The following is a 72,089-nucleotide window of genomic DNA, read 5'->3' as shown; positions in this document are numbered from 1 at the left end:
TCAGATTAATTTGATTTCAGTAATGTAAAATGACAAAATTGCCCTTCTTGTTTTTTTTGCTTAATTTTAGTTTGTTTTATAAATTACATATAGCAATATATTATAAAAATTTAAAAGATAATAAATTTTCATTTTATTGATTGATTATTCATTTAAATAAATTATAAAAATCATACTAATAAATATCATAAGTTAAAATTATCTCAATTAGGGATGACCATGGGTTGGTTGGATCGGGTTTTTGGTCCTCCCGACCCGACCCGAGAACAAGGAACCTCCACCCGAGAACAAGGAACCTCCACCCGAGACTCGACCGACCAAAATAAAGTTTCACCCGACCCGACCCAAAATAATAAAAAATATTTTTATTCAATAAAAACAATGACTTAATTGAAAAAATATATATATATAGAGGGGTATTATTGTAATTATTCTTAAATATATAAGGTAAAATTATATTTTTTCCGGGTCGGGTATTTTTCACCCTAAACCCAACCCCTACCCGAATATCACACTTAAAAAACCCAACCCGACCCGAATATCAAACTTAAAACAACCAAACCCGACTCGAACCTAATTTTTTTTTAAAAAAAAAAACCGACTCAATCATGATTTTTTTTAAAAAAATCAGACCTGAATATCAAAAGATTGTTGAGGGTAGTATGGTCAAATTTCAAATTATCTCCTTCAAAGGATTTCAATTTCATCATGTTATGGATGAAATTTACTTTCCCTCCCTTGATGGAATTGGATTTCAATTCCCCCTTTGAAAACTTGAACCAAACATGAGAAAGTAGTGGAATTGGATTCCAATTCCCCCTAATTCCAAGGGATTCTAGCGAGAAAAACGCCACACATTATTTTATCAAAAAAATAAAGAGAAAATAACTCCAGTGACCAAAAATGCCTTATAATATACGATTTTAACCAATTTTTTTAGGATTTGCGAAAATAACCAACAAATTCGCAATGCGAACTCCAATTTCGCGACATAGTTTCCAGATTCGCAATGCGAATTTCCCAGATTCGCAACTTGAATTTCTTTTCCGCAACACGATTTTCCAAATTCGTAACACATAAGTCAAATTCGCAAAGCGCGTTTATTTTCGCAACGCGAATTTTATTTTCGAATTCGAAACACAATATTAATTTCGCAACACAAATGTAAATAATATATCTCGTAAATCACAACTCATAACCTAAAACCCTAAATCGCAACTCAATCACATCTCCATCTTTCACTTTCTACGACGACATCCGTCTCTATCTCCGGCGACATCCGTCCCCATATCTGACGACCCCCCTCTATCTCCATCTCTCAGAGCCACCCTATCACAACTAGGGGTGTAAACGAGCCGAGTCGAGCTCGAGTATTGCTAAGCTCGACTCGACTCGAAAACTCTAAAATGGAGCTCGACTCGACTCGAAAACTCACGAGCTTAAAATTTTCAAGCTCGACTCGAACTCGAAATCCTGAACTGAAGCTCGTGAGCAGCTCGAAAAGGCTCGAAATGAAAAAAAAATTCTTAAACTTAACTCGATTAAAGCCTCAAACTCGAACATGAACCTTAAATACATGAAATCTTATTATATTTTTTTAAAAAATCAATACATAAATATTAATATTATTATTAATTTATTTTTTTAAAATAAAATCTTAATATATTATATTTTCGAGCTGCTCACGAGCTTTTCGAGTCGAATATCGAGTAGCTCGTTTCATCTCGTTAAGAACTCGAGTCGAGCTCGAGCTCGAGTCGAGTCCATTCGATCCGAGTATTTATCGAGCCTTGATCGAGTCGATCTCGAATAGCTCGCGATCTGTCTCGTCTCATTTACAGCCCTACTCACAACCATTCACGACCACAAATGAAAAATCAACCACCGATGGTTAGTTTTTTAATTATTTTTATTTTAAAATTTTTGTATTATTATTAGATTTTTCATATTTAAATTGATGATAAATTTACTGGTAATTTCAATATATAGATTAATCATTTCACTTAGATTGCTTAGTAAATTCATTCGGTTGCTGCCAATACTGCTAAACTGTTTTAGTCTTTAACTAAGTGAAGTTAGTATTTTTTGGTTGAAGTAATGCAATTCATTCAAGTTTCAATTTGCAGAAGAATAGTTTTTGAAACTTAAATTCGCAACACGAAAATCGCAATGCGATTTTTAGTTTTCGCGTTGCGAATTTAAGTTTCAAAAACTACTATTCTTCTGTAAATTGAAACTTGAATGAATTGCATTACTTCAACTAAAAAACAAAGACGAATACTAACTTCACAGTGTTGCGAATTTAAGTTTCAAGAATAAACTACTACAATTTATATTGTCCTTGAACCTGCACTAAACCTATATGTTGTCCTTTTAAATGTTTATATAAGTGCTTACTTCTGGAATGTTATCTAATGCATTTTGTGAACTATGATAGAATAATGACTTGGGTGAATACCGGGCTAGTTTGAAACATATTTGGCTATATTGTTCCTGTTTAGCATCATGTCTATTTATTGTGTATAATTTGTAGTTTTTGGTATATCTAACTTGGTATGTTTATTGTTTTTGTTAGGATTTTTTTTCGGTTGCATTGACTATAAGGAATAAATTAAGCTTAGACACTACAATTGCGTCGACACTTACACCTGTACAAAGAAATTTGTTTGAGAATACTTGTTTCGGGACATGGATGAAAGTACAACATCCAGGTGGAGATGCTATGTTGACTCATTTGTTTCTTCAGACCATGACTAACGATTTACCCGAGGGGATACAACGTGGTGATGAAGAGATATGACTTCATTTTCTACCGGCGTATACTCGTTTTAGGCGGGAGGAGTTTTGCTTAATCACTGGTCTATGTTTCGGATGACAAGATGAAGTAGGTTCGTACACTAGTTATATCGTCTGCCCATCATGGTTATTTCGAGATTTTCCTGAGCTGGCAAAGGTGAAGCCCAGTTTACACATCGACGATTTGAAAATATTACTTCTTAAAGATGGTTTTACTTGGATGGATGACTTTGATGTTGTCCGAGTATGCCTTTTATTACTGTTGAATACCGGCTTTTTAGCCAAAGAGGGCAGACAACTTATTTCTCAGGATTTAATATTATTGGTAGAGGACCTAGATGCATGGAACGTGTTTCTGTGGGGTTCATATCTATGGAAAGCTACATGAAAAAAGTTGTCGTCTGCCTTTGAGGACCGTCGTAGTTTGCGTGGCCATGGTTCCAAATACACTTTGGTAGGCTTTATTTGGGCCATTAAGGTAAGAATTTCTATATAATGTTTCCAAAATTATAATTAATTATTTAACAATTACTAAAATTAATGTTTGTGTATTATATTGTTTGTAGATTAGGATATTTGAGGCTTTTCCCAGCATGCAGACATATGCCATAAAAAATTCAAATGATATTCCTAGGGTTATTACCTGGAGGAGGATCCGGCTGTTAGATTGGGAAGATTTACTACCATATACGACGATGAATGATGTAAGTTAACAAAAATACTACCATATATAAACAAGTTATTACTAGTAGATGTTTGACTTTGTTTGGGCTTTTATATTGCTAGGAGGCAAACTATCCATTACAGAGTTGGTGGCAAGCTAGTAGGCGTTTTTTTATGGGATGGATGATGAGCACCCCTGTAACACCCCCAACATGTATCCAACTCGGATCCGAGTCCTAGGTGTCACATTGACTTTTCAAACATTTACAGAACTATTCAGAGCATATTCAATTTAAAACTCTTGTAACTACATACCCACTAACTCTATAAACAAAGTATATTTGTTCAATATGTTTCTGATATGAACATCGTAAGGAAAAATACTGACATGTCTTGCACCTCGCTACATCCACTCTCACTTCTCATACCTACGTGTGAAACAATCACACGCAAAGTCTATGACTTAGTGAGGCATTAACGTATAAGAGTAACTTGAACTTTTTAAACATGAATATACATATCATCTCATGCTATCACACACACAATATAACTTCATATATAATTAATTGTATGCATATACACCTCATTCATCATTTCTATCATTAATATTATTCTATTATCCATAGTATTATCATTTATATCCTTTAAACGTTCCTTTTTATACCTAACCATTTTATTAATATATGACTCATTCAAACCACACACATTTCATCGTATCAATCATATAACACAATTCATATCACCAAAAGCATATACTTCATAAGTACTATATTCATTGTTATCCTTTGTTTAGCCCATGTACACTTTTGAGAACTATAGATATAGGAGTCTATTGAGGTTGTGCACTAATGCTGTCACCACAGCTCATATAAATGCACCGAAGTGCCACGTAGAATTGCACCGTAGTGCCGCGTAGAAACGCACTGAAGTGCCATGTAAGATTGTCCCTAAGGACCACGTAGAAAATTCCTTAAGAATCATATACATATGCCAAGGATCAAGTATGTGTCTCAAAAGACCTCACACATGTTCCAAAGAATACATATATGTCCCGAATGATCGCGTAGACCCTCGACTCATGACATGCGAACCATACCCCTAGCTCTCATGACACATAACATGGGCATTATCATTTTTATCATTTACATATTCATATATTCACATAGTTCACTTACGCGTAGAACATTTTCATATAATTCACATTTACATGTCACATAGCTTATATTCTTTTTCACATAGTCACATAGATCCATGTCATATAACATGTATCCAAAGTGCATAGAATCGCATAGATCATATCATATAGCTTAGATCATTTCTTAGATGTTCCTGTAAACCTACATATCATATCTTGTTCACATATAATCATAAATACTTCTTATAGCACATAGAAACACCTATAACACTTCAACATAGCTTATATCAATTTTCCGAGTCCTTTCATATTACTTGATAACATATATCATCATATACATATATAATAACTTATGTTATCTCCTCTACCTTATGCTTCATTTCTTTGTATTCCCTTAGATTATATAAACTATGTCATATTTCTAAACATATATCATTTAATAGTATTTTATTTATATATTAATTTAATCTATTTACTTAATTCAATTTCATATATTCCTTATGACCTTTTCATATAGTTCCATAAATCTTTAGCATATAACTTATCTTATATATTCGTATCATCCTTTTTATATTCAAGTTTCCTAATTGATATACTATTCCCATTTCATTCTATAATTCAATCTTATTTAGTTCCCTTAACTCTCATTAAATCAAAAAGCTCTATTATACTAATTCTCATAATGGATCATACCACTATGTACTTGTCCAACTCATGTTTCTATTAAGCTTATACTCCTACACATGTTTACCTAGTTCCTATCACTTCTCATGAACTCACTTTCATCATATTTTCCTATTATTACACATTTTATCTCATAACCATGTATTCACATAGTCTTATATTTCATTATCATATGACTTATATTTGTTCTCCTATAACTCTTCATAGACATCTATTTCCATTTCCATATATCACTTGACTGATCTTCTATATTCCTATAATTTCATAACTTATTTTATATTATCTCATTAACACTTAATAGTGTTTTTACGTAAACCACATAACACATACAAAACATATCAATTCATATAATCAAACATACATACACTTCATGTTGTTAACATACTTATGATCAAGACTTAATGAACTATTACTATAGGAAATAGACTTATCACAAGTCCAACTTCCTTATAATCTTATAAAAATAAACTGCACTCACCTGGCCTCACTAAGTTCCGATCCGCTTTTATGATTTCCTTTCTTTCGATCGAATCTTAACTTGATGATCATTCCGGAACTTGTTCGTGTTTGATATCTATATAATCACATATTGATTCATATGAGTATCCAATTGATATGTTCTAATCTATCATTTCTTAGACCAAAAGAAATGTCTATTTCAATTTCCCCTTGAAGTGCATCGATGCATTCTTTAACATGTGCATCGATACACTACCCATGCATCGATACACAAATTACCTTCGATGTTTTCATTTTAATGGGTGCATCGATGCACTTCCTGTGCATCGATACACTCTGAACAATTTCTGAAGATTTACCCTTGATGCATCGGTGCACATTGAATGTGCATAGATGCACATAACCTAGAAATCATTTTTAAGCCCGAAAATCTACTCAAATCAACTCAAATGCTTCATCTTTCATCCCCTTTCATGTTCTTAACTCATATACACATACTTAAACCAATTTATATCCATATAATCCATCTTTAACCTCAAAATCCTATCCTCCTTATAAAATTTAAGAATCATACTAAATTTTCAATAGGTTCTAAATCCACTTTTAACACTTCATATTCCTTAATTTAACCATTGCCAAGTCAAATTCAACTTAAAATTCTATTAACTCCTTTTATTTCAAGAATTCACTTAAAATCTCCTTTTACTTAATCTCTCATAACTCCATCATCCTCAATTTTTAAGATAATTTAAGCTTTCCTTAAGCTTAATTATCATCCAATAATCATAAACCAACTTTTATTTCAACAAATAATCAGCTAACCATAAAACTCACCTTTGTCATGGTGACTCACGTCTGAAGAAGAAGAAGAGAACTCTGGAAGTTTTATTTTGCATTCTTTTCTCTTCCACGTGGGCTTTTTTATCTAGTAAAGGAAAAATAAAAATCTTCCATATCAATTGACTATTTTACCCTTTAATTCATTCCCTAATTACTATATAAACTTCATCATATTTCTAATAAATCATTGAACTATTCAATTATCCTACTTTAAATCACCAATTTGTGAACCTTTACAATTTGGTCACTAACCCAGTATTGAGGATGTTACAAATCTCCCCTTCTTTAAAGAAAATTCATCCTTGAATTTTCACTGAACATATTAATAAGAACATATCTTCTAATGTTCTCATATTACCTCATTTACTTAATTTTTCCTTCCTTTATTTCTTCAACTACCTTTTTCCTTTATATATATATATTCATCTACCGTTATTTATCATATAAGTCGTAACCAGAAATTTCAATCCATTTTTGTCTTTTCTCTCATTCTATTATGCATTTTCCTTTGACCCTTTTTAAAATCCATATAATGTCACTCATTATATAGACAATAACATTCATTTTCATCACTCAACATCATAGTTCCATCTCTAACTACCTTATAATAACCAAATTTGTTTTCCATCATCATTTAACCAAAAACACGACCTTAAATCTTCTTCAAATGTAATTAAACATATACTTTACGGAATCAAACAATCTTTTCACATCACCTTGCACATTTTCTTACTTCTATATCAAAATTATCATCTACGCTTCCATATAACCTTTATCGTATCTAATCCTTTAACTTCATCCATTTTATTTCTTTACTCCATTATTCCTTTATTTATTCCTAATACACAAATCATACTTTTCCTTTCATATTCACATACTCTTGTCCTATCACCTATACTCATCTCTGTGTATCAATCTTCATTGTATCCTCATAACTTTGATAACCCCATTTACTTATACAGAACTTCATTCTTTATCATTTCTTATACTTGCATTTTCTTTCCTTAAGGTTTTATACAAATACTTATTTCATTATCGACATCATAGCTATCTGATCAGAATACACAACTATATTCAGATTCACATCATAATTGATTAACTCAACTTTACATTTTCTTCCAATCTTATAACTATATCACCTTTACTCTGACAGGTAGTTAATAACATCTGTCCAATCTAGGGCACAAGCCCTAGTCAACCGATCATATACATCCTTTCCAATCAAAATTATCTCAAAATTAGTTTACTTAACTTATCAATTTCACCTCTATTCACATACATCCTAAAATTTCCGTTATTAAAACACAACATCATGACTTCCATTGTCTTATAAACTGATCATCGATATACACATTCTTAAACTCTTTATCAATCCTCAGCTTTACTCAAATATACAAATCCTTATTTCCTTTACTATACCACCTTACTATGATCCAAACATACAACTGTATCCATATCCATTTCATATTTGGTTATCATATCCTGAAAATATTTTATAATCTTATACTTCCAGTACATTTCCATCACATGTTCTTGTTAGCCAACGCTAAATTTTTCCTTGTAGAATGCTAAACAATATCTACATTATTTGATCCATTTAAAAGACTTCTTATTCTTCACTTAATATAATTCTAGCAAAACTCTGAATTCATTCCTTCACTTTCATATCTATCTTTAATTCCTTATTTATTTATCCAGAACTAGACTCTACTACTTAAGTGAGTCTGACTTTCATCCAATTGATCTTTTATCTTGGAATGCAACCGATTCCAATCAAGCTTGTAGTTGAAAATCATAATCTCTATCTCTCTTTGATAGTACTGATTGATGAAATACTAGTTCCCTTAATCATTCTGAGTTCTCTCCAGAACCTTAACACAATAACCACTTTTGAAAAGGGGACCATTTTGACACCTATAACACTCTTTTAATCCAGGCACCAGCCCTTTACACATCACTTGCATACATCATTTTCATTTAACTTATCTTCACAACATTTCACTCTACTCATCAAACTGTACTCATGTCCATACACATTACGATTTCCCTCTGTATCTACCTCATAAACTCTGGCTTCATATACCTTATACACTTATCACTAATACACTTATTCTTGAACTCGTTTAACAATTCTCACTGCATTATTTGATCTTTTAACGCTCTTATGGTGACACTTGTTCACCATATTCTATCTTATCCACGTACAAACAAAACTAATCCATATCGTTTTTTCGATTCAAAACAATAAAAATCTTCTATCACTATTCTAATATGATTTCAATCTTCTGAAATCAACCTTTAATTTTATAGGACACTTTCTGAGGTTTCCGCTCTTCATCCTGCCTGGCTAGGGCAGGTGAATTGCTATCACCATCAGATTTGTCAGTTATCGATTCACTTCGATAATTTTAATAATCAATTTCTACTATATTATACAAATCTTATTCTATTGGCAATACAACATACTCTTTACCCTATCAGATCAGAAATTTTCACTCTGTGTTAGCATGTATACATTTTATGACACTTTGGACTTAAGCTTATGCCAAGAATCGGCTAAACCTTAGCTCTGATACCATTAAATGTAACACCCCCAACCCGTATCCAACTCAAATCTGAGTCCTATGTGTCACATTGACTTTTGAAACATTTATAGAACTATTCAGAGCATATTCAATTTAAAACTCTTGTAACTACATACCCACTAACTATATAAACAAAGTATATTTGTTCAATATGTTTCTGATCTGATCATCGTAAGGAAAAAACTGACATGTCTTGCACCTCACTACATCCACTCTCTCTTCTCATACCTACGTGTGAAACAATCACACGCTAAGTCTATGACTTAGTGAGACATTAACGTATAAGAGTAACTTGAACTTTTTAAACATGCATATACATATCATCTCATGCTATCACACACATAATATAACTTCATATATAATTAACTGTATGCATATACACCTCAATCGTCATTTCCATCATTAATATTATTCTATTATCCATAGTATTATCATTTATATCCTTTAAACGTTCCTTTTTATACCTAACCTTTTTATTAACATATGACTCATTCAAACCACACACATTTCATCGTATAAAATCATATAACACAATTCATATTGTAACACCCCCAACCCATACCTGACCCGGATATGAGTCAGAGATATTACATTGACTTTAAAACACAACTCTTAATAAATAATAGTAAAATATTTGATCTTATATTAAGAAAATACAATAATATACATACTGTAATATAAGTTTACCAAAATATTCAGAGCATACACAACTTAACCCTTTAATTACATGCCAACTGCTATTTACATAACATGATGACCTACTGATTAAGTTGCTTCTAATCTGATGGTTGCAGGAGTAATACTGTCAAGCTGCTTCACCTGTCTCGTCTAATTCCTCGGATCCTACGTGTGAAACACTCACACGCTAAGTCATCGACTTAGTGAGGCAATAATAATAACAAGGCAATGTAATGTAATGAAAATGTCAGGATCATATGAGATGAGATGCAAACATGTACTTAATCAATGTAGTATACATCATCAATATCCATACCTGTAAGCGTATGACTATAACATTCATGAATCTGTATTAATAAGTTTATTGGCCCATGATAGCATATTGAGAACCTAAGGTATCGGAGTAATGTGAGGTTGTGCACTATGCTGTCACCACAGCTCGTATAAATGCACCGAAGTGCCCCGTAGAATTGCACCGTAGTGCCATATAATGATGTCCATAAGGACCACATAGAATTCCTTAAGAATCATATACATATACTATGGATCAAGTATGTGTCTTTCAAGACTTCACACAGGTTCTAAAGGATATACATATGTCCTAAAGAACCGCGTAGAATTGCACCGTAGTGCCATATAATGATGTCCATAAGGACCACATAGAATTCCTTAAGAATCATATACATATACTATGGATCAAGTATGTGTCTTTCAAGACTTCACACAGGTTCCAAAGGATATACATATGTCCTAAAGAACCGCGTAGACCCTCTACCCTTGGCATGCCAACTATACCTATAGTTCTCATCTACATAACATGGGCTTTTACATTTCACGTAGTCTATATCGCGTAGACATGTAATTTCTTACCTTTTCACATAGCTCATAATTTTTCCCACATATTCATGTCATATAATGCATTTTATATGAATTCATGTCATGTCTCATAATACAGAATATGCTCATGTATCAAGATATAAATCTAGACTTATCACAAGTCTAGAATGCAGGATATTTCTATAATCATGCTATGCATATGCACTCACCTATACTTCTTTGCCTTTTCCTCGATCGATCCTACTTGTAGATTGTTCCCGAACTCGTGTAGGCTCGGTATCTACATAAACATAATTTTCAAGATGATCATCAGATGTCTATGTCTTGAAATTAAGCTTTAATAGCTTACTAATTTAAGAAATTAATAGCTTAGTCTTTCTTTCTTTTCTTCTCTTTTTTTTTCTCATGGGGGAATCGGTTCCCCCCTGGGGGTATCGGTTCCCCTCTAACATTCTGGAATTTCATGTCCGTTGAGGGGGTATCGGTTCCCCCCTTGGGGTATCGATTCCCCTCTAGCATTCTGGAAATTCATATTCATTGAGAGGGTATCGGTTCCCCTTGAATGGGTACCGATTCCCCTAACCCAGAAATCCTATTTTGAGCCTGGAAATCATCTCATTTCAGCTCAAACATACATATTTCAATCCCTTTCATACTCTTAGCTCTCACACACTTACTTAAACTAATTATTATCCATTCAATACCTCTAAAACTAAGAAAACTACTCATCCATATAGAATTGAAGAATCTAACTCAAATTCCAACTTGTTCTAATTTCAATTCTATTACTTCATACTTCTTAATTAGCTTGTTGACAAGTCAAAAATCTTATTCAAACATCAAAAACTCATCCATATCCAAATTTCATCTAAAAACTCATTTTCCAAATCTATCTCTAAAACACTTATCTTTTTTTAATTATAATTTTTTCCTTACAAATGACCATTTGGTCCTCACCTTCATTTCATATTTACTAACCTTTATTTTTAAACTATATAATTATTCTACTTTAATCACCAAATGTTGAAACTTTGCAAATTAATCACTAACCCGGCATGGAGGATGTTACAAATCTCTCCCCCTTAAGAAAATTCGTCCTCGAATTTTTCATTGCACGAACAAATGAGGGTATTGATGTCGCATATCCTCTTCACGCTCCCACGTTGCTTCTTCTACTTTGTGATTTCTCCACAACACTTTGACCAAAGGAATAGTCTTGTTCCTCAATTGCTTAACTTCATGGGCTAAAATTTGAATCGGTTCTTCCTCATAAGTCATATCCGGTTGTACCTCGATCTCTTCTGGATTTACAATATGGGAGGGATCCGATCGATATCTTCGAAGCATTGAAACGTGAAAGACATCATGTATCTTTTCCATCTCAGGTGGTAAAGCTAGCTGATATGCTACCGGTCCTACTCTCTTTACAATCTCATAAGGTCCAATAAACCGAGGACTCAATTTTCCTTTTCGACCAAATCTCAACACCTTCTTCCATGGGGACACTTTTAAAAACACTTTATCTCCAACTTGAAATTCAATTTCTTTCCTTTTAAGATCAGAATAGGACTTTTGCCGATCAGAGGCCACTTTGAGGTTATGCTGAATTTCTCGAACTTTCTGTTCTACATCTTGAATTAAATCCGGACCAAGAACACTTCGGTCTTTGAGTTCATACCAATTTAATGGAGTACAACATTTTCTTCCATATAATGCTTCATATGGGGCCATCTTTATACTAGACTGATAACTATTGTTGTAAGCGAACTCTGCCAGCGGTAAATACTTTTCCCATGATCCTTTAAATTCCATTACGCATGCTCTCAACATATCTTCCAATATCTGAATAGTTCTCTCTGATTACCCATCAGTCTGAGGATGAAAAGCCGTACTAAAGTTTAAACGAGTCCCCAACGCTCCATGCAAAGATTTCCAGAATCTAGAAGTGAATCGAGGGTCTCGATCAGAGACTATGGAAACAGGTATTCCATGCAATCTAATAACTTCTCTAATATACAGTTCTGCATACTTTTCCATAGAGAAATCCGTTCTAACAGGGAGGAAATGCGCTGACTTAGTTAATCGATCAACAATTACCCAGATTGATTCTCTTTTGTTCGGAGTCAAGGGTAACCCCGAAACAAAATCCATCGTAACATTTTCCCATTTCCATTGAGGAATGAAAAGCGGTTGCAATAATCCTGATGGAACTTGATGCTCGGCTTTGACTTGTTGACATATCAAACACTTAGACACAAATTCGGTGATGCTTCGCTTCATCCCTGACCCCCAAAATCGATCCTTCAAATCCATATACATCTTGGTTCCACCCGGGTGCATCGTTAACGGACTGCAATGAGCCTCTGTTAATATTTCTTTCTTCAAGTCGTCATTGTCGGGTATAACAATTCTTCCTTTACAATATAGATTTCCATCTGACTTAATCTCAAAGTCTTTAATCTCTTTGTTCTTTACTTGTTCAATTCTTTTCAAACACATTTCATCTTTACCTTGTAATTCTCCTATTCGTTCTAACCATGCTGGTTTAAGGGTTAATTCCGCACAAAGACCACCGTCTCCCGTTAAAGATAATCTTGCATCCATAGCTTGTAAAGCTGCAAATGTCTTTCTACTCAGAGCATCTGCTACCACATTAGCCTTTCCGGGATGATAGTCAATTATCACATCATAATCCTTTAAGAACTCTACCCATCTACGTTGCCTCAAATTCAATTCTTTTTGAGTCATCAGGTACTTCAGGCTCTTATGATCCGTATATAAGTAACAACGCTCCCCATAAAGATAATGACGCCAAATCCTGAGAGCGAATACTACAGCAGCCATTTCTAAATCATGAGTGGGGTAATTCCTTTCATGTGGTTTCAACTGTCTCGATGCGTACGCTACCACTTTTCCTTCTTGCATTAATACACACCCCAACCCGTTATGGGATGCGTCACTGTATACTACAAAATTCTTGCCAGATTCCGGTTGAACCAATATCGGAGTTTCCGTCAGAATTCTCTTTAAAGCTTCGAAGCTTTCTTGACATTCAGAAGTCCAAACAAATGGTACGTTCTTTCTCATTAGCTTTGTTAGAGGCAGCACAATCATCGAAAAATTCTGAACGAATCTTCGATAGTAACCGGCAAGTCCCAGAAAACTCCGAACTTCAGACACATTCTTAGGAACTTCCCAATCCATTATAGCTTTTACCTTCTGAGGGTCTACTCTAATCCCAACTGACGAGATCACATGCCCTAAGAAAATTACTTCGTCTAGCCAAAATTCACATTTAGACAATTTCGCATAGAGATTTTTATCCCTGAGAATTTGCAAAACTAGCCTCAAATGTGTGTTGTGCTCTTCAATGGACTTCGAGTAAACCAGTATGTCATCAATAAAGACAACAACAAACTGGTCCAGATAGGGCTGAAAAATCCTGTTCATGAGATCCATGAAAGCAGCAGGTGCATTCGTTACTCCGAATGGCATTACGATGAATTCATAATGACTATATCTCGTTCTGAAAGCTGTCTTCGGAATATCTTTCTCCTGGATCTTCAATTGATGATAACCCGAACGTAGATCGATCTTTGAAAATACTGAAGCTCCTTTTAGTTGGTCAAACAAGTCATCAATGCGCGGAAGGGGATACTTGTTCTTGATGGTCACCTTATTAAGCTGTCGATAGTCAATGCAAAGACGCATTGATCCATCCTTCTTTTTAACAAATAACACCGGAGCTCCCCAAGGTGACACACTTGGTCGAATAAATCCTTTCTCTAGCAACTCTTGTAATTGATTCTTTAACTCTTGCAATTCTTTCGGAGCCATTCGATAAGGTGCCATTGCAATCGGAGCTGTTCCCGGCATTATTTCAATTTGGAATTCTACCTCTCTATCCGGAGGTAATCCTGGCAATTCAGCAGGAAAAACATCAGGGAACTCTTGAACTATTGGAATTTCCTCTAACCTTTTCTCATGAGCTCTTGAATCAATCACATTTGCAAGAAAACCCTGACATCCTTGTAGCAATAATTTTTTGGCAGACATCACTGATATTACATTTGCTAAAGGATTAAACTTTTCACTGCTCACACTTATCTCTATTCCTTCTGGACTTTTCAGAGTTACCTTTTTCAATCTGCAACTAACATCTCCATAATAACGGAACAACCAATCCATTCCCAGAATCGCTTCAAACTCGTCAAAGGGTAATTCCATCAGATTAGCAGGGAATTCAATTCCCTGAACCTTTATGGGACACCCCTTACAGACTTTATTCACCCGGGCACTATGGCCTAACGGAGTTGTTACTATAATCTCATTACTCGTAGCTTCTAAGGGAATCCCCAACTCCTTTACTAACTTACTTGTAATATAAGAATAATTAGAACCCGGATCAATCAGTACCAATACTAATTTATCATACAACTGAAAAGTACCTGCTATAATATCAGGGTCATCACGGTCTTCACTTGTCTTTAGGTTGTATACTCGAGCAGTGGATCGAACTTCAGGTGGAGCAGAGAATTCAGACGGGTTCCTTCCTCTGCCTCTTCCTCGTCCTCTTTGTGAGGAAGAACCAGCTCTTCCAGATGGTGCCGGCTCACCAACAATCAATGGACAATCCCGAACAAAATGTCGGCATCTCCACATCGAAAACAAGTCCCAGCTGCCATACGACAAGCTCCATAATGGTTTTTCCCACAATGCTGACACTGTCTCCCTTGACCCGGAGTAGATCTCCCAGCACCAGATTCCACTGACTGCGTCTGTCTAGGTCTTGCCTGACTTGCTCCCCTAGCAGACGATGCAACTGATTCTGATCTAGTTTGTGATCGAAATCCCGAGTCTCTTCCCCTTTTTGTTGGTACTGAGCTAGAAGAAGTAGTCGTCCTCTTTGATGTCTGAACTCTTGAGTCCCCAAATCGTTCATTCTGAGCCCTTTCAAGAGCTTTTGCACGATTGATCACCTTCTGGAACGAGGACATGTTTAATACTATCAACATTTCTTTAAGTCTAGGGCGCAAGCCCTCCACGAACCATTCACAAGCATCTTTCTCAGTAGGCACAAGCTCAGCTGCAAACCTGCTCAGCTTATTAAACTCACATTCGTACTCATATACAGAGCGGCTCATCTGCTTCAAATTCATAAACTCCTGCTTCATTTGTCGGATAAACTGATCTCCAATATACTTGTTTTTAAATTCTTCTAAAAACAAAGACCAAGTCAACTGGTCGGTTGACATCCTCATGGTGACGTTCGTCCACCATATCCTCGCCTGACCCCTCAATAAAGACACAGCTCCATCTAATTTCTCCACTTCGGAACAGTGGAGACCATCTAACATGATTTTCAAATCATTCAACCAAAGATCCGCTGACACTGGACCTTCCTCAGCTTCTCCCTTAAATTCGGGAGCTCCTAAACTTCTCAACTCTTTTGCTACATTAATTCTTGGAGTTAGTGGAGCAGGAGGTTGAAGACGCGTCAGACTATCGTCTAACGTTCTGAAGAACGTATCTTGATCTTGCACAGGCACTCCTTGAGATGCCTGTTCTTCACCTTGCCTGGCCAGGGCAGGTGAATTACTGCTTTCAGCATGCCTATCTTCTCCCGCTTCACTTCGGGAGCTATTATGTCCGGACATCTAATAAGAATAAACACATTATTCTATTAGCAAAACAGCATACTCATACTATACCAGATCAGAAGTTCTCGCTATTTGTTGGCATGTATTCCATTTAAAGACTCTATAGACTCTGGTTTATGCCTAGAATCGGCTAAACCATAGCTCTGATACCATTAAATGTAACACCCCCAACCCATACCCGACCCGGATATGAGTCAGAGATATTACATTGACTTTAAAACACAACTCTTAATAAATAATAGTAAAATATTTGATCTTATATTAAGAAAATACAATAATATACATATTGTAATATAAGTTTACCAAAATATTCAGAGCATACACAACTTAACCCTTTAATTACATGCCAACTTCTATTTACATAACATGATGACCTACTGATTAAGTTGCTTCTGATCTGATGGTTGCAGGAGTAATACTGTCAAGCTGCTTCACCTGTCTCGTCTAATTCCTCGGATCCTACGTGTGAAACACTCACACGCTAAGTCATCGACTTAGTGAGGCAATAATAATAACAAGGCAATGTAATGTAATGAAAATGTCAGGATCATATGAGATGAGATGCAAACATGTACTTAATCAATGTAGTATACATCATCAATATCCATACCTGTAAGCGTATGACTGTAACATTCATGAATCTGTATTAATAAGTTTATTGGCCCATGATAGCATATTGAGAACCTAAGGTATCGGAGTAATGTGAGGTTGTGCACTATGCTGTCACCACAGCTCGTATAAATGCACCGAAGTGCCCCGTAGAATTGCACCGTAGTGCCATATAATGATGTCCATAAGGACCACATAGAATTCCTTAAGAATCATATACATATACTATGGATCAAGTATGTGTCTTTCAAGACTTCACACAGGTTCCAAAGGATATACATATGTCCTAAAGAACCGCGTAGAATTACACCGTAGTGCCATATAATGATGTCCATAAGGACCACATAGAATTCCTTAAGAATCATATACATATACTATGGATCAAGTATGTGTCTTTCAAGACTTCACACAGGTTCCAAAGGATATACATATGTCCTAAAGAACCGCGTAGACCCTCTATCCTTGGCATGCCAACTATACCTATAGTTCTCATCTACATAACATGGGCTTTTACATTTCACGTAGTCTATATCGCGTAGACATGTAATTTCTTACCTTTTCACATAGCTCATAATTTTTCCCACATATTCATGTCATATAATGCATTTTATATGAATTCATGTCATGTCTCATAATACAGAATATGCTCATGTATCAAGATATAAATCTAGACTTATCACAAGTCTAGAATGCAGGATATTTCTATAATCATGCTATGCATATGCACTCACCTATACTTCTTTTCCTTTTCCTCGATTGATCCTACTTGTAGATTGTTCCCGAACTCGTGTAGGCTCGGTATCTACATAAACATAATTTTCAAGATGATCATCAGATGTCTATGTCTTGAAATTAAGCTTTAATAGCTTACTAATTTAAGAAATTAATAGCTTAGTCTTTCTTTCTTTTCTTCTCTTTTTTTTTTCTCATGGGGGAATCGGTTCCCCCCCTGGGGGTATCGGTTCCCCTCTAACATTCTGGAATTTCATATCCGTTGAGGGGGTATCGGTTCCCCCCTTGGGGTATCGATTCCCCTCTAGCATTCTGGAAATTCATATTCATTGAGAGGGTATCGGTTCCCCTTGAATGGGTACCGATTCCCCTAACCCAGAAATCCTATTTTGAGCCTGGAAATCATCTCATTTCAGCTCAAACATACATATTTCAATCCCTTTCATACTCTTAGCTCTCATACACTTACTTAAACTAATTATTATCCATTCAATACCTCTAAAACTAAGAAAACTACTCATCCATATAGAATTGAAGAATCTAACTCAAATTCCAACTTGTTCTAATTTCAATTCTATTACTTCATACTTCTTAATTAGCTTGTTGACAAGTCAAAAATCTTATTCAAACATCCATATCCAAATTTCATCTAAAAACTCATTTTCCAAATCTATCTCTAAAACACTTATCTTGTAGTTTTAATGTCATATAAGCTTTCCTTTAGCTTATATAACATCCAAACTTTCATTTCCAATCTTAAAAATCAAAGAAACTAACAAGGTTCATCTTCTTACCTTTACTTGCAAGCTCCACGTTTGGAGAAGGAAGAGAAGAAGATAAGAAAGAAGGAAGAAGAAATGAGAGAATTCTAGAAACCTAATGCTCCACGTGGGTTCTCATATATCCCCATAACATTTTTTTAATTATAATTTGTTCCTTACAAATGACCATTTGGTCCTCACCTTCATTTCATATTTACTAACCTTTATTTTTAAACTATATAATTATTCTACTTTAATCACCAATTGTTGAAACTTTACAAATTAATCACTAACCCGCATTGAGGATGTTACACATATCACCAAAATCATATACTTCATAAGTACTATGTTCATTGTTATCCTTTGTTTAGCCCATGTACACTTTTGAGAACTATAGATATGGGAGTCTATTGAGGTTGTGCACTAATGTTGTCACCACAGCTCATATAAATGCACCGAAGTGCCACGTAGAATTGCATTGTAGTGCCGCGTAGAAATGTACCGGAGTGCTATGTAAGATTGTCCCTAAGGACCACGTAGAAAATTCCTTAAGAATAATATACATATGCCAAGGATCAAGTATGTGTCTCAAAAGACCTCACACATGTTCCAAAGAATACATATATGTCCCGAAAGACCGCGTAGACCCTCGACTCTTGGCATGACAACTATACCCCTAGCTCTCATGACCCAAAACATGGGCATTATCATTTATGTCATTTACATATTCATATATTCACATAGTTCACTTACGCGTAGAACATTTTCATATAATTCACATTTACATGTCACCTAGCTTATATTCTTTTTCACGTAGTCACATAGATCCATGTCATATAACATGTATCCAAAGTGCATATAATCGCATAGATCATATCATATAGCTTAGATCATTTCTTAGATGTTCCTGTAAACCTACATATCTTATCTTGTTCACATATAATCATATATACTTCGTATAGCACATAGAAACACCTATAACACTTCCACATAGCTTATATCAATTTTCCGAGTCCTTTCATATTACTTGATTAAATATATCATATATGTATATAATAACTTATGTCATCTCCTCTACCTTATGCTTCATTTCTTTGTATTCCCTTAGATTATATAACCTATGTCGTATTTCTAAACATATATCATTTAATAGTATTTTATTTATATATTAATTTAATCTATTTACTTAATTCAATTTCAGATATTCCTTATGACCTTTTCATATAGTTCCATAAATCTTTAGCATATAACTTATCTTATATATTCGTATCATCCTTTTTATATTCAAGTTTCCTAATTGATATACTATTCTTATTTCATTCTATAATTCAGTCTTATTTAGTTCCCTTAACTCTCATTAAATCAAAAAGCTCTATTATACTAATTCTCATAATGGATCATACCACTATGTAATTGTCCAACTCATGTTTCTATTAAACATATATTGTTACACATGTTTACTTAGTTCCTATCACTTCTCATGAACTCACTTTCATCATATTTTCCTATTATTACATATTTTATCTCTTAACCATGTATTCATATAGTCTTATATTTCATTATCATATGACTTATATTTGTTCTCCTATAACTCTTCATAGACATCTATTTCCATTTATATATATCACTTGACTGATCTTCTATATTCCTATAATTTTATAACTTATTTTATATTCTCTCATTGACACTTAATAGTGTTTTTACGTAAACCACATAACACATACAAAACATATCAATTCATATAATCAAACATACATACACTTCATGTTGTTAACATACTTATGATCAAGACTTAATGAACTATTACTATAGGAAATAGACTTATCACAAGTCCAATTTCCTTATAATCTTATAAAAATAAACTGCACTCACCTGGCCTCACTAAGTTCCGATCCGTTTTTATGATTTCCTTTCTTTCGATCGAATCTTAACTTGATGATCATTCTGGAACTTGTTCGTGTTCGATATCTACATAATCACATATTGGTACATATGAGTATCCAATTGATATGCTCTAATCTATCATTTCTTAGACCAAAAGAAATGTCTATTTCAATTTCCCCTTGAAGTGCATCGATGCATTCTACAATGCATCGATGCATTCTTTAACATGTGCGTCGATGCACTACCCATGCATCGATACATAAATTACCTTCGATGTTTTCATTTTAATGGGTGCATCGATGCACTTCCTGTGCATCGATACACTCTGAACAATTTCTGAAGATTTACCCTTGATGCATCGGTTCGATGCACATAACCCAAAATTCATTTTAAGCCCGAAAATCTACTCAAATGCTTCATCTTTCATCCCCTTTCATGTTCTTAACTCATATACACATGCTTAAACCAATTTATATCCATATAAACCATCTTTAACCTCAAAATCCTATCCTCCTTATGAAATTTAAGAATCGTACTAAATTTTAAACAGGTTCTAAATCCACTTTTAACACTTCATATTCCTTAATTTAACCATTACCAAGTCAAATTCAACTTAAAATTCTAATAACTCCTTTTATTTCAAGAATTCACTTAAAAACTCCTTTTACTTCATCTCTCATAACTCCATCATCCTCAATTTTAAAGATAATTTAAGCTTTCCTTAAGCTTAATTATCATCCAATAATCATAAACCAACTTTTATTTCAACAAATAATCAGCTAACCACAAAACTCACCTTTGCCATGGTGACTCACGGCTGAAGAAGAAGAAGAGAACTCTGGAAGTTTTATTTTGCCTTCTTTTCTCTTCCACGTGGGTTTCCTTATCTAGTAAAGGAAAATTAAAAATCTTCCATATCAATTGACCATTTTACCCTTTAATTCATTCCCTAATTACTAAATAACCTTCATCATATTTCCAATAAATCATTGAACTATTCAATTATCCTACTTTAAATCACTAATTTCTGAAACTTTACAATTTGGTCACTAACCCGATATTGAGGATGTTACAACCCCCCACTTCGAGAGCCATCACCTGATCGAGCCGATTCTACATCTCGACACCGAGAGCCATCACTTGATCGAGCTGATTATACACTTCGACACCGAGATCCATCACCTATTCCATCATATCATTGAGCCTCTTCTCCACCATCACCTCATGATAGGCGACCGACAAAGATGCCATGACATTTATCTTCCCGTTCTCCACCTCCACGGGATGAGTTAGGGGAGTTACATGATGAGTTCAGTGCTTTACGTAATGAGGTCGGTACTTTACGTGACGATAATGGTGTATGGCATGATGAGGTACGGTCTTTACGTGGTGAGGTAGTTGTTTTACGCGATGACAATGGTGTTTTACGTGGTGAGGTATCTACTTTACGTGATGAGGTAGCCGCTCTACGTGAGATTATTTTATCATTGCAAAATGAGGTTCATACTCTACACAATGAGGTAAGTTAGTTTAATTTTATTATAAATATTATATTAAAAATGAAAATAACCTTTTTTCGGTATTATTTATTTATTTACTGATTTATGTATTAAATTATTTTTAGCGGCCCGATAAAGTAGATGTTTTACGTCGGGTTTTTCTTGCACGACGGGGTTCACTCATCAAACGTCGTGGACATGCCATTACGTCTTCTTTCACCCCAATAGTTTCAAGACTGCGTAAGAAGAAGCCCAATTCACCTTTCATCGTTCAAGAGGCCCCTCCCATCGTTCAAGAGGCCCCTCTCATCGTTCAAGAGGCCCCTCTCATCATTCAAGATGCCCCTTCCATCATTCATGATCCACCTCCCATAATTCCAGATCAACATGGCATACTATGTCGACATATTGGTAAACCCCCTCTCGAGCCCGATATGATAGGTCAAAGTTGGCTTTCGTATCAGTTACCGGCCAGAACCATTCCTCAGCACGAGATGAGCACACTACCGGACACAATTATGGATAATACCCTTTAGGCTAAGACCGCAATTGGTTTTTATCTACATAAGCGGAGCCATGGGTGATACACTGATATATGCAAAATCGATAATATACATATGTTTCTTGAGCGGTCTTGGTGGGGTGTTTTATTAGGGGTTGAAGAGAATCACTATTTTGAATGGGGTTAAGTATTATATTCTTATTATATTGATTTTGATTATTGTTTTTAAAATTTATTAAATTCACTAATATATGTATTTTTTATAAAACATCATATTGATTTACGGGTGTCACGTCTTCTGATTATAAGGAAATTGAAGAAAATTAAAAAGACGTGATGGACTATTATGCCTTTGTCTTTTCACACAACTCACTTGAATGATCAGAGAGACGCTTCATATGCGTTGGGTAATGGCAAAGCTATCCTTTATCCTACGTGGTGGGAGGTCAATAAGGTTATTATTAGATTTTGAATATTTAAAGGTGTTCATAAAATTTATTTGATGTACGCAGTTGAATTATTATTTATTATATTGCAGGTGTTTATCCCAGTTATGGAACGTCGTCATTGTATTCTCGTCGAGCTTCAGTTCCCATCCCTGAAGACGATAGTATATGACATCATGTTGAATTACATACCATTGTCTGATTTGAAAGATAATATTTGTAGGGAATGGAGCGATCATTTGGCTAAATACTTGGATGCAATTGATTATTGGACTAATTCAGGAAACAAGAAGCTAAATAAGTTAAAAGTTGCAATGATGAGAGACGAGATGACCCCACAATAAACGTCGGGAGGCAGAGGGGATTGTGGTCCTCTCATATGCATGTGCTTGGAACGTATGACGAGAGGAGGTAAACAGTTTCTACCTCCCACAGATAGAGATAGAGGTGTAGTAGGGTTGTGGTTTTGGCATTTTATGGCTAGAGAGATATATGCGAGACGTGTCCTACCTGCATCCGGGTGCTGAAAGTGTGCATAAACAACCATTTGTTATTGGTAAGTTTGAGCAAGTGTTGTTATCATATATACTCTTTGTTTTAGATGAAATATTGATCAAAAGTAGTTTGAAAATGTTTGGTTAAGTACCTAGAATTCAATAATTTTAGCTCATATTTGTTGGTTTTAGATGTGTAGAAAATCTCATGGCCATAACGTTTCTGCAGGTTAATCCTTCAAGTGAGTTGCGTGAAATTGATGTATTTGGATGTAAGCTCCCTATTGTTAGGAGCATTTGGATGTACTGTCTGGGGCTAATTGATGTATTAATGTGCTGTCAAGTGTAAATAAGAATTATTTTTTTTGTTTAATTGATTTGTTGTTTAATTTCAATCTGCATTATGTTGAAGGCAAAAAAGACCTGCTGAAGGTACACTACCTTTAAGAAAATCGAATTCGCAATGCGAAAGTCAAATTCGCGTTGCGATTATTGCGAAAGTCAAATTCGCAACTCGAAAATCAAATTCGCGTTGCGCTTTTAATTTTCGCGTGTCGAATTCGATTTTCGTGTTGCGAATTTGATTTTTGCGTTGCGAATTTGACTTTCGCGTTTCGAATTTAACTTTCGCAATGCGAATTTGACTTTCCATTCAATTCAAGGTAAACACCTTAAAAAATATAACAGACAACAATATGATAAGTGATAACAACTTAACATATTATAGCAATGTTCAAACTCAAGTTACTAATGCATGTCTAACTGAAAATGTATGCATTCACACATAAAATACACATAATACAACGTTTGCATTTAAAAATCACCTAAATAGTCCCAAAAGGTGAAGCCGGTTGTGATTGGGATTTTGATTTTGATTGCGATTTTGATTTTGATTTTTGTTTGCTTGGAACCATATGAGCTTTGGATTTTGATGAGGATCCATATTTTGGTAGAGGAAAATATGATTGTGATGGCATTGGTGATCCACAGGTCAACCTTGTATGACCACTTTCCTTACACTGACTACATATCGGTATCTTCATCTCTTCACCCTTAGACGGTATACAATCGTGATTTTTTGGTCGGCCAGGGAGCCTTCTGTCCATGACTGGTGGTAAAACTGTTTGTAAGTCATCTGGTATGTCCCACTCAGAAGGATGTGGAATAGGGTAGACAATCTCGACATAAGTCTATCGATATACTTCTGTAGTGTAGCAATCCATAGCGTATGCGCTTGAATCATCTTGGTTTAGATGAAGAGCAACTTTTATAACATGGCCACACGGATAACCAGATGTTTGCTATTTCATACAACTACACGTCTTTGCATTTAGATCGACAAGCCCATTTAAGTTATTATCCAATACTTCAAACAAAGAGTTTGAACATGGTTCAACTCTCCATGACGTTGACTTCACAACACGTTTCGTTATCTTTTTTTCAGTCCAAGGTGTAACACGACGTTCCAATGTTCCTGTAAATTTAAATAAATAATACTTAGTAAAATCTATTAAATATGATAAGTTATGAATTTAAAGAAATAATACATGCATGGTTTATTTTCTTGTAGTACCACTGTTGAACAGAGGCTTGAAAAAACTCCATTAACATAGTAATGGATAATTTTCGGGAATGATGACTTAGAGCGTTGATTGATTATGCACTATTAGACGTCATGAAACCATATCTTGCTCTAAGTTGATGTACTCTTGACTATCTTTCAAACCCGACATCTTCTAGTGTTTGAGCACATTGAGGCAAAACACGTCTTAAACAATTTATATGTTTATTAAAATCCACTTCCTGATAAGCTTTTACAGCCTTCCAGTATGTCCATTTGTGATTTTTTATACCAACAGACCTTGATTTTAGATTTCTGTATAAATGAACACCACAAAGTCCATGAAAAGCATCTAGGAAACACCTTCTAACAACGTTGTCAATTGAGTTTGCCCTATCGGATATGATTGTCAAATTGTTAATAGGACCTATGAAATCCCTAAGATGCCCCATAAACCATGTCCATGAATCAGAGGTTTCATATTTGCCAACCCCGTAAGCTATTGGCAGTATCCCATTGTTAGTATTCATGGCTACTGCTAATAAGTTTACTCCAAGGTATCGACCTTTCAAATGTGCTCCGCCAACTATAATAACTGGACGCATGCAAGTAATAAACGAACGAATCTACAAAATAATATACACAATAAATATAGTCATTTAAATGTGAAATGCATGTAACTAACAAAAATGAGTCAACAAAATTATATTGATTTACTAACTGCAACACCAATGACGATAAACAACAACTCAAAACGTCCATCTCTATCTGTTTTAATATGAGTTATCGACCCAGGATTTTTCAGCTTTAAATTGTGACAATAAGCCGACAGTTGGGCAAACGATGCCTCTGGCGACCCCCTCAACAATTCCAAGGCATAACATTTGGCTCTCCAAGCTTGAGAATATGAGATACTAATCTTGAACCGAGCATTCATGTCAGTCATAATTTCATGTCCCCGATATACTCTGTCATTCAAAACATTAACTCAGCCTGAAAACCACCCAACACCTTTTTGTTTGCCTGTCTGTGGTGAGGAAAAACTTGGGTTCTTGAACATGTATGTTTATCAATAAAAGTCCAAACTTGAAACATTTCACAATATTTTATCCTCTTTGCAATCATACGCCACATACAGTTTTTGTCAATCATACACTTTATTTCGAAATGATATTTGCTTGATTTGTTAACTTTTAGTTGATAGCCATCTTTCACACTTTTCGTATATAAAGCTATCTTCAAGTCATCTTCCTTTGTATCAAAACAATCATCTTTCTTGATACAAATAACTTTTGTGTAACAATCAATTGCTATCTTTACCAACTCTTCTTCCGGTATCTAAAGTAATTCTGGCATATTACAGTTATACTCCCGTGGCATTTTCTTCTTTTTCTTTTCTTCGGGACTTTTTCTTTTTCTTCTTCAGGGTTATATGAATTACAGAATGGATGTTCAACATGTTCATTCACAGCCGTAACTTCCTCCTCATTATCATCAACAACATCTTCCTCGGCAGCGGCTGTTTCATCATCAAAATTCGGGTATTGACCAATATCAAAATCATTACACGTAGAGTATGTTTCTTCTTCTGAAACATCATCAAAATTCGAGTATTGACCAAGATAAAAGTCTGGGTATTGACCAAGATCAAATTTTGAATACTGACTAGTACTCACATTTTTTTTGTTGGCTCATCATCGTCTAAATCGTCAATACGAAAACCAGAATTTGGTGCTGAAAGTTTATTGGGATTTGGATTAGGGAAAGGTTGTGGATTTTGAGATTGTGTTTGATATTGTGTTTGGTATTAGAAATGTGGTGAAACAAAATTTTCTTGGTGATAAAATTGTGGTGGAACCATTAAATTTTGAGGTTGATAACAACGTTATACATTGTGAGCACCATAAACTGGGGCTAAAGAACTTAGTTGATTACTACCCGCTACTGACCCAACTTCACTACTTCTAGGTTCAACAGCATACAATGTAACATCATCTTGCGAAACAGTAATGTAAGCAATGAATCGTTCAACATCTTCATTGTCGGTTAACAAAAAAATTTCATATTTTCTCTGATAAGATAGCCTAAATCCACTTAGAGGCTCTAAATTCAATTTTTTTGAAACACGTAACATTAGAGTTTCATAAGTTAACTTTTTAATGACAGTTTTAGTTGAAGATTCATGCATAAAGACATATATTGTAAAACACCATTAACATTCTCCCATGAACCTCCAAAACACAAATCTATCCAAACATGATAAACATTAGATGATTTCATTCTACAAATTGTAAATTAATTTACTAAACAAACGAGCTATAAACTAGATATCATCACTAACTTAGAGAAAAACATACATTTATTAAGTTGATAGTTGATAATTTGGGAGAGAAATCATTGAAAAATTATATAGAAATAAAATTATGTTAAAAAAATTATAGATGGGGAAGGATGTCATTGGATATAGGAACGGATGTCGCCGGAGAGAGTGAAAGATGAAGATAGAATGAGTTGCGATTTAGGTTATGAGTTGTTGCTGCTGCTGCGTAGTTTATATACCCAAAACATTTGTTTTTCGAAAATAAAAGCTGTTGCGAAATTAAAATTCGTGTTGCGAATTCAAAAATCGAGTTGCGAAAACAAAATTCGTGTTGCGAAAAGGAAACTTGTATTGCGAAAAAGAGATTCGCGTTGCGAATTCAAAATCGAGTTGCAAATTTTAAATTCCGTGTTGCGAATTTAGAAATCACGTTGCGAATTTGAAAACTGTGTTGCGAAATTGGAGATCGCGTTGCGAATTTGAAAACTGTGTTGCGAAATTGGAGATCGCGTTGCGAATTTGTTGGTTATTTTCGTAAATCCAAAAAAAATTAATTAAAATCGTATATTATAAAATATTTTCAATCACTGAAGTTATTTTCTCAAAAATAAAACTAAACAATCTCCCATTTGAATGGATACATAATACATTAGAAGCTCCAAGGGGCTGTTTGAAGGCCCTTTCTTTAGCTTTTGCAGAACACAAAAGCAAAAGAAAAAAAAAATTAGTTCATATTATAATGATGCATAATAAATACTAAAACTGTCCGTTTTCCCCCCTAAAAAAAATCCTAGAATCTCCACCATGAAGAACGACAACCCCGATCGGCCAATGCGTGTTTAAGCCGATGGGATCTGCGATCTCTTCCACTTTGGCCACGCTCGCTCCCTCGAACAAGCCAAGAAATCGTCCGTTTTCCTTGCCCTCTCTCATTTTCTCTCGCTTAGTCTACGTTTGATCTCAATACTTTTCTGTGTATCTTTTGAAATTCCTGCTAATTAATGGGTTTCTTTCAAAATTTTCATCGCTCATTTCTTTTCATTTTGTATCTGTATAACTTTTTCTGGGTTTATTTCCCTTTCTGATTTAAGGTTATTCTGAATCTTATTTCACAGGTGACTGCTTCCTTAAATTTATTTTTCCCATAATAAAAGTGAATGAATTTTATGAAATTTTAGGTTTCCCAACACGTATTTGCTGGTTGGATGTTGCAATGATGAAACAACCCACAAGTACAAGGGAAAAACTGTTATGAACGAAGCAGAGCGCTATGAATCTTTTCGCCACTGCAAGTATTACTTCTTTCTATTACTCCTCAACATATTCTACCTTATTGCTCATTTGAGGTACAGTTTGGCTGTCGCCCTTGCTGCTTGAACTTTGCTTTTGGATGAGAAAGCAATAGAAAATTCGAATAGTTAACAATTAAAATTGTAATTTTTTTTAGATATTGCATGGGTCAGTTAATGTTTTTAGAGTAAAAAGCAAATGCAAAAGTTGTTGTCTCATTTTTTTTACGAGATATTTCATATTTAATTTATAAATATGTGTGAATAAACTATACTCCTATCAACTGCTTCATTTCAGGATTTTGTTCTTAATTTCTTACAGGTGGGTTGATGAAGTCATTCCTGATGCCCCCTGGGTGATTGATCAAGAATTTCTTGATAAACACAAAATTGATTATGTTGCTCATGATTCACTTCCGTAAGGATAGGCAATTCTTTCTTTGAGACTAAGTATTCTAGTTGGATGTCGCACTGTTTCGAAAATAAATGTATAAATAGCAAATTACTGCGTGTTTGTCTATTTTCTTATTTCTTTCTAGTCCTTGATCCTGTTAAACTCTAGTTTCTCATAAATATACAAATACCTGAAATTTAGCTATTCTTGTAGTCTTTATACTTTGTCAAAAATCTTTTACAGCTATGCGGATGCCAGTGGAGCTGCAAATGACGTGTATGAGTTTATAAGTTTATTGATGCGGCCTTTTGCACTTATTACTTTGGTGCTCTTTTTGAACTTTGTGTTATATTAAGCAAGCCCTTTTTCTCAGGTGAAAGCTGCCGGGAAGTTCAAGGAAACAAAACGAACTGAAGGGATTTCTACATCAGATATTATAATGAGAATTGTTAAAGATTATAACCAGTATGTATTGCGAAATCTTGACTGAGGTTATTCGAGGAAAGAGCTTGGAGTCAGCTTTGTAAAGGTGTGGTCTCTTTATTGAATCTCTTGGTTTTGCTAATAATGCTTCTCTATTGATATTTCCATTAATTTCAACAGGAAAAGAGATTGAGAGTGAACATGAGATTGAAGATACTGCGTGAAAAAGTAAAGGAGCAACAAGAAAAAGTGGGTGAAAAGGTATGCCCACTGTCATGCCTTGATATCTAGTTTAATGACCTTTCACTCTTCTGTTGCATATCTAGTAGCAAACAATTATATTGGTTCTAGTTTTGTCAACTTCACTTTGATATTATCGTCTAGAGTTCGTTTCTGTGGATGTCTAATATATGTTCATATGATGAAGCCTAAACTCCATAATTCATTCAAGAAAAACATTTTGGAGGAGCTGTATATAACAGTCTCTTTTATTCGGATAATTGTTTGAAGGATTTCATGAGTTTTATTCAATTTGATTCACAGTGGTAAAAGCAATACCATCTTTAAATATGTTCTCCTTGAAACTTCAGAATTGATTGAAGTGCCCCCATGGCAAGTAAGATAGTATTCATCATTTGGATTTTCTTCTGGCTTTAAAATCCATTTGTGCACTCCTTGCATTTTATGTTGACTCGAACAGCACTGCAATTCTTCAGTAAACATCTGCACAACGCTCCCCCTCGTCATCACATCCTCGTGCTTCCCAACTAGTCTGCCTCTGCCCTTATATGTAAATAGTTAATTAAATAAACCCACACACACTTACATTTGTAGTAACAAACATCCAAAAAATCTTTTACCTTCGGGAAACTGTGTCTAGGTTTAAGCCAACTTTAGAATTGTTAGAATCCAGTTGCCTTGGGTAGGTTGGTCCAATGCAGTGTTGAAAATCTAAAAGTTAGTTTGCTAAATTCTAAATCATGCTTGCTGGAAAAGGCGGACTTGTCTGTCTGGTTGAAGAACATAGATGTAACATCCACTATATTAGTAGATTAATTGCCTTAAGATTAAAGTATAAGACATTAATACAGGTTATGTTCTGTAGATTAAAGTACATTCACTTTCATTGCTTGATCAAATTGGTCTACATTTTATTCCATGTATTTTTGTCTGGCAATATACCATGGGTTTATACTTTATAGTGGCAGATGGTTATGTTCTGTTCAAGTCAATGCGTTTCATAAGCACACAAAATAAGTAATATATTTGAACAAGGGAATTTCGTTTTGGGAATCGAACTTTGAATTCCTCCTTTGTCCCCTGGATCTCAGCAGAAAGGATCACTAAAGTTATGGAATGTGAGATTAACTTTTTCTAGCAACAATATTATATTACAGTTTTATGAGTTTGTGATAGTTAGTCATCTTTATATTTGTTTATTTTGCGTTTATAAATGTTTATATTTATGCATCAGATTCATTTTATTTTATTTTGTGTATATATGTATATGTTATGTACTTGCAAAGACATTCTAGTTGCTTGGATCTGGAATGTTTTTCTTTTGTACATCCTTTTTCTGTTGGTTAAAACTTCTAAGCCCCTAACCTTATCATAATCTGAATGTAATTTAGTAGTTCACTAATCTTACCCATCAATACTTGCAGATACAAATCGCAGCTATGCATCGTATTGAGTGGGTGGAAAATGCTGACCGTTGGGTTGCTGGATTTCTTGAGATGTTTGAAGAAGGTTGCCACAGAATGGTGAGCAAATCTAATAATCTATGCATATAGAAATGACAATTGCATGCATATAAAAATTTCAGGAATGTAATTAACAATCATGTTGTCTCACTTGAGAACTTTGGGTGCTTTTCAGGGCACTGCAATCAGGGATAGAATCCAGGAGCGGTTGAGGGGGCAGCAGTCCAGGGATTCTACTTATCTGTTGCAAAATGGCAAGGGTGATGAAGATGAAGAATATTTTTACGACGATGATGAAGAATACTACGATGATGAAGAATGTTATGATGAGAAAAATGCAAAAGAAAACAAATAAATTTGCTTCTCCACACTCGGAGGTTCCTGTTTACTACATATGGGGTACTGTAAAGTGCTACATAGTAGATGTCCAATGTGTCATGTGGATTCTATAAGCTATAATTGAGGCAGACAGAGAGTGAGAAAAGTATCTCTTCCATTAGTTGTTTATCCATGTCCAACCGCCTGGTTCTTTATCTTTTTTTAATTGGTACAATAGAAGGTTTTGTTCTAGTTTTCATTACAGCTATAGGATATGTAAGAAGATTCTTTTTTCTTCTTCTCTTTTGGGGTTAAATCTAGAATTTAGTATTCATTCAGAGGTTAATATATTTCCTTCAAAGGCTCATCTTTAATGTATTTGATTTTAAGTGTTCTTCGATAAGTTGGAAAATGAAAATTTAAGCTTTGATGGGTTTTTAGTATTGAAAGCGTGTGTATTTATTTGGTTTGTTAATAAAAAATTAAACATTGAATATAATTATATCGTTCTACACAACTAAGTTTTTATTATGAGGATTATTTATTTTGTTTTGTTAATCTTGTTAATATAATAATATTAGATAAAAGCTAGATATTATGTGTTGATTTTTTAAAAATAAAATGCTTTATTTCACATATAGTTTAGAAAAAGTTAAACTACATAGACCACCAATTATGTAAATTCATGAAAGGATCATTTTTAATCAACGAAAAGATGATGATGGATAATTTTATTTTAAGGATTAATATCTTGTTTATTTTTATCAATTAAATTATGATATATTGATAAAAAAAAATATTGTTTAATTTTTAATCAATATTAGATCTCAAATTCAATCTAAAGAATTTTAATTTAAGAAGTTTTCTATTTCATATTAGTTTTTAACTTGAATGATTATAACTGACATAGGATCAAAATGATTAAAAAATAACTTGTTAATTTAAATAATTAATGTGAATAAAAAATTAAGAACCAAAATTTGAAAGACTTAATACAAAAATAAATGTTTAACTTTAGGTGTTAAAGGATTTTTTCACTTAAAATAGGTGTTTAGGGTTTTAAGTGTCTATACGGTATCGACCGTTAAAAAACTTATTAACTTTAGGCATCTATTTTGAGTGAATTTTTTTTAAACACCTAAAATTAACCCTAAATACTATTTGAACACTTATTTTTGTATTAAACCTAAAAAAAAAAGTATGTTGCCAAAATATAGGGACCGTATGTTTTATCCCAAACTAAAATCGTGTTGGACTAAGATGCAGCAAGTCGCCATTTTCCTCTACATTAATGTATGGTGCAAAACTTCAACTAGATTTTATCCTCTATACAATGCAAAAAAAGTCTAGGCAAAGTCAAGTCGTCCACGACAATAGGTCAAGTCAAGTCTGCCACGTCAATTATTTGACCGAGTCAGCATATTTTGAAAGCATAAACTTGTAGCAGAGGGAAAATAACATTAGAATGATAGAAAATTCAGTATGGATATACATCACAAGTAGTGTTTTTATATGCATTAATGTATGGTCTAAGAGAACCGAATATCTTGTTCAACTGTTATGCATGTGCTTTAGAGTCCATCCTATGATTCAACTATCATACAGCCAATGCAATTGTACAAACGAAATGAAGAATTAGTGAATCCCGAAACAATATGTACTTACACAACTAAAATACCATGGCTTGCTCAGTGGAAATATCATCTAAGGACTTTGGTCATACTCTGAAAATGAAGAGGCGTAGTCCGTGTATTGATTTGAAGCTGGGAACTTGCGACCTGAAAATGTTGAAGACGGGACTGTGAGAACATGGTAGAAATAATAAACCCTGGAAGTACAATTTAAGGGTCTATTGATAAAGTGCTATGATAACTAGTTTTTCTGATGTCACAAATTTGGCTTTAAAATTTAACTTCCACACCCAACAGCCTTATCCTATCCTAACTATAAGCCCTAAAAATCCTTATATATTTAATTAGTTTAAACCACTATGAACCAATGTTGACAGGTTTCATATATTGTACATGAAAGTTGTAACATCCTCAATACCGGGTTAGTGACTAAATTGGAAAGTTTTAGATTTTGGTGATTAAAATAGAATGAATGAATAGTATAAAGATTTATATGTAAATGATTGTGTAGGATTTAATTGAAAGGAAGAAGGAATGGAAGGGCCAAAGAGTCATTTGCAAGGAAAATTAATTAAAGAAGGGATAAGGATATATATGAGTACAAGTGGGTTGAAAAGGAGAGAACAGCAAAGGCTTCCAGAGTTCTCTTCTTCTTCTTCTTTCTTCCTTGTGCGTGTGAACCAAAGAAAAGGTAAGATTTCTGATTATTGAGTTTCTTGTTAAATTTAATATTGGGTTTTGATTATTGGATGATAACTAAGCTTGAGGAAAGCTTAAGTTATCTTAACATCAAAGGATGATTGAGTTAGGAGAGATTTAAGATTTGAAGTTCTTAAATGAAATCTTGGAATAGAGTTCATAACTAGAATTGAAAGTTATATTTGACTTGTCATCAATCTAGTTAAGATATATGAAGTGTTAAAAGCGGAATTCAAACATGTTGATTTATTAATGTAATTCTTGAATTACATATGAAGGATAGGATTTGAAGGTTTAAGATGAAATAAATGAGTATAAATTGGTTTAAGGATGTGTACTAGAGTTAAGAATGAAAAAGAGGATTAAACATGAAGGATTTAATCCAAAATGAATGAATTTTCGGGTTCAAAAAGAGGATTTTGGGCAGAGTGCATCGATGCACATTCATAATGCATCGATGCATCAAGGTTAAAACCCAGAAATTGTTTGAAGGTGTATCGATGCATTGGTAGTGCATCGATGCACTCTTTTAAAATAAAAACATCGAATGCAATTCATGCATCGATGCATAAGTAGTGCATCGATGCATCCCATTAATAATGAAACTTCGAATGCAATTGGTGCATCGATGCATAAGGAGTGCATCGATGCATCCCAGCAATAATAATACATCGAATACCTTTTATGCACCGATGCATCAGTAGTGCATCGATGCATACCTTCATTAAAAGATGAAATTTACTTTTCTCTTAGTCTAAAGAATGAACCATTAGGATATATTAGTTATAATACTGATATAGATCCATGTGCAATTATGTAGATACTAAAAGTAAGCTTATTCCGGAACGATCAAAGGATTATAATCGAATCAAAGAAAAGCTAAGGTGAGTACATACTATATGTATATTATAATGGAATAAGACTTGTGATAAGTCTAATCCCTAAGTTCATTTTTATAATATAGTAGTGGTGAACATGCATATATGATAATTATTGTGATACATGCATAAGACATATATGTTCATGTGATATAATATGTGATATGACATGTGATATGAAAACATGATATGAAGTGATATGAGATACATGATCACAAGAGAAATGATATGAGTACATGAACATATGAAATATAACAATAATGCCCATAGTATACGATATGAGAACTATAGGTGTAATTGGCATGCCAAGAGTCGAGGGTATAATAGTCCTTCGAGATGTAATCCTTCGGGATGTAGGGGTCCTACAGGACATAGATAATAGTCTTACGGGACGAATACTGAACTAAGGTTTGGTGCCCCATGAGGGAATTGATACGAGCTGTGATGACAGCATTAGTGCACAACCTCAATGTACTCACATACCTCTATTCTCAATAATATACATGGGCTATGCAATTGAAATACCGATTTACAGTGAAAGTGATACAAGAAGGTAAGTTTCGTATGTGCATTATATGTTATCGTGCGATAGATACATGCATATTGAAATGTCATAATCCAATTGTAAGTATGAACATTCATAAGTTTATTGTTGCATATTCATTTATTGCCTCACTAAGTCTATGACTTAGCATGTAAGTGATTTACACGTAGGTACCAAGAATCAGGAAAAGTGGAAATAAAAGTAGCACGGACAACAATACTACTAAGAGATCAGATCAGAAGTAATTGACAAAGTATGTACTTGGTTATGTATAGAGTGTTGGCATGTAATAAGTGTTAATTACGAATACTCTGATCGATTTTGTATTTTATGGTCTTATGTAAATTAAAGTATTTCGTTTTAATGAAAGTTTTAAAAATTCCCGGGATTTTCTATAAGAGTCAAAGTTTGAAAAGTCAATGTGACACTTCAGACTTGTATTCGGGTTGGATATGAGTTAAGGGTGTTACAAAAGTATATATGGAAACTTCTTTATCAGACACCCCATCTAGTCGGTATATCAGGTTGTTCTTATAATGGTGGTATCTTAAGGAAAGAGAAGTTTTGCCTGTTACAAACCTGAACAATGAACATGAGGCTCCTTTCATGATTCAACCAGTTTAAATATAAACCAACTTGCTCTCCAATGCACAAGCTACATACCATGATTCGACCAGATGGCAACCTCCGTGAACAAGCCCCTACTACCTTGCTCCAGACATCTTAGCCCGAATCAATAAAGCATCACATTTTTAAACAGGATAGAGAATCCCACAATGTGTAATCTAGAGATAGAACATGTTCATCTCCCATTTTTCATCTCGAGGTTTCATCAGTGTCCACAAGTTATGTTCCTATTCAGCAATAAAATTCAGAAATCCCAAGTAGACAAGAACTCTGAAAAGATTTGTAGTAATCAATATCTTTTCCTCTCTTTGCGCTGTCCTCCTAACAGTTCATATAACTTATCAGATTGGGGGTGTTCTTGATCTTTTGAAGTAAAATAGTTCACACAACCAGCCACCTCAATCCAACGACATCCAAAATCCTTCCTCATACCATTCATTGCTTTTCTCACTCTATCAACATTTTCCCAGTTTCCTACCTCTGCATAAATATTTGAGAGCAAAACATGATATCCTGTTGTATTGTTTCCTGTATCCATTTGAAGCAGCCTCTTGGCCACAACTTCACCCAGGTCAGATTTTTGGTGAAGCCTGCAAGTTGCTAGAAGTGATCCCCAAATCTCCAAGGAATTACCCTTTTCACCTAATTGCTCAACAAACTCATAGGCTTCCTCCACCCTCCCATCCTTCCCTAGCATGTCAGCAACACAACAATAATGTTCCACAGAGGGTCTGATGTTAAACTCTATCTCCATTGAATTAAATATATGAAGGCCCTCATCAACCAACCCAGCATAGCCACAAGCCGATAAGACTGCAACATAGGTAATGGCATCAGGCTTAATGTTAGAAGCTTGCATTGAGTGAAACAAAGAGAGAGCTTTCTCACCCATCCCATGTTGACCATAACCCCATATTATTGTGGTGTATGTGGCAGAATTTTTCTTGGGGATACTAGAAAACATATTTTCAGCAAGTCTGTGGGCACCAGATTTGGAATACATGTCAACTAAAGCTGTTCCCACAAAGACATGCGTCCAACAAATTCCGAATGGAAAATCCATGAAGTTGCTTACCTAAATCTATATTCCCCATCAGACTACATGCTGGGAGAATTGATGCCAATGTCACAGCATTGGGCATTACATTTTGTTGAAGCATTTGACTAAAGACAACAATAGCTTCTTCAATAAGCCCATTGTGTGCAAGACCAGCAATCATAGCATTCCATGTGGCTTGATCTCTGTTGCTAGAATTGCTTTTTTCCAAAAAGTAGTTGTGAATTCCTAATCAAACCAGATTTAGCATACATGTCTATAATATAACTATCCATCCCCTGAAATTGAATGCCATGCCTAAGAAGATAAGCATGGGTCTGTTTTCCAATTTCCAGGTTTCTAAGATTTGATGCCGCTGAAAGCATGGCAGTTACAGTCACATGATCAACTAAGAACCCTTGCTTTTGCATCTCATATACAAGCAACAACCCTTCATCATCCAACCCGTTCTGTGCAAAAGCAGATACCATTGTATTCCAAGATATGACATCTCTTTCAGTCATCTTATCAAAAACTTCAAATGATGTGTGAATTGAACCACACCGGGAATAAATAACAAGTATTGCATTGGCCACAATAACTGACAATTTGTTTACATTCTTAATTATAAAGGCATGTAGTTTCTGTGTTAAATCGAATCGCTGCAACTGTGAAACAGCAATTACTGCTGAGAGATAAGTGACATCATCAAATCCAGTTTCTGATTCCATAGCTTGAAAAAAAAGCTTAAATCCTTCAACCTGACAATTATTTTGAATATACCCTCCAATCATAGTGTTCCAAATCTCTATATTTCTCTGCAAGCAATTGTCAAAGATTTTCCTAGCAAAATCAAGGCAACCAAGCTCTGCAAACATGGAAATTGACGAACTAACAACAAAAGGATCATCAACACATTCACCACCCAAATTGAGAAGCATCCCATACAGAACTTCGGCATTATTACAGTCCTCTAAACCAGATATAGCAGGGAAAACGTTAACAAAAATAACTGCACTTTGTTTTATCCCTGTTTCTGCTTCCAAATATCTCTGTCTTTATATATCACAAAATCATAGTATTCCAAGCGACCACATCTCTCTTACGCATCATATTAAATACTTTACACACCAAATCATTTTCCAAATAATAAAAGCCTTTACTATAATCACCCATTTCCTTATTGTCCATAGAACTCAAACAAGTAGCATAAAAGTTCAACAAAGCATTATAGACGATCCTACTAGAGTAGGTTAAACCCCGAATGAAATGACAATGAACGGCTTTACCTATGCGAAAGTTCTGCAACAGAGCACAAGCTTTGAGGGCAGAGGAGTAAGTATAAGAGTCGCATTTGGTGAGAGATAAGGTATTCTTCATGTGGGAATAGAATAAAAGGGCCTCATGGGGCATATTTTTGCAAATGTAACCAATGATGATGGTGTTCCAAAGAACTGTTGTTGGTTGGGGAATTGTGTCGCAGATTTGGCGTCCGAGCTGGGGTTGGCCTTGTTGGCATATCCGGCTAAGGCGGGAACGGATGGTGGGAGTTTTGAGAGTTGGATTGGGGGGTGGGGAGGAGATGATGGTGGGTGGAGAACGGAGAGGGTGAAGTATAAAGAACTTTAGACACGTAAATCTAGTGTTCCAAAAAAAAAAAAAAATTCTCCAAACATAACAAGCCTAACCTAAAATCCTTATACTTCCTTTAAAATTAAACAATAAATAATAATTTTATCACTAACATTCCTTTAAAAAATGGATATAAAAAATCTAAAGTTGTATCATAGTCAAATTCATACATTTTTTATAATGTTGTGATAAGATAAACTATGTATATAGTCACTCAACTATCACTTTGATTCTGTTTTGGTCATTTAATTATTTTTTAAAATCATCATTAATGTTATGCTTTTATTTTATTTTGGTCACATGTGGTTAAAAAATTACTAGAACTGCTAACGTTACATTTTTAATTTTTTTAATGATGATGTGACATTACCTTATGATGATATGTCAACATCATCATTAATTTTTTAACGACGAGTGACCAAAATAAAATTAAAAATATAATAATATTAGTGACGATTTTTAAATAAGAATCATACTCTGAGGACATATGATACAACTAACTTATTTATAGCATATCAATTAAATTAATTGTATTTTCCATGTGAATGATTAAAATCATGATATTATAAATGAATCATGCCGGATAAAGGGATCACCCTTAAGACTTATGTATTATCTTATCCAAATTAATTAACCAATAAATCCACCTATCTTTTTATTAATATACGTTATAAAATTAATGATTAGTAGATTTTAATATATTAGTGGTCCCTGTACTATCTAAAATTTAATTTTATATTATATAATTTATAAAAATTATAAATATAAGGATTCAAAAATATTTTAACTGTCAAATCAATAAATAAAAATAAAAATAAAAATAAGGAGAAATACGGATATTTTTCAAATAAAAGTAGTATATTGACTTATATTTACAAAAAAAAATTGATTAAATTTTAAAAAGTAAAATAATTAGGAGCAAATCAAATAATATTCAGATTAAACCGGAGACAACGCTGAACAGCTCTAGTTAATACTTAATAGTTATGATGCAATCTCTGTTCATAACTAGAAGGTGGTGAAATGAAATAACTGGAAAAAGATATAACACATGAACAAAGAAACTTGTTAACCTTTTGCAAGAACAAGAAATCCTGTATTCTTCCAACAACACCACCAAAAGATGTGCCATTATGGACCCACCAATCTCTCCCTTTGTTATCCTCCAATGCCCTCCGCAGATCTCGAAAACAAAGTCCAAGACAGTCGGTCAGACACACAAAGAACAAAACCGGAACTTTAGTTTCTCTTTTGTTCTTTCTTCTCTCTTAACTTTCTTTTTTGTTTTGTTTTCCTGTGTTTTATCTTATTTTCCCTGGTTAAATGCTACCCCTTTGGGCCTAATGTCCGGATGATTTCTGGTTTGGAGTTAAAATGGGTTGCATTAACGCCAAGCAAGTTGGCAATGTTGTAGCAGCCTCCCATGTTTCAGTGGTTCACCACAACAGTAGCCATGGTTTGACATTTGCTGCTGCTTCTTTTCCACAAAAGCAACAACCAAGGAGCATAGAGGTTGCTAGAGATGATGAGAAGTCGAGTGAAAATGGTAAAACCATGGATCATCATCACGTCAAGAGAAGCAGCGAGTCGAGGAAATCAAAGAGATGGAGTTCTAGCAGGAGGAGGAGTGGCTCTTTCAGCTTTAATTTTGGATTTTCTCATAGGATCGTAGAGGCTGAACAGGTTGCAGCCGGATGGCCTGCTTGGCTATGCTCAGCTGCTGGTGAAGCAGTGCATGGTTGGGTGCCTTTGCAGGCTGATGCTTTCGAGAAACTGGACAAGGTACCTGAGTTTTTCTCCTTCTTCTTCTTAATTTATACGTTTCTCTCACCTAATGTTGTTGATGTAGATTGGACAAGACACATACAGTAGCGTATTTCAAGCACGTGAAGTTGAAACTGGGAGGATGGTTGCTTTGAAGAAGCTGCAGTTCGATAACTCTCAGCCAGATAGTATCAGATTTATGGCACGAGAAATAACCATTCTACGCAGACTTGACCATCCGAATATCATGAAACTGGAAGGGGTAATCACATCTCGGTTTTCGAGTACAGTCTACCTTGTTTTCGAGTACATGGAGCATGATCTTGCAGGATTATCTTCTTCTCCTGATATCAATTTCAGTGAGCCACAGGTTTGGCTTGTATCATTTTGGCTATATTTGAAACTCAAAGTAAAATATATAAGTTGTTTTTTCTTCAGAATGGTCCAAATAGGTTCGCCTTCCTGTGCAGGTGAAATGCTATATGAAGCAGCTATTGTTGGGGCTTGAGCATTGTCATTCGCGAGGTATAATGCATCGAGATATTAAAGCATCTAACATTCTGGTAAACAACGAAGGCACACTAAAATTGGGGGATTTTGGATTGGCAAACATCCTTACTTCGAAAAACAAGCATCGATTAACTAGTCGAGTGGTGACATTATGGTATCGACCTCCTGAACTTTTGATGGGTTCGACGAGTTATGAAGCCTCGGTGGATCTGTGGAGTGTAGGCTGCGTTTTTGCAGAACTTCTAATAGGAAAGCCTATCCTTAAAGGCAGAACTGAGGTGGTTGCTAGTTATGTTGCATTACTCTTTTATCTGAAATTATTTGACATCTCATGACAGCAGGCAAACTTATACTTTGGTTATGCTGAAATATTCAGATTCAGTCATGACAGATATAGGGTAACAATCTTATATCTGTGAAATTTACAAATTGAGCTTTCACTTATTGGACAAAGATTAGGCTTCCTCATTCAACCATGTTCAAACCACAGCATGCTTACCGAAATTGTCTTCGTGAAAGGTGCAAAGATATTCCACCAACTGCATTGAACTTGTTAGAAGCTCTTCTTTCGGTAGAACCCCACAAGCGTGGGACTGCCTCTTCGTCACTAATTTCTGAAGTAATGCCAGGAAGATAATAGCAGTTCATTTCAGGCGACACCAATATCTTTGATTCCACAAAGTATCATCCATATTATGACATGGTTCTATAAATGTTCAGAAATTTTACTAGGAGCTTAGTTTCCTGATTCCATGTTTATTTGTTGCCTCTCTTTCAGTATTTCTACACAAAACCTCATGCCTGTGATCCATCAAGCTTGCCAAAATATTTACCTAGTAAAGAAATCGATGCTAAACAGCGGGAAGAATTACGAAGGTGAACTTGTCATTCCTTGTTTCGTAAGTTTCAGTTTAAAATTCATTGCATGCTTACAGTTATTGCTGAACCATGAAACCTCGAGATTCGACCTATCCACATGTAATTATGAGTTCTGAAAGTTGTGCATTTATCTGTTGAAGTAGTCTGAAACCAGTGTTATTGCCTATTAGTCCTATCACCAAATGATTATGAAGGAATCCTAGATGCTATATTCTATAATTCCGTGCATCAAACACTTATGAAAATCTAGATGCTTGGATGTTTCAATAGCTCAATTCTCTTTAATTTTGTATCTTTGTTCATTACAATATATCAGGAAGAAGTCCAGATCTAGGATCCGAGATTCCGGGGTTTCAAGAAGAACAAGAAGATCTTGTAATACTTCAGTAGAAGCAATCAATTTCGGTAAAACTGCGTTGAAAGAGGTATCTCCCTCTCTTTTCCTCTCTATGTAGGCATGTGTGCGCATCTGGTGCTAGTAAGACGAACTAAGATTAGCTACTTTCGTTTTATATGCAGGAAGTACGAGACGATACTCAATTCGCTACTAAGAGCTATGGTTTTACTGCAAGCAGTCTGAGGGGACGTGACGGTACAGCTCATAGAGGTCTGATGAATCTCCAATTCGATACGAGGTCAGAGGCCTCGCAAGAACTAGTGTATCTCAATGTGATATTTTCACAGCTCCACCACCATTGACAGGATCAAGCAGCTTCTCCTGGGCAAAGAAGCAAAAAGATTCAACGTCTACACTTTGCTACAATCGCCCTTCTTCACTATGTCAACCTAGTGATGCAGGTGCATCAAGCTTCAGCGTTTCAAATGCTAAAATCTTTGAACTTAAGAAACAAGAGTCTCAAGATGTTCCTGGAAATGTTTATACTGCTTCCGAGCAGCAGGAGCAGCTGCAAAACAGATCGAATAGGCATAACAAGTTTGATAGGTCAGATCATTTTTATTCAAGTGTATTTCAAGCTCACGATTTTTCGGCTGAATTTCACCAGGAAGATGTGATAGCTATAAATAATGACATGGTAGGAACTGATGCAGCATCTGTAATTCTCGTCAATATTTCAGTTTTTTTCCGGCTCATGAACATATTCTATTCCTGAACATGTAAAAGTTGGCTATTCAGGACCATTAGTAACAGAATCATCTAAATTTGATGAACTCTTGCAAAGGAACGAAAACCAAATTCAGCAAGTGGCTCGAAGATCAAGGTTTATTAAAGGAATGACAAAGCCAAGTTTATGGCTAAATCAGCAGGAAAACTGATGAAAGTTTTGGTTTTTCTGGTTTTAGCAGAGAAATGAAAACGAAGGGTTCGTTTGTTGGAGGGAAAATCCTTTGGCGCTGCTAAAATTCAAACCAGGCAAATATTTGTACAGATCTTTCAAGCAGGCAAATATACTTATTTACATTTGGTGCCACACTGTATGCAATTTTCACCCCAGCAATATGTGCTAAACATCAATTGTATTTAAAAATGCATATCAGAGTAATGATTCTACCAAAATTCTTAAATATTATAAAGAAATCTCAACACCTTTAAAAATAGAATTCCTCAAAAGAAACCCTTCCTAACCTATCTTGATCAAGTGTTTAAAATTTCATGCATATCTATACTTCCATGTTATAAACGTGTTATTTGTTTCCAAGCATGTTTGAGTGATCTACATGATATTTTAGTGCTTTTAATTGGGGGAGTTTTATGCTCATTGTTGTATATTCCATTACTTATATTCCAGTTTTTATGGTCTAATTTGCGTTTAATCTTAGAAAAATCCATTTTATTTGATAAAATTTTTAAACTTGGGTCAATGATTCAAATTGCGGTCACGTTTTCGGTCGAGTCGCGTTTACCGTGATGCAGGCATAGCGGGCACTATTGTTGTGATTGCAAGTGTCGTAGTCATATATTAACAGTCGCGGAGGGCACCGCGGCCGCAGACCGCTATTTAAATCCCTGCCCAGGATAACTTCTGAGTTTATCATTATAAAAATGTTTATTGCATCAACTTTATTTTTTAAAGCATATTTGGTAGTGTTAGCTTTTTCATTATATCAAATAATACCTTAGTTCAACTTTATTTCAACATTGTTTTGTAATAAGTTTCGGTAGTGTTGTAGCGATTTTTTCTCCCTACGTATAATTGTATTGAATGGTATTTTGAGTTTTTGAACAAGTTCTTTCATTGAGCTAAAATATCTCCCTGCCTAAGCCATAGCCAGATGGGAATCTACCAATACTACAGCTTATTGGTTGGCGAAGCAGTTCAAGAATGGCGAACAAAATGGATTTCCAAATTCCATTCATTCAACTGACAAACATAAAGAAGTGTGCTAATTCTGTGTTCATTCTGAATCGATTCCCAGCACCATAAGTCACAAAACCAGGACTTATATCTATAGAGCTAACATGACGAAGATATGCGCATAAAATGGTAAGACAGTTGTTTCCAGAGCATCCTTAAAGACATAACATAAACTAAAAGTAATGTAGAACTGAGAAATACAAGTTTCAGTTGGCATCATCTGGTCGGTCCTAATGAAACAAGGTTTAGATAAATCATATTTCATATAACACTGTAATAATAGCTTTCCCACTTCCATTGCCGGCCTAATGCACGTCCCAATCTGCTCATTCTGTAATACGAAAGACGCCAGCAATCACAGTCACCAAATCTTTCCATTGCCTTCCATTTAAAAATAATAATTAAAAAAATCACATGCCTACCTCTTGTATACAGCGAATGCTATCCAACTACCTACTCACACTTGATAGAGCGGTATATGTGACGAACAAAGAACAGAGATGCACGGAAGCCGATGACCCCAAGCATGAGGAAGAAGCCATAGCAAATGCAAGCCATGTACCCAAAGAAGAATGAGGTTTGCATAAAGCCCGACATGTCTGATCGTGCATTGTAATAATACAAACAGTAGGCATATATGAACAAACCAGTAGACCCACCACAAAGGAAGGACCTAACAGAACACAGAATATCAGTTAAACACCACCTTATCAAAAAGAGACTGCTAGATGCTTTCTGAATGTCAGTCAATAATATAAGAAAATCATATTAATAATTCTACAATGACTCAAGACTAACAAAAGATGGTAGCAACTTGATGTCTGTGATGTCACTTTACATATAGTATTTGCAGCCTCCTAGTAAAATTAATTCATCGATGAAAGGAAATCTAGGCTATATTATATGGCTTGCAGCTTCACTCAGTCTGAAGAAGCAGCTATTGACAAGAAAAACACACCAAACATGCACCAACAGACAAAAAAATTACTTGAGCTTAAAACGATAATATGAGAGAACAAAAAAAATCATGCAACCATGCATCTATTTTTTTTTTATAGAAGTTTGAGGTCTTATTAAAAACTCCCTTCGTATTCATCCACATACTAAGAAGTATGTTAACGAAAATTGGAAGGAAGAAAAGAGTACCTCATATTTTATTGAATAAACACCCATTACATATGAAAACACAAACTACCCTCAAACGGGGATAAACACCATTACAAAACACATAATCACCTAAAACGCTCGCCTTCTCAACCACAAAGATCAAGAGGCTAACACTATATACCTATGATAAACCTCCATCAAAAGGAAAACAACCCAATAGTAACTGACATAACATACATAAAAACAACACCTGCAACCATTAAACCCAAAACATCCGCCTCTGAAGGGAACTCCACAAAATACCAACATGATTCACAATCACCAACAAAGTCAACTCGATAAGTTATCTTCACTGAGACAAAACCACCTTCCCTTCCCTTCAATCAATGTCTCCTTGCCTCTTAATTCCGAACTTTTTTCTTTGTCTTACATTTCTTCACTCCACGATTTGTTCTTAATTCCCCAGGGATAGGGGGCACTACTGGGGTATCTGCCTATAAATGTATGTGCCCACTTGCAAATGCATCTATAGTTCATTTATGTTGTTTGTGCCCACTTGCAAATGCATCTATAGTTCATTTATGTTGTTTGTGCCCACTTGCAAATGCATCTATAGTTCATTTATGTTGTTTGTGCCCACTTGCAAATGCATGTGTTTCTTTATAAATGCAATTTTTTTTTTGATAGAAGTTTATAAATGCAAATTTGAAAGCTAAAAGCAGCATACCTCCACCACCACTCATGGTCTTCAGAAGCAAGTTGAAAATATGTCAAAGCCACGGTGATAAAAGCAGTGACAATCAAGAGAATGATAAAAACAATAAACAGGATGCTGTATATGGTATAGATCCTATGTCCCCACACACTGGCAAATATGTAGTAAAGTTCAATATAGATAGCACTGAACGGCAAGAACCCTGCCATTGCCATCTGAGGAAGAGTTTGCCTATACCAAGGCAATGGAGGGATCTCTCTAGGATACTTTGTGGTGCGGCAAGGTGCTTGAAACTCCGCCTTACTATTCTTTCCGGCAATACCTCCAAATACTAATAAAGGAGATGTGACCAGAGCCCATATCAGAAAAATCACCATAATGGTTCCAAACGGCAATGCTGCAGTGGCTTGATAAGCAATTGCGACAGTGTTGAGAAAGCAAAATGTCACAAAAAGAGGCCCACAGAACAAGCTTCCCGTCAGTAATAAGTTTCTCACCTTTCATGGAAAAGAGTAGAAAAATAGTCAATACATTTGATCAAAAGGATATTCACATACTAGCAAGACATTTTATTTTTTACCCATTCTAAAACTAGTAGGCTAGTATTTTTTTAGTTCCAACTTCCTACTTTCTATCATTGAGATTCAGTAGGAAAGAGGGGACAGGATTAAGATAGGGAATGGCTCAATTTCTGTTGCATGATGCTTAGATTAGAACAATAGTAACCGTAAAATTAGCTTCAAGAAAGAGATCTATATGACTCAAATATAATTTAGCAATTCAAATTTTGAAAAAATTCAACTATGATAGTAATAAAGGAACTAAAATTCATTCAAGTTAACAAAAATATTTACCAATTCTTTTTTTGTTTTTGTTTTTCTTGAAAAGTATTTCTGGGTTTATCCCATACCTTTTCTTCCTCCCTCAATCAATCTTCTTTGTTTCGCCCTAATGGCTTAGGTCTATTCTGAATTATAAAAAAGCAAATACACACCCCTACACATTGAGCAGAAAATTTCACTTGGCTTGAACAGCGGAGCCAATTTATTTTTAGCTAATAAGACAATTATTATAAAACATATAAGGAGTCCTCCAAATGTACGATATAATCTTTCTCTCATATCCAAAATAATAATAATTTGTACAAATGCAATATTAGTAAAGGGGACCAGTATTGCATACCCAATTTGTCCCTTCGAACTGACTATAGAAAGAAGCAGCAGTGTAGCCAGCAATTCCAGATGTAAGGGCATAAATGACAACCAGGGCAGTAAACAAGGCTCCTCGGTTATATGGATAAAAGACCCCCACTAGTGCAAGGATAAATATGAAAATTGTACTGGAAAGCATGCAAACAATTACAGTCAACAGATTGCTCAGAAACAACAGAGAAAAAGTAACATCTAATAGAAGGCCAAATTTAGTTAAACCTTTGTCTCTCCCTTTTCTGCCTTTTGTTTAGAGAATAATTATTGACTAGGTTGGATGATACTTACAGAGTAAAGAGTTGAGTGCCAGAACCAAGAGCCGCCGAAAACAAAGACTTGTGCTTTGGGTACCTGAACACATCACCATGAATGTACTTCCACCCAGTCTCCTCCTGGTCATCTGCCGATTCTTCATCATGTGCATACCTGTTAAATAAGTAATTTAGGAAGTGAAAAGTACACCCAAGTAACTTGAATTGAATGTGGATTTTCAAGACATGGATGCCGAAGGAAACATTTCTTACTTAATGAAATCATTCTTCAGGACTCGCATTAAAATGGTAGCAAGGAAACCAGTCAACAACAGAACGGTGACACATGAATTGATGATTGAGAACCAGTGAATTTCCAAGTGGTGGGGCAAGGAAGAAGATTGCGAGTATTTATCCATACGCTTCTCGAACGGAGTCTCAGTTTCCTTCCATTTAACAGTGTACATGAAATCAACATCCACAGGTTCGTCTTCGGTGAGGTCCACAAGGGCATTGGGATCAGATCGAACAGTAATCTCAATGACACGATCCTTATTGTAAAGGATCTCGAAAATGAGATGCTTAAAGAGATAATACTTATACTCGCTGGGATCAGCCTTGCCTTCCTTATCAACTTTCCCTAAAAATCCCCAAATGGGAAGGTCGTCGTAATACATTTGGAAGTAGTAGTCTTTTGAGACGGCGGTTCTGAACTTGGCGACTTCTTCCTTTGTGAGCTTCCGTTTGCAAGCAACCTGGGCCTCTTTGTCACCCAAAAACTCGAGTTTGTAAGGAGCACTCACTAGCCTATCGCCATTCAAGATTTCACCCAAAGCTTCCCTCTTCTCCTTCACGGGAGCTGCAGTGCAAAGCCCTCAATTTCTTCAATTATAACAAAAAATCTCAACAAATTTATCAACTTCTAAAGATTAAAATTACTCAAATAGAGACACAGACAGACACTCACTAACCCGATGAACAGAAGGGGAAATCGAAGTAACGGTATGTCTCACTGTTAATCAAAGAAAAACAAACAAAGTTAACCAAAAAATGAATCAGAAATTGGTAGTAAAATTTTCCAAGTTCATAAGGAAAACCATACCTGGGATTGTGGAAGGGCCCCACTTTGTTAGCATAGAGAGGGACTTCATCTCCAGCTTTGTAACGATGATCAGAAGCACCGGATCTCACCTGGGCTACACCGCAGAGGATCACGAGGACCAGGGCAAGCCATGATCTCTCCATTGCAACTGCAGCAGATGCAAGAGGAAACGAGAAAAAAAGGGGTATAAAAAACTATAATGCTAAACCAGTACAAGGAGGCGACGACTTTTTTGTAGAGTATTTTATTTATTTATTAGCACTTTGCTTCCTATACTAGCTAGCAATCGTGTTGGGCAAATGGCATTGAATATGATTTATCAAGTCTAAACACTATAAAACAGATATTAAAGGTCGATTTGATTTATGAAATGTAATATTATAAGTGTAAATAAAAGATTATTAGAAAATATAATTATTGAGAATATTATATTTTGTGTTTGATTGATTTAATAAGAATGTAAAATTACGGTGTTTGGTTAAAAGAATAAAAGATTATTGAAATTTATATTTTACAAAATTATATTTATTATATATATTTTTAACAAGTTGAATTCTAATATAATATTATTATAATTAATTTATATATATTTTTTAAAAAAATTAAATTCATAAAATGTATATAATTTTTTTACAAAATTAAAAAAATAAACAGTTTTAATGAAATAGTAAAATTTTATTTTAACCTCTTAACTTTATATAAAATTTTAATTATAGATTTTTTTTGTAAATCTAAAATAATTTAAGGATAAATTTGTAATTTAACATTCGTAGAATTTTTATTATTCAACGATAGAATAATGATATTTTTGGAAAAAAAAATTAAGGACATTTTAGTCCAAAACGTCGGTAATCTAACAATACTTAAGGGAAGGGGTAATCACATTCCCGGTAATATACACAAAAAAATCTACTGTTGGAAATAAAAGATTATCGGGAATAGAATTACTGGCCAACCAAACGGGGGAATGAAGATTCTATTCCCCCAGTAATCTCACATACTCCGAACCAAACACGCCATAAATAGTAGTGCGAAGCACTCCACAGCATCTCTATTCTCTAAGGATGGATAATGACCCCACAACCCTAATTAGGGATTTGCATTTTTTATATCAGATAGTATTGGATTCAAAATTTTAAAAAGTTTAATCATTAAAATTATGATCTAAATTTGATCCGAAAAATTAGATATCTAAATTTAAATATTATATTTAATCTGACATAAAATTAGATTTGAATTTTAAATTTTTATGATTTTATTCAATATTATTTATGCTTCTATTATATATATATATATATATATATATATATATATATTAATCTCCAAAGCAACAGCATCCATTGGTGTTGAGCAGAATTAAAAAAGGTGAAGAGGAAGGTTCAAAAGAGACACTAAGGCAAAGATTTATGGTGTAAGCAAACATTAGCTTGTTGCTTGTTGCTTTAGCTTAAAATTGTTTTGGGTGCAACAATTCATCTGAGGCGGACGCAGCAGCATGGCAGCACCGCAGCAGTATCCAATACCAAACTCATTGCTTTTACAGTAGAAAAACACCAACAAAGGCTAGTCATTACTGAGCTAACCAATTTATTAGGTTTTTTGGATAATTCAAAATTAAAATTTAAGTGATTTATAATTTGATTATTTAACTTTTTTCAGATATCTATTTTTAATTGTTCAAAAATAAAAAATTATATCGATGTATTCGAATTTTAGATAAGATTAATGGGTCGGATATTTTTTTTCACACCCCTAACCCTACTTGTTGCTTGGAAATTAAATTGCATTTTCCTTTTCTGTTGGGGAAAATCAAATTTAAGTTTCACTGTTACTGTTAAAGCCCAATTTGTAATGTGTTATTGGAACGGTTCAGTCAAAAACGAATCAGAAATAAAATCAAAAAATTATGAAAAAAAAAACCATTTGGAATTGGTCAGAAATCGAACATCTAAAAAATATATAAAAATCTTTAAAACCGATTTTTATATTTTGAACCGGATAAAAACCTTGATGTGTACAACTTTACTCTTATGGGTCATTTCGTTCAAGATATATGAGATTATTTCTAAGTATAAAATTATCGGAATGTAATATTATTTGATTAAAAAATCAATGTGACTCCTAAATTTATTTGTGTATTCAATATGACTCTTAAACTTATTTATGTATTCGATGTGACCGTTAAATTAAGAAAAAAGAACTCAATTTGATGCTTTGATTAATAGAAATCGTCGTTAACCATTACGATGTTGATGTGACAGTTCATAGTGTTGACGTAACAATTCACAGTGCTAACATGATGATCCATGATGCTGATAAAACTGACCAAGATACTAACATTTCAATAAACGATGTTGATTTAATGATATGAAAAATGAACTTAATTGATTCTTTTAGACGGTTTGATGACATAATTAAGTTTTTTTATAAAGTTTGAAGGATTAATTAGGTTTTTTATAAAGTTTAAGGGCTTATTTAATATTTAAAAAAGATCATTTAAAAATACTGAAATTTAAAATATAAAAAGTAAATTATGTAAAAATATTAAAATAAAATTGCTATAAATATTATGTTATTCGTAATAAATTATGTAGATCGAATAATTTTTCAGGTTAAAATGTAAAAAGTTACTATCAATGTTAAGTTCTTTTCAATTTAAGAAACTTGTGTAACATTTTTAGATTGTAATATTTTTTCTCACCAAATACATATATATATTTTTAGGTTCAAATCGAACAATAATTTAAGTTGAAACTGAAAATATTACATTCACCTTAATAAATTATGTAGATAAGATATCGTTTCAAGTTAAAATATAAAAAGTTACCATTAGTGATAAGTTTTTTCAATTGAAAAACAAATGTAACATTTTAGGTTGTAACCAATTTTCTTACGAAATATTTAACTTTTTAAATTAAACAAGGCAACATTTTAAAGTGAAAAATGAATACATTACGTTATTCATAATAAATCATGTAGATGTGATATGTAATATCCCAAATTTAGGATTGGTGACTGAATGATAAATTTTGAAAGTCTGGGGACAAAAGTGTAATTTTGTAAAAGTTTATGGATTAAAAATATAAATTTTTAAAAAGTTATATTTTGGGTTTGTAATCGAGTAGTTAAGCCTAAGAACATAATTTTAGTGGGTTTTAGAATCTTGATTTGAAGTTTGTATACAAGTTTATTAAGTGACAAAGATAGATAAAATATTCGGATAACAGGATCAAATCAGAAGTCTACAAAAATTTGAAGGAAGGTAGTTTGGGGCTAAAAATATCATATTGATATTTTTAATTAGTGGAATTTGGTGTGAATTAGTGAAACTTGGAGGAATTTCCATGTTAAAGTGAAATAATGAAATTTAGTGACTAAATTAAATTTTTAGAAAAATAGAAGGGAAAATATGGAAATTGATAAATGAGATTTTTTTATTGATTTAATGTTATAAAAATGGAGATAAAAGGATGACATGGTGGTAATTATTACGATTCATTAAGAGTAAATATGACTTTTGGACTAAAATGATTTTTAAATTCATTTTTAATAGAATTTTTACAAGTGTACATAGATATTTTGGGAGATTTGTCCAATTTGGCTTCTCCTTCCTATATATGCCGTGAACTATGAATGAAAAAGAAGACTAGGTATGTTTTCTTTCTTTTTCTTCATTTTAGACATTTTTCCTTTGATTTTTAGATTAAGCTATAAAATAGAAAAATAATCCATATTAAATTCTCTATCATTTGGTGATAACATTTCATTGTTTCCATGCTTGAATTATTTGATTGTTTTTGTTATGGAAATGATTGTGAATGGATAAAAATTATGTGTTGACGATGAAATTATGCTTGAATTAAGTTGAAAATTAAGCTTGATATATTTTAATTAATTTGACCTAAAGGAAGAAGACAAAAAAACTTTTGGAAAGATGTTATAAGGACTAGAAATGATGTATGAGTGATTATACATGCTTAGATTATGATTTGAACCAATTTGGAAATTGTGAAAGTATAGGGATTTAATTGTATAACTTGAGAAATACGGAGATTAGTGTGCAAATTGTCTAATAATTGATGTATTATGTTGAAATTGAATGTTAAAATTGATAATTGGATGATGATTTGGATCAAATTGGAAACTTGGGAAATTATAAGGACTTATTTGTAATTTATAAAAAAAGTTAGGGACAAAAGTGAAATTATTCAATAGATAATGCACTATGATGGAACTAATAACTTAGAATGTTGAATTTGATGTTAGAATGTGAAATTGGACTAATTTGGAAATTTTGGTAAAGTTAGGAACCAAATCGTAAATTAAGGAAAATATGGGGATTTTTGTGAAAATTTTCTAATTATTAAGGTGTTATATATTTGAATTAAATGATGGTATTTTTAGTTGTGTTAATTGAAACTTGAATTGAAGTAAATTGTAACATCCTCAATACCGGGTTAGTGACTAAATTGTAAAATTTTAGAATTTGGGGATAAAAGTTGAAAAGTTGAATAGTTCAATGATTTATGTGGAGATATTTCCTGAAAGTTATTAGTAATTATTAAAGGAGATTAAGGGCAAAATGGTCTTTGTTATCTAAAGATAATTATCTTATCTCTTTATTAAGAGATAAGCTTGTGGGGAGAGTTATCTGGAAAACTCTTCTCCCTTCTTCTTCCTCCTCCACGTGAGAGCTCAAGCAAAGGTAAGATTTCTTGTTGTTGATTATTAGCTGAAATTTAAGGTTGAGTTTTGATTATTAGGTGATAATTAAGCATAAGAAGAGCTTAAATTATCTTGAAACAATAAGATGGAGAGAATAGATGGAGATAAAGAAAAGAGAGGAATAAGTGAAATCTTGAAAGAGGGTTCTTTAATAAGGTTTTAGAGTGAATTTGACTTGCCATCAATCTAATTAACATGTATGAAGTGTTAGAATTGGATTTGTAACATGTTAAAATTTGGGTATGATTCTTGAATTTCTTAAGGAGAATAGGATATGGAGGTTAAAGAAGTGATTATTGAGTAGAAATGAGCGCAAATATGTAAATGTAAGTTAAGAATATGAAAGGGGATGAAATATTAAGCATTTGAGTTGAATTAAATGGATTTTCGGGCTTAAAATGCAAATTCTGGGCAAGGTGTATCGATGCACATTCAATGTGCATCGATGCACTCTTTAAAGAAGAAATATCGAATGCAATTGGTGTATCGATGCATAAGGAGTGCATCGATGCATCCCTTTAAAAATGAAAACATCGAAGGTAATTTGTGTATCAATGCATGGATAGTGCATCGATGCACATGTTAAAGAATGCATCGATGCACTGTAGAATAATCGATGCACTTCAAGGGGAAATTGAAATTGAAATTTCTTTTGGTATAAGAAATGATAGATTAGTGTATATCAATTGGATACTGATATGTATCAATGTATGATTATATAGATATCGAGCACGAACAAGTCCGAGTCGATTGGCAAGTTAAGATTCGATCGAAGAGAGGAAATCATAAGTGTATTGGAAAGTAGTGAGGCCAAGGTGAGTGCACATTAGATAGTGTATTATGTTTAATGGAAAAGACTTTGACAAGTCTATTCCTATAGAATGCATGAATTCATTAATATGAGCATATGTTTGATATGTTATGTGTATGTTATTGATTATTACATATGTTAATGATATGAGTGAATAAATGTTTATATGATACATGTTAAGTATCCATGATATATGCACACATGATAATATATAAGTTAAATTATGTAATATGATACATATGAGATAGTGAAGAAATGTATATGATAGAGATTATGTATGTGATAAAGAATGATATGAAAGTGACTGACTACGTGAAAAGAAGCTACCTGATTACAGGTACATGTGAAAGAAGTTATGAGTTTATAAGACATGTGATAGAATGTGTATATGATACTTGAAAGTGAATCATATTATTATATGAATATGAGAATGATATGATAAAAGCTATGAGCATATGATATGACTATGTGAAACGATATAAAGAGAATGGCCATGTAAGTGTTAGGAGCTATAGTTGGCATGCCAAGAGTCGAGGATCTACGCGGTCCTTCGGGACATATGTTATATGTAGTCCTTTGGGACATCTACGTGGTCCTTCGGGACAAATTCTACGCTCCCCTAGTGGTCCCCTAGTGGGAATTATACGAGCTGTGGTGACAGCATAGTGCACAACCTCAATAGACTCACATATCTACAGTTCTCACATGTGTACATGGGCTAATAAAGAGATAATTATGAAATCAATGTATGTGATATATGAATTGCATGATATGATATATATGTGATAGTGTTATTGTATCTGTTACATGAATATATGTTGATGTATATGTGAGTGAGTATAAATGACTTATATGATGATATACGAATTTGTTATAAGTTATAGAATATGAATGTAAGAGATCATATGAAATAAGAGATAAGTATAATAGTATAGGAGCAAGATAAAACATAAATTATGATATGTATGTAATTGTTATATGCATATGAGTGAGATTTGATATGATGTGTATGATATGATAATAATAGTTGTTCCTGCATGATTAAGTTATTTACATTTATATTTATTCGCCTCACTAAGTCATAGACTAGCGTGTGAGTGTTTCACACCAGGTTCTTAGCTTATGGACTGTTGCAAGTCGGTCAGTATTTTTTACAAAGTTTCAGATCAAAAAATAGATGATTTAAATGTATTTTATGGTATAAAAGTCTAGTTGGCATGATTTAAAGATTTGAATGTATAAGCTCTAAATGTTCTGTAATGTTTTGAATAAGTTATATATATAAAGTTTTTAATTACTCACTATTTTATACAAGTAAATGTTTTAAAAAGTCAATGTGACACCTCAGACTCGGATCCAGGTCGGATTCGGGTTGGGGGTGTTACATAAATTTATAAAGATTGTTAAGATTGGGGACCAAAATGTAAATTGAATAAATTGTGAGTTTGAAAGTTAATGAATAAATATGAATATCTTTTTTACAATGAGTGTTTGGGATTGATTTTAATAAAGTAAAAATGATGAAGGATTAAGATGCAAATTGTAAGAATTGATTAAGAAATTAAGGATACAAAATAATGAAAACAATTTAGATTTTGAATATAGCATTAAGTTTTAAAAATCACCATAAATTATATACAAATGATTAGTAGGTGATTTTTATACATTTGTGTTCATTTGTCAATCTAGTTTTGTTTAAAAGAAACGAGGATCAATTTTGAATTGTATAATGAAAGATACAAATTTTGATCGATGATAGGTCAGATAACAAGGCAGCAGATTCTTCTCAAAACAAATTCTGGAAATTGGATTAAAAAATTCACTATAAATTGTACAAGTTGAATTAGAAAGATTACTTTATATGGTTAGATTTGTATACGAGTATAGTATCAAACGAAAGAAACGTAATTAAATTCCAGTGAGTATTTTAATACAGAATAATGATTCTTTAAAGGTAGTGCAAATTGTCAAGAATTTGGAAATTTATAGTTAAATGATGAAATATTGAAATTGGATTAATATAAGAAGTTGTATAAGTTAGAAGTTCAATTTGTAAGTTTTGGAAGAGTTGGTGGTAAAATGGTAATTATTTAAATTTAATGTATTATATATGGAGTTAATGTGAAAGTGATTAAATATGACAAATGAGATGGATTTAATTTAAATATAAAAAAAATATTTTATACATTTTCGAAATGCTAGATTATATTTTAAAGAAAAGTTTATACATAGCTAAATGTGAAATGTTGAAAAAGCTAAGTAAACTGATGTGAAAACTAATTATTTAAAGGATTTGGATGGTTAATTTAATAAAGCTAAAATTTGTTATCAATTTCGTGAAAGAAATCAATATTGAATATATATTAATGATATTTTTAATATATTTATATGAACATGAATTTATTATGTTAGTTAAATATACTAATATATGAATAAAATAGTATATGAATGTGATAATTTTTCTATTAATATAATTATATATGAAAAAGATATAAGATTTAAATAAAACTCGATGTATAATACTTGAGATTCATGGTACATGAGGTGGAGTGATTTTGTATCTGTTTCTGCACATTCGTGTACATCTGCCATGCACTATATGTGCATTATGGCATTTTATGTGCAATTTGGCGCTATGTGTGCATTAGCCGGCACTTTATGTGCAATATGCACTATGTGTGAATTATCTGACACTTTATGTGTATTATGGGTTTCACGATGTTTTGACGTTGTGAGATCCCATATCTAATTCTGATTCAGTATAGTGATGTTGTGTTCTACAGTGCCTATACTTCTGTTTAACAGTAAAAGTGATATATGTTACAGGCAGTGTTTATACTACATACAAGGTATTAAATATGCTATACTGATTTGGTAGTTATACTGCATACCGTGCAGAGCACTCATTTTCTGACTCATGTATCATGAAACCAATATTGTAAAAGATATAGTACATGAAGGGATATAGTACAATGAAAGGAACAGTACATGAAAAAGAGAGTATGAAAAAAGGGGACAATAAAAGAATAAGAGACAGTACAAGTTTAATTGTTGTATTACAGTAAAGTTTTATATGTAAAAATCGATTTAACCCTGAATGGTTTATATATGAAAATATATAAGATAAGTTACTTGTATATAAAATGATCTAGTTAAATATCATTTAATAAATTAAATGGTTTTATACTATATTTTTGTACGATATTTTGTACCAAAATATATGTATTACATAATATTGTTATGCAAATATAAAAATACTATTACAAGTTTACTTGACGTGTTTATTACATAAAATACTTGATATTGATGTTTTTATATTTTTATGAGATTTTATATTAATTAATATATTCAATAATTATATAATGTTTGCTCTATAAATTGTGAATAGATTAAGGACAAACTATATGTACTTAACTTGACAAATTTACGTGCCTAATGTGGAACTATGATAATAGTCGTTGTCAGTGGGTGGTTGTTTTGCGGTAGACAATAACCATAAATGAGATGTTTTAATAAATTTTATAGATACTACAAATGTTATATATACATGGTGATATAAAGGTATATAAGTTGTGCTAAAACCGTAGAGTAATATAATATGACAAATCGTAGTAAAGAAAGAAGAAAATATAATAAGTGATTAAGTAGTTATGTATAAGTAGTAATAAATTATAAGGATTAATTGGTGGTGATATAAAAGTATATGATAAAAGTTGTGCTAAAATCATAGAGTAATATAATATGAGAAATCGTAATAAAGAAAGAATAAAATATAATAGGTGATTAAGTAGTTATGCATAAGTAGTAATAAATTATAAGGATTAATTGGATTATTTTTTAGAATGTGTTAATTGTGATATGAAATAATATAGACATGTCCAACTGTCACAACAAACCAAATGTGAATTGGAAATTAAATATTTCATTATGATTTTATGTGTTTAAATAGTTTAATAATAATTGTTAAATTTGGAAGTTTTGAAAGAAGCAAAATTTTCATCAGCTTGAAGTAGGAAACGTAGTACAAAATAATGTGATATCCTTAACTAGTATTCAGGTTCGAATACGAATTAAGGGTTTTACATAATAACTTTCCAGATTACAATGTAAAAAGTTACAATCAATGGTAATTTTTTTTTGAATAAAAAACTAGTATCCGATCTATTGACCGATTAATCTAGATCGGGTACTGTAGAGGCGAGGGTGACCCTCCCAACCCAGTTTGCTCCATTCGCAAACGTCAAGATTCGAACCCTTGACCTTGCTTAAGGGATTTAGTGCCTTATCCCACTAGACCAACTAGTTGTCGGTAGTAATAATTTTTAGTAATTGAGAAACACAAACAACATTTTTAGTTGTAATCGATTATCTTAACAATATGTAATTTTTTAAATTGGACATGATAACATTTGATATAAACCAGATAATTTTTTTGTTCAAAATGTAAAAATTTATTATGTGTGTTTTTTCAATAAAAAAACTTATATAACATTTTAGGTTGTAATTGATTTTTTAATTAAATATAATTTTTTAGACTTGACATACTATTATTTTAGTTAAAACCAAATATATTACGTTTTTTCCTAATAAATTTGTTGAGTTAATCGATCAACGAAATAGGCCAAGAGGAAGGTGAATTGGCAATAAAAATTTCGGTGGTAGATTTTGCAGAAAATTGAAAATATTTGCACAACGATTTAGAGTGGTTCGACTTTCTTAACCAAAGTCTACGTCCACTACCTTATCTATCCACACTAAGGATTTTCCACAAATTCACTAATTTGTCTTTCTTTTGAGGACAAAGAGTAACCTTACAAATCCCTCAAGAATTATACCCCAAATTCTTGAGAACACTCTCTCCCAAAGAGAACAATACAATTTTGCAAACTTATAAGAAAATCCTCACAAGGAAAGATGTTTGCACAATTCTAGAACAAAGAAAGAAAATTCAAGAATAATACAACTGAGCACAATAATTGTTCTTGAAAGCAAAAATGAATATTGAATGGAATAGACTTGAAAATGCTCAAACTTGAAGTTTGATGTTTTCTCTTTGATTTTCTATTGATTCTTGATAATTGTTGTTGATCAATGGCTTCTAAGCTTGTTCAAATACTCCTTGGATCATTTCTGAACGTTGGGGATCATTAGTGGAGTTAATAGAGCCGTTAGTGTGTGAAAACAATTAATAAAACAGCTTGGAGCGTTGGGGGGTATCGGTACCCTGCTGTGTAAAATTCAAATATTTCGACCATTATGAGATTGGGGTATCGGTACCTCCTGGGGGGTATCGTTACCCTCCGAGCAATCTGTTATTTCTTGGAGCCAGATCTTAAATGGGGGTATCGGTACCCTATTGGGTGGTATCAGTACCCTCCGAGCAATCTGTTATTTCTCAGAGCCAAATTTTACATGGGGGTATCAGTACCCTCTGGGCAATCTGGTTTTTTAGTTTAAGATTTATTAAGAAAATATTTTTGGCTCGATTAAAGGCTCGAAATACTTTGTAAAATTGTTTAAAAGATTAAAACACACTTTTACACTTGAGTAAGGATTGAATTTGACATTTAAAAAACTTGGAGAAATATTTTGATATTCAGATAGATTGATCGAATATATATTTGAAAATGATTAGAAAATCTTGGAATCCAATAACATTTAATTTGTTATATCGAAACATCAAAATGTTTTCAACAATCTCCCCCTTTTTGATATAACAAAACATTTTAGTAATTTTAAGATTTTCTAATTGAAAAACATTTTTGAAATCAAGTTTTGAAAAATTACTCCCCCTTACTCTTAACACTTCTCCCCCTTTTTGTTAAATCAAAAAGATTCTAAAACATTTTTAATCAAGGGTTTTGGAAGTCAAGTCTATTGATAAATTAATAAAGCATAAGTTGCTAAGATCACAATCAAGAGAAAGTTAGCCATTAGTTTCATAATTCAATATTCATAAACGAATGTGAAATGGCAAAATTGGTCATATATCTAAAATGATGTAAATAATCCATTGACTTAAACCAAACCAAATAAATATAAGCATTAAAAGTTAAACAATCAACATCCATAACAAATTCAAACATTCAATCCAAACACATCAAAATGTTTAACAATTCAAAGTTCTAAATCAAAAGTAGGCAAGGTCTACTCCATTAGAGGATCATGAGGAGATAGATGTGTCCATATATTGGCTACATCTCATGCAAGAACATCGACTATATATCGTCTATAGCATTAAATCGATTATCCATTGCTTCACGATTAGCCCGAATATCTTGTTGATTCTATAATTGTTGAGTCCACATAGTAGATAAATGGGACTCCATGGATGTAAACCGTGAATCCATTGATGCATACCAGAAGTCGAATGTCTCAATAAAAGATCGAAAATATGGAGGCATTTGATCCTCTTGTTGTGCTTGTTCCTCGTGTTGCTCCGGCTCATCGTTAGGAACTTCGTCAATGTCTTGCATCAGCTGTTGAAGTTCGAGATCATCGTCGCTCCCGGTGCCGGTGGAGCTCTTGAAGAACTAGCTCTCGGTGTATGCTCAGCAGATCGAACCCATTGCTCAGTTTGCTTATCCTTTATCCATCCTGATTTTGTTAAGGAAATGAGGTTAATTTGATTTTTGAGAGGGATTGCGACATCAAGGCTTACCCTAAGTTCGGCTTTGGCAAACAGATTACTTAGAACACAACTATAAACTAGAGATGAATAGAGTTTCTTATTAGGAGCAAGGTTTATGGTTTCAACAATTTTAGAAAAGATAATCTGAGGTAGGTTTATTTTATTATTGTTTTGGATACAATATATCCACCAAAGATCTAAGGCTCTAAGAGTGGAGTATTTTCCTCCGGATGGTCGAAACCACCAAGAGATCATCATATGAAAGAAACGATCATGGAGATCTAATACACTCACACTTTCTTTTCTTTTATAAGGAGTACCTACCGTTTGTTTTTCATTGTCTAAGCTGATATTATCTAATCCAAATGCACTAGCTATGTATTGTGGGTCAATATAGATAATTTTCCTAGAAGATATGATCTAACTCCTAAGGTTTCGGTTTTATCCCAGTTTTGGACACAAATGGCATTGGAATAGAAGATTCGAACAATTTAATGATAAACTATTGGTTCGAGTTCAAAAAGTTTATCAAATTTCCACTCTCATAGGATAGGAAGATATCTAAAATCTATTTCTAACATATCTTGAAGAGATGGGATTCGTTCATCCCAGATTTTGTATGACTCAAAATATTGTGAATACATGAAGAAGAGATTTTGTCTACGACCAGGTTCATTGAAACATGAATCACGGATAGTCATATTAGGATCATCGAGATTAGGAAATTGTTGGATAAGAGGTGGATTTAGAGGTGGGTTTGGCGGTTGGTTTGAACGACTAGATAATGTTCTAGTGCGTTTTTGAGACATGACTTAGGAAATCGGAATAGAAAAAATTAATCTGCAATTTTAAAACACATGTATGCAATAATATCAATCCCAAAACTCAAATGAGTCCTCATTATTTCAAGGTTCTCTAAAATAATCATAATGGTCAATTTTTAAAAACCAAATTTGAAAACAAGGTTTGAAAATCAATATATGTATAATTTTTTTTCATAAAAACAACATAATTAAATCAAAAGCTACAATTTAAAACAAAACCTAATTTTTTTTAATTTCAAAAATTTTAGAAAATCTTGAAAAATCTTGTGTTTTTGATGAAATTAGTTGTAGATTATAGTTCTAAACAAAAAAATCTAAGCAATTCCCAATGTTTATTTCAACCTAGAACTTATTAAAACTAGTCTTATGTTCAAAATAAATAAAATAGTGGGTTTAGAAAAATTACCTTGAAAAGTGAAGATTGAGTTGATTTTGATGTTGTTTGCATGAAATTAATGATGATAGCAGGTTTAGGAGTTGAAATATGAAGTAATTATGACATATATTTGATGGTAATGCAAAAATGGAGATTAGAGAGGAAGAGAGGAGTCACACGGCGTGAAGAGAATAAAATAAAAGGGTTTTTGGCACACAAAGAGGTTCTGGGCGTTTAATAACCAGAACCCGTGGAGGGTATCGGTACCCTCAAGGGGGGTATCGATACCCACTCAAAGGGGGTATTGGTACCCATGCAAGGGGGTATCGATACCTAGCGCTGAAAAATCTATGTTTAAACGCTCACAAAGCTAAATCATTTTGTTCTAGTGGTATTGACAACTCATATTATGAAAATTAACAATGTTATATTAATGTAAACCTATTCTTAAACATTATTTGAACATATAATTAATTATTACTAAGAATCATAAACTCCCCCTAACTAATAACAAAGGATGCAATCAAAAGTTTTATTTTTATAAGCATTTTCCAAATCTAATTAAAAGTGCTAAACTTATTTTAAACACTAACTCAAGGTAGGTTGGTCAAACCTAATTCTCTCATAAGTGTCCAAAATCTTTCTTTATCTAAAGGTTTTGTAAAGATATCCGCTAATTGGTGCAAAGTATCAACAAATTCTAGAACTACATCTTCCTTAGTGACATGGTCTCTAATGAAGTGATGTTTAATTTCAATGTGCTTAGTTCTAGAGTGTTGGATGTGATTTTTAGTGAGAGAAATAGCACTAGTATTGTCACACTTGATAGGTATGGTACCAACTAAATTCTATAATCAAAAAGTTGTTGTTTCATCCATAAAACTTGTGCACAACAACTACCGGCTGAAATGCATTCCGCTTCAGTGGTAGATAATGCAACATAATTTTGTTTCTTTGAAAACCAAGAAATGAACATATTTTCTAGGAACTGGCAAGTACCGGAGGTACTTTTCCTATCTATTTTGCATCCTCCATAATTTGCATCAGAGAAACCATGCAAGCTAAAGCTAGAGTCTCTAGGATACCAAAGTTCTAAACTAGGAGTGCCCTTAAGGTATCTAAAGATCCTCTTAACAACTAGTAAATGTGATTCTATAGGGCATGATTGAAATCTAGCACATAAATAAACACTAAACATAATATCCGGCCTACTTGCGGTTAGATAGAGCAAAGAGTCAATCATTGACCTATATAATATAACATCCACACATTTACCTCCTTCATCTTTGTCAAGCTTTGTAGAAGAACTCATTGGAGTAGCATGAGGTTTCCCATTTTCCAGTCCAAACTTTTTGAGCATATTCTTGACGTATTTAGCTTGATTGATGAAGATGCCATCTTTTCTTTGCTTGATTTGGAGTCCCAAGAAAAATTAAAGCTCTCCCATCATGCTCATCTCGAATTCACTTTACATTAGCTTAGAAAATTCTTGGAAAAGAACATCATTAGTAGAACCAAATATTATATCATCAACATAAATTTGAACTACTAATAAATCTTTACCTTTATGCTTTAAAAATAATGTAGTGTCAACCTTCCCTTTTGAAAAACCTTTTTCAATTAAAAAATTTGACAGTCTTTCATACCAAGCTATAGGAGCTTGTTTTAAACCATAAAGTGCTTTTGTCAATTTAAAAACATAATTGGAAAATTTTGAATCTTCAAAACCAGGAGGTTGTTCCACATACACTTCTTCTTTTATAAAACCATTTAAAAATGCACTTTTAACATCCATTTGATACGATTTAAATTCATTGAAACATGCAAATGCTAATAACATTCTAATTGCTTCCATCCTAGCTACATGAGCATATGTTTCATTATAATATATGCCTTCTTTTTTAGTATACCCTTGAGCAACAAGTCTAGCCTTGTTTCTCACTATATTACCACTTTCATCAAGCTTATTCCTAAATACCCATCTAGTACCTACAGTAGATTTATTACTAGGCCTTTCAACTAATGTTCATACTCTACTTCTTTCAAATTGATTTAACTCCTCTTGCATAGCCATAATCAAATGTTTATAATTTAATGCTTATTTAATATTTTTAGGCTCCATGCATGAAATAAATGCAACATAATTACATATATTTCTAAGAGAAGATCAAGTTGTTACCCATTTGGATGGATCACCTATTATTTCACCATCCTTGACATAGTTGTATTCTCTTGGGTAAAAGACTTCCCTCTCTTCAATGGTTGGATTTTCGAGAGGATCTTGAGTTTCCTCATTTTTCGTTTCTTCCTTTGATGATGGTTCTTCAACGTCATGTCTAATGTCATTTGTGTTTATAATACCTACATCATCATTCATACAAGAATCATTCCTCGGAAGGGGATTATCATCGAAAACAACATGTATAGACTCTTATACAACTAAAGTTCTTTTATTAAATACTCGATAAGCTTTAGAATTTAAAGAATAACCCAGAAAAATTCCTTCATCACTTTTAGCATCAAATTTGCCAAGATTTTCTTTATCGTTGTTTAAAACAAAACATTTACATCTAAAAGGATGAAAATAACTAATTTAGGCTTTTTATTTTTGAAAAGTTCATATGGAGTTTTCTTCAAAATAGACGTAATCATTACTCGATTTACAAGAAAACAAGTGGTATTTGTGGCTTCTGCCCAAAAATATTTTGGCAAGTTGTTTTCACAAAGAATGATTCTATCCATTTCTTCTAAGGTTCGATTTTTCCTTTCAACAACTCCATTTTGTTGAGGGGTTCTAGGTGCTGAAAAATTATGGCTAATACCATTAGAATTACAAAACTCAGTAAATCCAAGATTTTCAAATTCAGTTCCATGATCACTCCTAACACTAGTTATAGAGTAACCTTTTTCATTTTGGATTACTATTGAAAACGTGATGAATTTTTCTAATGCTTCATCTTTAGTACTTAAGAATAGAACCCATGTATATCTAGAATAGTCATCCACCAAAACAAATGCATATTGTTTTCCACCCAAGCTAGTTATTTTAGATGGCCCAAAAATATCTAAATGAATCAATTGCAATACTCTACTAGTGGATACATCATTAATGGATTTAAAAGAAACTCGATTTTGTTTTCCTTTAGCACAAGCATCACATATTTTATAATTATCAAATTTTAGTTTAGGCAACCCCCGAACTAAATCTCCTTAAATTAACCGTTGCAAAACACTCATGCTAACATGTCCTTGTAACATCCTCAATATCGGGCTAGTGACCAAACTGTAAAGTTTCAAAACTTGGTGACTAAAGTAGAAGAATTGAATAGTTCAATGATTTACTTGGAAATATTTCCTGTAATTTGCTAGTAATTATTAAGGGAATTGAAGGGAAAAATGGTCATTTGACAAGGAAGATTTTTATTTCTCTTTATAAGATAAGGGAATCACGTGGGAAGAAAAGATTTCTCCAGAACTTCTTCTTCCTTCTTCTTCTTCCTCTCCTCCCGTATCTCCAAGCTCAAAGGTGAGTTTTCTATTTAGATAATTTCTGGTTAAATTTAAGGTTGGGTTATGATCATTAGATGATAACTAAGCTTAAGGAAAGCTTAGTAGAAAGACATTTATGGGAGTTAGCAAGGATTAAAGGAAGGAAGTGAATAAATGAGATCTTAGTAGAAAGACATTTATGGGATTTCCAGACCAAATTTGACTTGTCAACGGTCCAATTAAGAAGTTAGAAACAATAGAATTGAATTTTAAACATGTTGAAAATTTAGTGTAATTCTTGAATTATATATGGAGAATAGGATTTTGATGTTAAAGAGGTGATTAATGAATATAAATGAGTTTGAATATGAGTAGGTAAGTTAAGAATAAGAAAGAGGATGATATATGAAGTATTTAAGCTGAAAAGAGTGGATTTTTAGGTATAAATTGGAGTTCTGGGCTATGTGCATCGATGCACATTCAATGTGCCCCGATGAATTAAGGGTAAATTTCCAGAAATTGTTCAGTGTGTATCGATGCACAGGAAGTGCATCGATGCACCCTTAAAAATGGAAACATCAAATGCAATTAATGCATCGATACATAAGGAGTGCATCGATGCATAAGGAGTACATCGGTGCATAAGGAGTGCATCGATGCACATGTTAAGGGATTCATCGATGCACGGTAGAATACATCGATGCACTTCAAGGGGAAATTGAAATAAACATTTCTTTTGGTCTAAGGTATTACACCACTGCATGTTGTTAGCCCCTGGATCTACCTCTTGATTTTTAGATATTTCTCTCTTTTTTTCGATCAACAGCGACGGAGAAATCGATCAGGTAATACGAATGGTTGGTTTCCAGGTAACTAATTCCATTTATTTTCATCTACATTTGATCCGATTTAATTTATTCTTTGTGATCTTCTATTTAGGGTTAGATCATATTTTTTTCTCCCTTATTTGGATCTATTTTCTGGTATTTCCGTTTGTCTTTTTTGGGTAAATTAATTCATTTTTCCAGTTTTATAAATTAAGTGAAAAAAAAGAAGTAAACAAAGGTAAAGTTTAGCTTGTGTTCTTCTTATTTGTGTGCAGCTAGCGATTTGAGGTTAATAGCTTCCATTCTTCTTCTTTATTCATTTGTTTAATCCTTTTTGTTTTAATTAAAATAGTGTAAAAAATTCTCTAGTTCAATTCTGCTTTGGTCGATCTCTAGAGCCAGGGAAGTTTACTGTTTTTTCCGTTCCCTTTTTTGAAGTGATTATTGCTTGATGTTTTCTTATCTTATTGTTTAGCTTGCTACTAAGGGTTTAATTAAGGTCAATTTGTAGTTGGTCCTGTTTGAACCCTCTGTATTTTACTTTTACATATTTAAGTAAGATATAAATCCAATCATTGGTTTCTAGCTGTTGGCCTAAAGTTAAGTAAGATAGTGTTAATTTGTCTTAAAATCCTATTAAGTAACCAATTAGGCTTCTTATTACCCCTCAATTCTCTAGCGTTTTATTGGTGTATCTTCTGTCTTCTTTGGAATCCTTTTTCATAGTTCCTCATAGCTTCGGCTATAGATGATTACTTGAGGTCATGTCATTCTTTTAGATCCCATAGGGCGTACAGGGGGAGGGCGCGGCAGAGTGGTGTCAAGGAGACTAGACTTAGAGTTTGTTCGTTAAATGTAGGCACATTAAATGTTAGGCTGCTGGAGCTGACCGACGTACTTAGTAATAGGAAAATAGATTTGGCATGTATTCAGGAGACTAGGTGGAAAGGGGCTCGCGCCAGAGAGTGTAATGGGTACAAGTTGTGGTATTCAGGCGTAGATAACGGTAGAAATGGGGTGGGTATTTTGGTATCCTCTAGGCTCAAGAAAAATTTAGTTGAAGTTTGTAGATATCGGGATATGATCATGATGATTAAGATTATTATAGCAACAGAAGTGGTGAATATCCTTTCAGTGTACGCCCCACACATTGGTCTAGGGGAGGGGGAGAAACGTTGCTTCTGGGATCAGTTAGATGATGTATTTAGGAGCATTCTAGAGGACCAAAGAGTTTTCATAGGGGGAGACTTCAATGGCCATATAGGTAGTGCAACCGACGGGTTTGACGGTGTTCATGGGGGTTTCGGTTTTGGTAGTAGGAACGAGGAGGGGCGTACGTTACTTAAATTTGCTATTGCACACTATATGGTGGTCACTAACTCCTTCTTTAACAAGAGAGATGTGAAATTGATTACGTTCCATAGTGGGGGACATTTTACCCAAATCGACTACATCCTGGTTCGAAATCAGGATTGATGGGCTTGCATTGACTGTAAGGTGTTCCTTGAAGAGGCATGTGCATCACAACACAGATTGTTGGTTTTGGTGTTCCACGTTTTTCACCGGAAGAGCACTCATATGAGGGCTAAAATTGGTAAACCTAGGATCCTTTGGAAGAACTTACATGGAGTGACATCTGATATCTTTAGGAGTAAGGTTTTGTCTAATACATGTTTTGGAACTACAAACTCAAATAATACAGATATGTTATGGAAAAATATGGCAAATTCCATTAGAGAAGTGGGCAAAAACACCCTTGGGTTGTCGACAGGGAAGGTCAAGGAACATAAAGAATCGTGGTGGTGGAACGACGAAGTCCAAACTAAGGTAAAGGCAAAACAAACTTGCTTCAAGGAGTTTCTACAATGCAATGATGACGAAGAAAGATCGGGAGCTAAATAAAGATACAAGGAGGTAAAGCGGGAAGCCAAGAAAACAGTGGCTAAAGCAAAGGATAAGGCATACGAGGAAATGTAAAAGAGATTAGACACCAAGGAAGGACAAAATGACATCTTCAAGCTTGTAAAATTCAGGGAAAATAGGAAAAATGATCTAGGTAGTATTAGGTTTTTTAAGGACAACAATGGTGTTCTTTTAGTGAAAGATTATGATATTAAGAGGGTTTGGGGTAGTTACTTTTTCGGCTTATTTAATAACAGTGTCTCTCCCTGTAGAGACATTACCGTTGATGGGTCAATCGACCATCATACAACGACCAATGACTGCCCTACAAGTAGGATTGAGTTTGAGAAAGTCAAAATGGCTCTTAGAAAGATGGGGAGGGACAAAGCTGTCGGCCCAGATCAAATTCCTATCTCTGTGTGGTTGGCCCTAGGAGAAGAGGGAGTTAATTGGTTGACCAACATCTTTAATATTATTTTAGAGACTGCCAAGATGCTAGAGGAGTGGAGAGAGTCTACGGTGATACCAATCTTTAAGAATAAAGGAGATCCCCAACGTTGTGGCAACTACAGAGGTATTAAACTACTCAGTCATACCGTGAAGATATGATAAAGGGTGATAGAGGCTAGGTTGAGACAGGTTACTAGGGTTCGGAAAACCAATTTGGCTTTATGCTAGGCAGGTCTACTACGGAGGCGATTCATCTACTTCGACGGCTTATGGAGAAATATAGGGAAAAAATAGAGATCTTCACATGGCGTTCATCGACCTTGAGAATGCGTATGATAGTGTTCCCAGTGATACGATCTGGAAGACCTTGGAAACGAGACGGGTCCCAATTGCTTGTATCCGGGCGATTCGTGATATGTACTGTAGATCAACTATATACGTCAGGACTACAATTGGCGACATCGAGGCATTCCCGGTGGAAATCGGACTCCACCAGGGGTCGGCTCTTAGCCCTTACATCTTTGCCTTGATTATGGACGACATCTATTGTGCGATACCAGACGGTGTTCCATGGTGTATGTTTTTCACTGACGACATTATCCTAGTTGCTGAAACAAAAACTGAGCTAAATAGTAGACTGACTACCTGGAAGACTGCTTTGGAAGAAAAAGGTCTAAGGTTCAATATTAAAAAACAGAGTATTTATGTTCAAACTTCAGTGGGAATCAAAACGATGAATATGTAGAAGTATGCATAGAAGGACACGTTCTCCCCACAAAGGATTATTTCAAGTACATAGGGTCTATGATACATAAAGATGAGGGTGTAGATGATGATGTTACACACTGTATAAAGGCGGGATGGCTAAAGTGGAGAGCTTCTACTGGAGTTTTGTGTGACAAGAAGGTGCCTCTAAAACTTAAGGGAAAATTTTATAGAATGGAAATAAGACCAGCGCTGTTGTATAGATCATAATGTTGGGTAATCAAGAAGGATCACGTAAGGAGGATAGAGGCCGCAGAAATGAGAATGCTTCGATGGACATGTGGTAGGACTCCGTGGAACATGACACCAAACTTTGCTATTAGGATGTCCTTGGGGGTGGTGCTTGTATCCAAAAAATTGAGGGAGTGAAGACTACGGTGGTTTGGGCATATCCTTAGGCGACAATTGTTTGATGCGGTCAGGAGGGTAGAGACGATTACAGTCTATGGTGCCAAAAAGAGAGGAAGACTAAGGCAGAAGTGGGAAGACTGCTTGAGATCTGATTTGAAGGATTTAGCCCTTACCGAGGACATGACCTCTGATAGGAAAGTGTGGAGACTTAAGACCATGGTAGCCGAGTAGTGCGGGTCACAGCCATAGGATGTTACATATCTGTCTTCTTTTTAATGCCTTTGTAGTTATTTCCATGGCTTCTAATTTTTATATGTTTCTATCTGTGGAATCTATGAAGTCTTAGAACTAGGGTATCAAATTAGTATTGCCTTAGTTTAGGTTTTAAACCATCTGACTTTATTCCTTCTCGTAGCATGCTATCATTGACTTTTGTGTATCATTCTCTTTAGGTTTCCTCTTTTTAAATTTAGTCGGGTCTTTCGTTTCTATCTATATGCAGAGATTTTTACGCATGGATTTATTTGCAGGGATTACTTCTCATTACATACGCATATAAAGACTGCATATGTAGAATGTTCAACTATGTATTTATTTATTTATTTATACATGCATTGCATTTTATCTATATCTTTAAGTTTTTGACTGCCGGAGGTCTTCCACGGAAGCTGCTCTCAACCTGGCGTTGGAGGCAGCCTACTACCCTACCTCCATCTTACCCCATTACATATGGGAATAGGGTTTTGTTGTTGTTGTTGTTGTATTTCTTTTGGTCTAAGAAATGATAGATTAGAGTATATCAATTAAATACTAATGTGTATCAATGTATGATTATGTAGATATCGAACATGAACAAGTTCCAGAACGATTATCAAGTTAAGATTCGATCGAAAGAGAAGAAGTCATAAAAGTGGATTGGAACTTAGTGAGGCCAAGGTGAGTGCATATTATTAGGTTGTGCATATTATTATATAGAAATTAGACTTGTGATAAGTCTGTTTCCAATATTTTATGTTTGCATGAATAGAAGCATGATTAAGTTTGTATTATGTGTATATGCTTTGTTCATATTATATGTTATGAGGTGTGAATGTATATGATATGGGTTATATGGGAACAAAATATGTAACTATATGTTAACCTTATGAGCTAGGTGAATATGTGAAATAAGTTATAAGGGCACTAATCATGTAAAGTAAATGTTGTATGTGATAACCATAGAAAGAAAATAAGTTAAGTGATCATGAACATGTAAATATATGTTTAGATGAAGATATAATAGCAAAACATAATTACATGAGTTAAGTTTATGGAAACTATTATAATTTACTTATAGTATTAAATGAAAAGTGAGATAAAATAACTAGCATTGATTTATAGGACAATATGAAAATAGAATATTAATTAGGAGATCTGTACATAATTAATGATAATCATATGAGAGATAAGTTGTATGAGAAAGATTGATGTGCTTATATGAGCTATGATGTAGAAATTACATGGTAAAGATCTATGAAGTCATAGGAAAAGATTATAAGAGTAACGTAAACTTGAATTAAGAGAATATAAGAAATTTTTTTATAAATGAATTTATATAAGTGATATATGTTAGTATGCTACAATATATGTTATAGGATCTATGTAAGCATAAGAGAACAAAATATGAGCTAGGGGTTATGAATATAAATGATGATATGATTATGTACAATAAATTAGGGAATTATGATCTAGGTGTTTATATGTCTATAAAAAGATATAAGAACAATATTTATATAAGCTATGAAATGGGAATTGTGGGATTTTAGTACTATATAACATTATCTATGTGATTAAGTATAAATGTGATATCCATATATGACAATGATTTGTGAAATTGTATGAAAATGTGATATGATCTACGAGATAATAAATCATGTGAATTATATGGAAGTGATTTGTGTGTACATGTCTGATATGTCTTACATGATATTTATGATTTCACAAGAAATGACATGAGCTATGTGATTACATGATTATAAGAGATCAGACGTGCGATAAGAGATGAGTGTTATGAATGTGTGAATATGAAATGACATAGATAATAATGTCCATGTTATGTATCATGAGAGCTAGGGGTATAGTTGGCATGCCAAAAGTTGAGGGTCTACGTGGTCCTTCGGGACATATATGTATTCCTTGGAACATGAGTGATGTCTTTTGAGATACATACTTGATCCTTTGTATATGTATATGATTCTTAAGGAATTTTCTACGTGGTCCTTAGGGACATTTTATATGGCACTTCGGTGCAATTCTACGCGGCACTTCGATGCAATTCTACGTGGCACTTAGGTGCATTTATACGAGCTGTGGTGCCAGCATTTGTGCACAACCTCTATAGACTCACATATCTATAGTTCTCACATGTGTACATGGGCTAATAAATAAATAATAACAAACATATTACATGTGACTTGTATACTTTTGTGTTATGAATTGTATTAAATGATGATATGTTGATTGTATAATTAAATGAGTCAAATGTGGGTTAAAATACTAGGTATAAGAGGATATGTACGAAGTGACATAAATAATAATGATATTGATAATGAAATGAGGCTAATGATGGAAATGATGAGTATATGTGTGTATATATGTTCTTACATGTAATAATATATTACATATGTGTTATAGGATTTGTTACATGAATAAGGGTATGAGTGATAGCAGTAATAGTTCATACATGATTACAACTTATAGTTTACATTATATGTTTAATTGCCTCACTA

At 33.7% G+C, this 72,089-nt stretch overlaps 1 protein-coding gene and 3 pseudogenes across 2 annotated transcripts; 2 read left to right on the top strand and 2 right to left on the bottom strand.

Annotated features, from left to right (window-relative positions):
* Nucleotides 1-27,949: 27,949 nt before the first annotated feature.
* On the top strand, nt 27,950-31,575 carry LOC120190191 (annotated as a pseudogene).
* A 1,293-nt stretch (nt 31,576-32,868) lies between these two features.
* On the bottom strand, nt 32,869-39,451 carry LOC120190164 (annotated as a pseudogene).
* A 124-nt stretch (nt 39,452-39,575) lies between these two features.
* On the top strand, nt 39,576-42,794 carry LOC120190377 (annotated as a pseudogene).
* A 1,140-nt stretch (nt 42,795-43,934) lies between these two features.
* LOC120190589 (transmembrane 9 superfamily member 4) lies at nt 43,935-48,385 on the bottom strand. 2 transcript variants are annotated; one of them, XM_039193634.1, is made up of 8 exons: nt 48,171-48,385; nt 48,040-48,080; nt 47,342-47,927; nt 47,106-47,243; nt 46,792-46,948; nt 45,622-46,106; nt 44,210-44,460; nt 43,935-44,118 (listed from the first exon to the last, which is right to left on the bottom strand). In XM_039193634.1, exons 1-7 carry the CDS (start codon nt 48,311-48,313, stop codon nt 44,241-44,243), a joined length of 1,770 nt encoding a protein of 589 aa, XP_039049565.1. In that variant the 5' UTR covers nt 48,314-48,385; the 3' UTR covers nt 43,935-44,118; nt 44,210-44,240. The 2 variants fall into 2 exon arrangements, with proteins under 2 accessions (XP_039049565.1, XP_039049566.1); XM_039193635.1 differs by having other exon boundaries at nt 43,935-44,092.
* Nucleotides 48,386-72,089: the final 23,704 nt, after the last annotated feature.

The sequence above is a fragment of the Hibiscus syriacus genome, unplaced genomic scaffold (genome assembly GCF_006381635.1).
Source record: "Hibiscus syriacus cultivar Baekdansim isolate YM2019G1 unplaced genomic scaffold, ASM638163v2 tig00116962_pilon, whole genome shotgun sequence".
Classification (NCBI taxonomy): domain Eukaryota; kingdom Viridiplantae; phylum Streptophyta; class Magnoliopsida; order Malvales; family Malvaceae; genus Hibiscus; species Hibiscus syriacus.
This window is presented reverse-complemented; position numbering and strand designations above follow the sequence as displayed.

Excerpts from the sequence above, each read along its gene's own strand:
- LOC120190589 (XM_039193634.1), bottom strand. The coding sequence starts at position 48,313 with ATGGAGAGATCATGGCTTGCCCTGGTCCTCGTGATCCTCTGCGGTGTA. Across the intron at positions 47,244-47,341 it reads CTGAAGAATGATTTCATTAA|GTATGCACATGATGAAGAAT; the intron begins GTAAGAAATGTT and ends CTTATTTAACAG. Across the intron at positions 44,461-45,621 it reads GACCATGAGTGGTGGTGGAG|GTCCTTCCTTTGTGGTGGGT; the intron begins GTATGCTGCTTT and ends GTGTTCTGTTAG.